The sequence below is a fragment of the Muscardinus avellanarius genome (assembly GCF_963383645.1).
Source record: "Muscardinus avellanarius genome assembly, chromosome: 10".
In the NCBI taxonomy this organism is placed as follows: Eukaryota; Metazoa; Chordata; class Mammalia; order Rodentia; family Gliridae; genus Muscardinus; species Muscardinus avellanarius.
Genome location: NC_137796.1, coordinates 80654400 through 80725314, shown reverse-complemented (window position 1 = coordinate 80725314; position 70915 = coordinate 80654400). Strand labels below are relative to the sequence as shown.

At 48.4% G+C, this 70915-nt stretch overlaps 1 protein-coding gene across 3 annotated transcripts; it reads left to right on the top strand.

Moving 5' to 3' along the window:
- Nucleotides 1-37422: 37422 nt before the first annotated feature.
- On the top strand, nucleotides 37423-66208 carry DTX2 (deltex E3 ubiquitin ligase 2; the record flags this gene model as incomplete). 3 transcript variants are annotated; one of them, XM_080704624.1, is made up of 9 exons in its annotated part: nucleotides 37423-37770; nucleotides 41021-41657; nucleotides 51155-51255; nucleotides 56965-57105; nucleotides 59582-59655; nucleotides 61327-61485; nucleotides 63932-64093; nucleotides 65105-65194; nucleotides 65981-66208. In XM_080704624.1, 9 exons carry the CDS (start codon nucleotides 37503-37505, stop codon nucleotides 66206-66208), a joined length of 1860 nt encoding a protein of 619 aa, XP_080560750.1. The 3 variants fall into 3 exon arrangements, with proteins under 3 accessions (XP_080560750.1, XP_080560748.1, XP_080560749.1); XM_080704622.1 differs by having other exon boundaries at nucleotides 37503-37770; nucleotides 59585-59655; XM_080704623.1 differs by lacking the exon at nucleotides 56965-57105 and having other exon boundaries at nucleotides 37503-37770.
- Between the last annotated feature and the right edge of the window lie 4707 nt (nucleotides 66209-70915).

Here is a 70915-nt window from a genome sequence, read left to right as displayed (position 1 = left end):
GTTTGAAGCCAGCCTCAGCAATTTAGTGAGAACCTGTTTCAAAATAAAAAATTCCAAGGAGCCAGGTGTGGTGGCACATACTTATAATCCCGGCATTTGGGAGGCTGAAACAGGAGGATCGTGGTTCTCAGACAGCCTAGTTAGTGAGGCCCTTTGCAATGCAGTGAGACCCTGTTTCAAAATAAAGAATAAAAAATAGGGCTTGGAGGCAGAATGCCCCTGGGTTTATCCCCAGTACCGAAAAAAAAAAAAAAAAAAAAAAAAAGTCAAAGGGCTGGAGATAGAGCTCAGAAATAGAATGCCCCTGGGCTCAATCCCCAGTATCAAAACAAAACAAAACTTTAGCATGAGTGACTGCATTTTGGTTTTGTTTGTTGAGGCCTGGTGCAGGAGCTCAGCTGGAAACAATGACCTTCTGTAATTTTATTGAAGACTGGGGATGTAGTGTCAGCAGCAGAGTACTCGCCTCCATGCACAAAGCCCTGGGCTTGATTTCTAGCATTGCAAATAAAAATAGTAAGCTGACTTGTCCGCACGCCATAATTGATCGCTTCTCTTGAGCTGCTTACCCGCATGCTAGAGTATTACTTTAGAGTAAGAACAATCACCAGGCTGGGAGCGTGGGAAGGGTATGGCTACTGTTGAACTATTCAGATGAATTAACTGGAACTATGCATGTCAGTTATCTCAGACTCATGGGAATGGAATAAGAAAATAGGATGAGTCCTTTAAAACATGTTTCAGGGAGCTGGAACTTACTTCTTTAATCCTCAGGGCTGGAAAGCCATCTCATCTTGCCTGTATTGACACCTAGGTCCTGAGCAGCCACCGTTACCGGAGATGCCAGGTGCTGTCCATTCGTCAAAAATAATGAGCCAAGCAGCTGTGGCTTCTAATCAGTCTCTTCAGAGTGTCAGATGGAGACCAATTAGCGGAGACACTAAGCAACAAAATCCTGCTTTTCCAAGTAAAACATCAGAAAATGCTGAGCCTCTTAGCAGTGATACTGGCCCCAGCCTCCTGCCTTTTCTCTGGTTTGCATTGATCTTTTCTTGCTCCTGGGTGAACCGGGAGCTGGTGCCAGGATTGGCACTGAGACAGGGTAAAAGAAATATAAGAAATGCCAGGCATGGTGGCACACGATTATAATTTCAGTACTGAGGAGGGTGAGATTCAAGGTTCACAGGTTTGCAGCCAGCCTTAGCAGCTCAGGCCCTGTTTCAAAATAAAAGAATAAGTAGCTGGGTGTGATGGTGTAGGCTTATAATCTCAATACTTGGGAGGCTGAGACAGGAGTCACAGGTTCAATGATAGCCTCAGCAAGTATGAGACTCTCATCAATCTAGTGAGTTCCTGTTTCAAAATAAAATAGGACTGGGTGAGGAGATAGAAAAGAAATAGGCAGATAGGGAAGAGGCCTCGGTGGAAAAAAAGTTAATTTCCTGAGGGGTGATGAATATCAGAATGTTCAAGGCTCAGAGATAAGAACGATCAAAGCTTCACAAAACCATCTGTTTACTAATCAACAAACCCAGGAGACATCACTGGAGCAAGTCTGATACTCCTACTGAAAGGAGACCCTTCAAAGGACATGCAAATGACACTCCTACTGAAAGGAGACCCCTCAAAGGACATGCAAATACCCTATGCAAATTCTGAGAGCTGCTTCCCAGAATCCCAAACTCCAAGCAATAGAGGACATGCAGACATATATAAACTCCTAGACCAGCCACCAGGATGGTTTTTCCCTCTCTGGGAACCCCTCCTCTTTGGGGAGCTTTTCTCTCTATCTTGCAGGTCGCGTTAGCTTTGAGAGAAGGTGGAGTGCAACTGATGGCACTTGGCCCGGGCTACAATCGGGTAGTGACCTGAAGGCCTCTGCTGGACATCAAGGCCGACCAGGGCACCTAGGGGTGACCTGCACTTCTTTTCTGGCAGATCGCGTGGACTTTGGGAGAAAGCAGTTTGCAACTGTTGGCACTTGGCCCGGGCTACACTCGGGTAGTGACCTGAAGGCAGCTACTGGACACCAGAGCCCCGACAGCCCATAGAGGTGTTCTGCCACTTTCCCTATTCCTTTCTGGCAGATTGTGTGGAATTTGGGAGAAAGCAGCTTGTAACTGAAGGCATTTGGCTTGGGATACCCTCAAGTATTGTCCTGAAGGCAGCTGCTGGACTTCAGAGTTCCAACAGCCCCTTTGGGGTGTTCGGCCACTTTTCCCTATTCCCTGCTGCTTCCAATAAACCTTTTACTCCCCTTCCTGTGGTCTGCAGGTGTCATTCTTCGCTCACGGTAGACAAGAACCTGGTAAGGAAACGCAGAATTTCTTCTCAAGAAACTCCATTTCATTTTAAGGAAACGCCGGGTTTCTTCTCAAGAACCCCTCCCCCCATTTCATGGGGATGTAAATCAGAGGTAGATTGCCCCTTGATTCAACCCACAAAATAAATAAATAGGGCTATAGTGTGCAGCTCAGCTCAGAAGTAGAGTGTCCTTGGGTTCAACTCCCAATGAAAGAGAGAGAGAGAAAGAGGGAGAGAAAAGCTAGGGCATGTACTCATAGTCCCATCTACTTGGGAGGCTAAGGCAGGAGGATCACTTGAGCCCAGAAGTTGGAAGTCAACCTGGGCTACACAGAGACCCCAGCTCAAATGAAAAAAAAAAAAAAAAATTACAAAAGAGCTGGGAGCTGGGAACATAGTTCAGGGGTATAGCACTTACCCAGGAAGCTAGAAACCTTGAGACACCCTGCAGCACTAGAAAAACAAACAAAACAACAAACAAAAGTGATTTGTCTCCTTCTTGTAGACAATTTAGGAAAGAGATCCCCTCCACCAAAAACATTTTCCTCCCCCGGGCGTGGTGGTCCACACCTGTCATCCTAGTTCTTGGGTGGCTGAGACAGGAGGATCACAGGTTTGAGGACAGCCTCAGAAAGTAGTGAGACTCTCAGTAACCTAGTAAGACCCTATTTAAAAAAAAAAAATAGGAGCCAGGTGTGGTGGCACATGCTTGTAATCTCAGCATTTGGGAGGCTGAGACAGGAGGATCACTGTTCGCGGACAGCCTCAGCTACTTAGTGAGGCCCTCCGCAACTTAGTGAGACCCTATTTCAAAATAAAGAATAAAAATTAGGGCAGGGGGTGTAGCTTGGAGGTAGAATGCCCCTGGGGGTGTAGCTTGGAGGTAGAATGCCCCTGGGTTTCATTCCCAGACCCCCGCCCTCCCAAAAAAGAATAAAAACTAGAGCAGGAGGTGTAGCTCAGCTGTCAAATGCCCCTGGGTTCCATCCTCAGACCCGAAGAAAAAATAAAAAGTAAAAAAAAAAAAAAAAAAAAGTAAAATAGGGCCGGTGGTGTAACTTAGAGGTAGAATACCCCTGGGTTCAATCCCCAGCACCACACACAAAAAATAACAAGAAACATTTTGTTTTTTTTGCCTCTGGCTTGCAAGCTTTTGTGCAAGAGGCTTGTCTAACCTGTCCTAGAATGTGTTGAGGGGGCAGGGAGGAAGGGAAGTAGTACTGATGTAGGATAGAAGACATAAATAGGTAGAAAGGAGACAGACAGGAAGGAAAAGTAAAATAAAACTTTAATATTAGAACCTGGTGCTAAACTACCTCAACCTTTACTCCCCAAACCAGTTCTGCTTCCTAGGCCTGTCTCTCCCGAATTCCTGGGAAATCTGTAGATCCTAGAGTTAACTGAAAGAAACTATAATTGCCCTGTGCATTGCTAACAAGACAGATATGATAGCTTGAGAAACCTATAATTTAGGATACTTTCTAACTTATCTGTTTGTGTATGTGTGTGTGTGTGTGTGTGTGTGTGTGTGTGTGTGTGTGTTTACTGGGAATGGAACCCAGAGGCATTCTACCTCCGAGCTACACCCCCAGCCCTATTTTTTATTCTTTATTTTGAAACAGGGTCTCACTGAGTTGCAAAGGGCCTCACTCAGTAGCTGAGGCTGTCCTCAAGCCACGATCCTCCTGTCTTAACCTCCCAAATGCTTGGATTACAAGCATGCGTCACCATGCCTGGCTTCTAATTTATCTATTAGTCAGATAATGAAGACCTAGATCAACCTGAGGAGCCTAAGGCTGATCAGACCTCCAGAAACTACCTTGGGACCACCAGACAAATCATCCTCAAATACCTTCTCCTGCCCACCCCTCATGAAAGCCCCCTCTAAAAAAAGATCCCCCAAGCCCCAAAGGCATCTTTCCCTCTTGAGATGACTCAGAGTCTCCCTTAAATGTGTATTTCCTACATTCCTTTTCCTTAGATTGGCAAGTGCTGAAATTCTTTTCCATCATGCGAGCCAAGGACCCCATCTATTCCAAGTTGAGGGGTCAACTCTGACAGCGCCAGGTGGAAAGGACGGGACACTCACAAGTACATGGTAAGCCAGGTGTGGTGATTCAGGCCTGTAACCCTAGTACTTGGGAGGCTGAGACAGGAAGATCACAGGTTCAAAGTCAGCCTCAGCAACATAGGGAGATCTTGTTTCAAAATAAGAAGTAAAATTGGGCTGGGTGTGTAGCTTGGGGGTAAAATGTCCCTGGGTGCAATCTCTAGTACTAAAACAAAAACAAAAACAAAAAAAACAACATAGTACATTTTTAAAAATCTCAGCACAGCCCCTACCTTCTAAGGGGTCCTGGGGGGTTTTCCTTCCAGAAACTTTCTACCCCAGAAAACCTGAGTATTGTATGCAATTAAACACACATTCACACAAATAGGCACATATTCTACTCTGTCCTTTGTTCTGAAAGTTCTTTTTTTAACTAAACAAAAGATCCTGGCTGCCCTTTGAATAGGCAGCTGGGAGTCTTCCTGCTTCTTTCTAAGGGCCTCCTGGAGCCCCAAGGTTATTTAATCAGCCCCCTCCTGCTGGGTGGTTCCTTCTCTTTGTTGCCCATATTAAAAGTTTCAGTGTGGAAAGTGGCTCTGCCACCCAGCAAATTCATAGCTAAAAAATAAAAGCTCACGCCCCCCCATTATCCCTTGCTGCTGGCCTACTTTGCTTCTTTTCGTAACGAGAACTTTATTTTTCCCAAATAAAAATAGTCTCTCTATCCAGGTTCTATAAACGGAACCCATGCATTGGGGGCACACTCAAATGATACAGAAAAAGGACAAAGACAGTGAAAACCACCGACCATCTTGGATGTGACTGTGTTGGCCATTGTTCTTCCAGATACCCATGACCATGAGCAACCTTATGAAAGTGGGATTATTCCACACGTGTGGGTCTGTCTTCTGCTTTGCCCTTCCCAATACAGTATAGAACACAAGATTTGTTGGGGGGGGGTAACCAGGGTTATTCTACTTCCAAGCTACATCCCCAGGCCTACCTATTTTTTATTTCTTTTTCTTCTTCTTCTTCTTCTTCTTCTTCTTCTTCTTCTTCTTCTTCTTCTTCTTCTTCTTCTTCTTCTTCTTCTTCTTCTTCTTTGTGCCAGTATGGGGAATGACCTAGGAAGATTTGGGAAAGCTCTGATTATTAATATATTTCAAAAGAAAATAATTGGTATATTTCAAAATAGTTGTATCAAAATGGAGGCAGACATGGATAAAGAAAGGACTTGGTTTCAGCCTAACAACAGGCAGTAAATCAACCTAGCTCAAAGTACTTAACAAGTCAATAGAGGAGAGCTAGGGCTTCCTCTTTCTAAAGACAGATCTACATGATCTAGGGGGAATGGGGCAGAGTTTGACCTTGCCCTTTATGAAAGGAGACACCTCACCACACCTTGCTAGGGGAGGTACCTACAGGGACGTTCACGTCAGAGTCACGCAAACAAGATGGAGGTCATGGGTATAAAAAGGCCAAGTCCACGTGTAAGTCCTTTGGTGTACTCATTCGAGTCATCCCCTCATGCCATCTGGGCATGGGGCTGTATTTCAATTTTCTGTATTTCTATCTTTCTAATAAACTTCTTTAAATCTTCAGCAGCTGTCCAAGCGATGAATACTTATTCTTAGCTTAGGACAAGAATCCACGGTTTTTCTGTTTGTCTGTGTGTGTGGTGGTGGTGGGGGAATTACTTCTCCCCACGCACACACCACGCACCTTCCCCCCGCCCCCCCCACAACATCTTCCTCCTCCTCCTCCTCTTCCTCCTCCTCCTCCTCCTCCTTCTACTACTACTATTTTATTTATTTATTTATTTATTTATTTTGCAGTACTGGGGATAGAACTCAGGGGAATTACATCTCTGAGCTATACTTACCCCAGCCCTAGTTTTTATTCTTTGATTTTTTTTTTTTTTTTTTTTTGGCGGGTCTGGGGATGGAACCTAGGGGCATTTGACCTCTGAGCTACACCCCCTGCCCTATTTTTTATTCTTTATTTTGAAACCGGGTCTCACTGAGTTGCAAAGGGCCTCACTAAGTAGCTGAGGCTGTCCACAAACCGCGATCCTCCTGTCTCAATCTCCCAAATGCTGGGATTCAGGCATGAGCCACCAGGCCTGGTTTATTCTTTTTTTTTTTTTTTTTTTTTTTTGTGGGTCTGGGATGGAACCCAGAGGCATTTGACTACCAAGCTACAACCCCTGCCCAATTTTTATTCTTTTTTTTTTTTTTTTTTTTTTTTGGTGGTACTGGGGTTCCTGGAAGCCCTTCTTCCTCCGGGCTACACTCCCAGACCTATTTTATATTTTTGAAACAGGGTCTCTTATGCCAGCACGGCTGGCTTCGAACCTGTGCGATCCTCCTGTCTCCGCCTCCCAAGCGCGTGGGGATTACAAGCGTGCGCCACCACGCCCGGCTTATTCTTTATTTTAAAACAGGGTCTCGCTGAGTTGCGAAGGGCCTCACTAAGTAGCTGAGGCTATGGTCTCAGCCTCCCAAATGCTGGGATTACAAGCGTGCGTCACCACGCCCGCCTTATTCTTTGTTTTGAAACAGGGTCTCACTAAGTAGCTGAGAGTAGTCATGAACTGGCGATCCTCCTATCTCAGCCTCCCAAGTACTAGGATTACAAGTGTGAACCACCACAACTGGCCACAAGATTTTTCTTGAAACTGCAGTTTATAGGCCGAGGCTCCATTCTCAACCATCACCACCCACAGACATTGCCCAAGCTTCTGCCTCTCAGTGTAAAATTCTCTGGTCACCAGTGGCCTCCCTGTAGCTGAACCTGAAGTGTGGGTCTTTCTTTCTTTCTTTTCTTTCTTTGTCTTTCTTTCTCTCTCTTTCTTCTTTCCTTCTTTTTCCCTTTCTTTCTTTCTTCCTTTCCTTTTTTTTTTTTTGTGGTACTAGGGATGGAATACAGGGGCATTCTATTTTTCAGCTACATCCCCAGCCCTATTTTTTTATTCTTTATTTTGAAACAGGGTGTCACTGAGTTGCAAAGGGCCTAAGTAGCTGAGGCTGTCCTCGAACCTTGATCCTCTGTGTCAGCCTCCCAAATGCTGGAATTACAAGCGTGCGCCACCACGCCTGGCTCCTTCCTTCCTTCTCTCCCTCCTTCCTTCCGTTCCTCCATCCATTTATCCATATGTTCATCTGTCTCTCTCTCTCTCTCTCTCTTCCTTTCTTGTATTGGAGATGGAACCCAGGGGCATTCAATTTCTGAACTATACCCCAGTCCCTTTTTACTTTTTTTTTTTGTGTGTGTGTGTACTGGGGGTGAAACCCAGGGGCTTTCTACCTCTGGGCTATACTCCCAGACCCATTTTATACTTTATTTGGAAACAGGGTCTCATTATGTTACGGTTTTAGGAATATAGTTTTGGGGAAACTGTCCTTGGGGACCCCTGTTAGGGTCCTGGACACAATTTCCTTCAAACCACAACAAAACCCAAAACAACCAAAAACAGAAAAACTGCGGGTTCTTGTCCTGAGCTAAGGATAAGTATACATAGCTCGGACACTTGCTGAAGATTTAAAGAAGTTTATTAAAAAGATGGAAACACAGAAGATAGTTACAGCCCCATGCCAGAATGGCATGAGGGGGGTGGTCCGAGCCAATTCACCACCCCAAGATACAGCACATGGACCAGACTTTTTACACCCATGACCTCCATCTTTTTCAAGTAGTAAGGTCCCTCCCCCATCAAGGTGTGGCAAGGTGCCTCCTTTCATGAAGGGCGAAGGTCAACCCCCTGCTCCATCCTCCCTAGACTATCATGTAGATCTGTCTTTAGAAAGAGGAAGCCCTAGCTCTCTTGTCCTGTTGACTTGCTACTCACTTTTAGCTAAGTCAATCTAAGTTTCAATAGCTGTTTGCTTCCTGACCAAAGTCAAGCCTTTCTCTCTCCAGGTCTGCCATTTTGACACAAATATTTCTGAAATACATCTATTAATAATCAGCGCTTTTTCAAATCTTCCTAAGCCATTTCCAATACTGGTACAACTAAGTTGCTGAGAGCCTCACTCAGTAGCTGAGGCTGGCTTCGAAGCTGTGCGATCCTCCTGTCTCAGCCTCCCAAGTGCTGGGATTACAAGCGTGTGCCACCACGCCAGCCCTTACTTTTAATTTTTTTTTTTTTTTTTTTTTTTTTTTTTTTTTTGGTGGTACTGGGGTTCCTGGAGGCCCTTCTACCTCTGGGCTACACTCCCAGACCTATTTTCTGTATTTTTGAAACAGGGTCTCTTAAACCAGCACGGCTGGCCTCGATCCTCCTGCCTCTGCCTCCCAAGTGCAGGGATTACAAGCGTGTGCCACCACGCCAGCCCTTACTTTTAATTTTGAAACAGGGTCTCACCAAGTTGCTGAAGGCCTCACTAAGTTGCTGAATCTGGCCTTGAAACTGCGATCCTCCTCTCATGTATTAGGATTACAGGCCTGTGCCACTTGGCCGGGCTGGGCTGGACTTTTCTTGAAGTCAATTGGCTGTCTCAAAGATGAAAGAGTGCAGGAGGGGGAGCTGTGGGTTCTGGTTTAGGCTCTCGTCCTGGGGGACCAGCTTGCTGGGCCTCTACGGCAGGTCTGCCCCATCCACTGCCCTCTTCATGAGACTCTGTTTGGTTCAAGAGCTCCCGTACATCCCATGTCTTCTAAAGCAGCTACTCTCCGGCCTTCTCCTCTTCTACCTTCTGAGTTTTTCAGCAGTTAGTGCTGGGCTGGGGGTATCACTCAATGGTACAGCATCTGCGTCACATGTGTGAGGCCCTGGGCTGCATCCTGTCACAACAGAATCCAGTGCTTCAGCCCAAGGCTCACCATGCATTTTTTTCTTTCCTTTTTCCTGTGGTACATGGGATTGAACCCAGAGCTTCATGCATGGTAGGCAAAGGCTCTATTTCTGAGCTACATCCCTAGTTCCCTTCTTAAAAAAAATTTTTTTTTGGCTGGGTGTGGTGGTGCGCACTTGTAATTTCAGTACTTGGGAGGCTGAGACAGGAGGATCTCAGGTTCACCATCAGCTTCAGCAACTTAGTGAGGCCCTCTGCAACTTAGTGAGACCTGCTTCAACCTAAAAAATAAAATAGGGTCGGGGGTGTAGCTCATAGATAGAATATCCCTGAGTTCAATTCCCAAATCCCAGTATCACAAGGAAAAAAAAAAAGTGTATATATATTGTACTTGTCTAGTGTGCTCAAAGCCCTGGGTTTATATATTGTACTTGTCTAGTGTGCTCAAAGCCCTGGGTTTGATTCCCGGCACTACACATCAAAAACAAAACAAAAAGTGTGAGAAAACCTGGACAGGTTCCTTGTTCCTTCTGCCATTTGAGGACACAGCCAAAATTGGCCAACTGTGAACCAAGGAGCTGGTGGTTACCGGATATCACATCAGCTAGGTGAATAGGCCTAGACCACCCTCTCCCCATGCCATTCTGGCATGGGGCTGTAACTATTTTCTGCGTTTCTATTTTCTGTATTTCTATCTTTTATATTTATTTATTTATTTATTTTTGTGGTACTGGGGTTCCTGGAAGCCCTTCTACCTCTGGGCTACACTCCCAGACCTATTTTTACATTTTTATTTGGAAACAGGGTCTCCTAAGCCAGCGCGTGTGGCTGGCTTCGAACCTGCGCGACCCTCCTGTCTCTGCCTCTCAAGCGCGGGGATTACAAGCGTGCGCCACCATGCCCGGCTTATTTCTATCTTTTAAATAAACTTTAAATCTTTAGCAACTGTCCAAGCTATGTATATTTATCATTAGCTCAGGATAAGAACCCGTGGTTTATTTCTGTTTTTGGTTGTTTTGGGTTTTGTTGTGGTTTGAGGGAAAGTGTGTCTGGGACCCTAACTGGGGTCCCGGGGAACAGTTTCCCCACAACCATACTCTCCCAATCCGTAACAGAGACCAAGTCACCCAAGACGAGCCCAGTATCGTTGCCTGGTACCCCACAGACCCTACCTCTAGAGCATGTTCTCCAAAGCCTCACATCTGCCTGACCCTCCTCCAAACTTAGGGGCCTTCTGCGGCTCCCACACTGGTCCCAGACTGGCCTCCCCAGCCAGTGCCGCATGGCCCAAGGAATACTCTAGAGCTTCTCCTCCTTCTGATGTCTGCATTGGGGGTTTTCTCCCCTCTCCAGAGCCTGGTTCTAGGCCAGCTTCCCACCCCAAATTCCTTCCATGGATCTAAAGTCCACCCTCATCTTAGTCTCCTTTACCCCTTTCCCAACACTCCCTGATCCTTTTTGTGGTTCTGGGACTGAACCCAGGGGCATTCTACCCCTGAGCTACACCCCTGCATCCCTGTTTTTTTATTTGGAGACAGATACTTCCTAGGGTTCTGAGAGCCTTGCTGAGGCTGGTTTGAACCTGTGATCCTCCTATCAGTCTCCCAAGTACTGGAATCCAGGTTCTTATGAGGAGGTAGAAATGAAATAGGCAGATAGGGAAAAGGCATTGGTAGAAAAAAGTTAATTTCCTGAGTTTCCTGAGGGGAGACAAATGCCTGAAACTCCAAAGGCTCAGAGATAAGAAGGCCAGAGCTTCACAAAAGCCATCTGTTTGCTAATCAACAAACCCAGGAGCCAGCACTGAGCAAGTCTGGCATTCCTGAAAGGAGACCCTCCACAAAGGACTTGCAAATACCCTATGCAAATTCTCCTTGGAATCCCAAAGTCACCCTAACCAAAAGCGGACTTGCAAGCGGTCAGGCAAGGCCTGACCAGATGACCAATGGGGGACTTTCCCTCTCGGGACCCCCTCCCCTTTTGGGGAGCTGTTCTCTCTCTCGTAGGTCATGTTGGCCCTGAGAGAAGGCAGAGTGCATCTAAGGGCACGAGGCTCGGGCAACTCTCGAGTAGTGACCTAAAGGCCTCTGCTGGACATCAAGGCTGACCAGGCCCCTAGGGGTGACCTGCACCTCTTTTCTGGCAGATCGCGTGGACTCTGGGAGAAAGTAGTTTGCAACTGATGGGCACTTGGCTCGGGCGACACTCGGGTAGTGACCCTGAAGGCAGCTACTGGACCCCGGAGTTCCTCTGGCAGATTCCGTGGACTCCGGAAGAAATCAGCCTGCACCTGAAGGCAATTCGGCTTGGGCTACTCTCAAGTATTGTCCTGAAGGCAGCTGCTGGACCCAGAGTTCCAGACCCTTTGGGGGTTCAGCCACCCTTCTCCCCATTCCCTGTTGCTTCCAATAAACCTTTTACTCCCCTTCCTGAGGTCTGTGGGTGTCATTCTTCGCTCACCGTAGGCAAAAACTCACCGAGTTTCCTCTCAAGAAATCCCCGTTTCACTTATACTAAAGTTATATTTTACTTTTCCTTCCTGTCTGTCTCCCTTCTACCTACTTTTTTTTTTCCTATCCTACATCAGAATGACACGTGTGTGTCATCACCCCTGGCTTATTTTTTTAATTTGATAAGGGTCTCATTAAGTTGCTGAGGACCTTACTAAATTGTGGAGGCTGACTTCCAACCTGCACTTCTTCCTGTCTCAGCCTCCAAAGTATTAGAATTACAGGTGAGTACTACTAGACAGGCTTTTTTTTTTCTTCTCCTTTTTTGGTCCTGAGAATTGAATCCAGAGGCATTCTACCTCCACGCTCTACCCCAAGCCTAATTTTATTTCTTATTTGGAAACGGTCTCACTAGGTTTCTGAGGGCTTCTCTAAGTTGCCAAGGCTGGCTTTTTACTTGTGATCCTTTTGTCTCACCTTCCCAAGCGTTGGGATTATAAGTATGCACCACCACATCTAGTTCAAAATTTATATTTATTTATTTGTTTGTTTGTTTGTTTTTGGTGGTACTGGGAGTGGAACCCAGAGGCATTCTACCTCCGAGCTATACTCCCAGACCTATTTTATATTTCATTTAGAAACAGGGTCTCACTAAGTTGCTGAGAGCCTCACTAAGTAGCTGAGGCTGGCTTCGAACCTGCGCGATTCTCCTGTCTCAGCCTCCCAAGCGCGGGGATTACAAGCGTGTGTCACCACGCCCAGCTAGTTATTTAATTATTTATTTTTTTATTTTTTACAGTACCAGGGAGGGAACCCAAGGGCATTCTATCTTTGAGCTACACCCCCAATCCTATTTATTATTCTTTATTTTGAAACAGGGTCTCACTGAGTTTCAAAGGGCCTCACTAAGTAGTAGCAGCTGGCTGCAAACTCAGGTCCTCCAGTCTCAGCCTCCCAAATCCTGGGATTACAAGCATGCACCGTGCCCAGCTCTTTATTTGTATTTGTTATTTATTTATTTATTCATTTATTTTTTTGTGTGGGTCTGGGGATGAAACCCAGGGGCATTCAACCTCAGAGACCCTCTGCCCTTTTAATTTATTTATTTATTTTTATTTTAAAGTTTACTTTTTTTTAAAAAATTTTTTATTGGTGCACTGTATTCATACATCATAGTGGGATACAAACTTTTGTAGACATACATGCACACATCGCTCAGTCAGCCCCCACCCGATCCCCACCCCATTCCCTCCCCATCGCTCCTTCCCATGCTTGGCTTAGTGGTTGACATCTAGTATTATAACAATTTATCCAAAATTAAAAATGATAATCTCACATAACAGTTTCATTTGTCTGATACCAAGCTTTTGATAACTTAAAGATAATATTTCAATATTTCTTTTTGCTTTCTTTCTTACCAGAGAATATTTTTTCTTTTTTTTTTTTAGGTGAAACTATCATATATTTATATATTTATTTTTCAGAAAAAAATCTATCCTAATATGGAATATGGACTCTAGATACCCAAAATGATCTTGAAAAAGAACAATGCTAGAAAATATATATTTTCTGATTTCAAACCATATATAGCCACAATAATTGAAACAGTGTAGTACTGTTCTAAAGGCAGATATATAAACCATTGGAGTTAAATAAAAGCCTAGAGATAAATTCTTCCATATATTGTCAAGTTATTTTTGACAAGGTTTCCACGAACATTTGGTGGGGGAAATAATAATCTTTTAACTAAATATTGTTGAAAAATAATAATTACATGAAAAAGAATAAAATTGGATCCTTACCTAATCCCATATACAAATATTAACTCAAAATAGATAAAAGACCTAAATATAAATCTTAAGATTATAAACTTTTAGAAGAAAATCTGGGTCATAAAACCTCACAACACTGAAATTGGCAGTGATTTCTTGGATATGACTTCAAAGGCACAGGCAACAGAAGAGTATACAAACTCCTGTTTTTTGAGTACGCAGATGGAGCTGTAGTGGACTCCGTGAATTCGCTGCTGCTGCCGCCGGTGACAATATGGCGCCGCTGCCACGCCCTCGGCTGTGAGGCTGGCATATTTCTTCTCTGGTTTTGAGCTCCGCTCTTAATCCCTGCAGCGTGTGCTGAGCTCAACCACTGGGAGCTTTAGATGCTCCCTGCGCTGAAAAATCCCGCCTGGCTGTTCTGCAGCGGCTCACCTCGGCTCGCTGTAGCCATCTGGTGAACTCGCTGCTGCCGCCGGCAGTAAGGCGCTGCTTCCGCGTCCTCGGGCGTGAGGCCAGTGTATCTCCTCTGTGGCTCTGAGCTCTGAGTCCCCTTCCTCTCTGGAGCCTGGTGATTTTTTTGTTTCTCTGGTGATGGTGTTTTCTGGCTATGAAAAGTGCTGATTTTGTGGTAATAGAGATTGGTTGTTAGTTAGCAGGGCTCTTAAGCCCCGCTTTTCTCAGTCGCCATCTTCCCGGAAGTCTCTAAAGTTTTCTTTTATTTTATCTTATTTTCTTATTTTTCTTTTTCTTTTTTTGATGGTACTAGGGATGGAACCCTGAGGCCTTCTACCTCTGGGCTATACTCCCAGATCTATTTTATATTTTTTTATTTGGAAACAGGGCCTCACTAAGTTGCTGAGAGCCTCACTAAGTAGCTGAGGCTGGCTTCGAACCTGCGCGATACTCCTGTCTCAGCCTCCCAAGTGCGGGGATTACAAGCGTGCACTATCACACCCGGCTTGCCCTATTTATTTTTATCCAGAGTTTCATTAAGTTGCAGAGGGCCTCACTAAGTGGCTAAGGCTGTCTGGAACCGTGATCCTCTGGTCTCTGCCTCCCTGCCTCCCAAATGCTGGGATTACAAGCATGTACCACCATGCCCGACCTTTTATTTTATTTTGAAACAGGATCTTGCTAGGTTGATGAGAGTCTCACTACTTGCTGAGGCTGTCCTTGAACCTGTGATCCTCTGGTCTCAGCCTCCCAAGCACTAGGATTACAGGCATGCACCATCATATGGGCAGGCTTCTGATTCACTGTTTGATCCCCAGTAAATGGGAATGCAGGCTCTGGTAGCATGAATGTTAGAAATAAATTTATAAGGCATCATAAGAAAAGGTACATGTTTGAAAGTGGCTCGGCAAGGCAATTTACTTTTTGCAAAAGGTATCCTGCCACCAGCAAAGTCAGATGTGCAAGAACAAAATAACAGAAATCTGCTGGGTTATTTATTTCCAACGCGAAGCTCCTGTGCTATGCTACTATTGGTAGGAGTGTAGCCACACGTGTGTGTGTGTGTGTGTGTGTGTGTGTGTGTGTGTGTGTGTGTGAGATATGATGCTGGGGATTGAACACAGGGGCATTCTACCTCTGGGCTACACTCCTAGCTCGATTTTTTTATTCTTTATTTGGAAAATGGGGTCTCACTAAGTTGCGGAGGGCCTCACTAAGTAGCTGAGGCTGGCAGCGAACCCAGATTCTACTGTCTCAGCCTCCCGAATACTGGGATCACAATCGTAGGCACACAATCTTAAAGCCATTGGCTGGAGGGGATTCCAGGAGAGGGGTTTGCACTTGCGATTTTCAGGAACTGCTGACGTTACAATAGAATGTGACCACACACAAGGTTATAGAATATATCAAAGTCAACCACTAAGCCAAGCAAGGGAGGAAGGGACGGGGAGGGAATGGGGTGGGAATTGGGTAGGGGTTATATCAGTGATGTGTACATGTATGTACACACAAGTTTTTGACCCCAATATGATGTATGAACATAATGCGCCCATAAAAAATTTTAAAAAAGGTTATAGAATGAAGATTTTACAAAATGGAGATTAAGTCAAGCTATTCCTTTGATAGATAAGATCTAATTATATTCTCACAGTCTCTCCTCTTCTTTTTTAATGCATTACTACTCTTCAAAGTCTGTTAGCATATGGTAAATTTTGCTCTCAAAGGCGTCATCAACTCCAGCATCCTCTGCTAATTCATATCTAGAGCTAAAATGATTTTCCTAGATCATCCTACTGCTTACAGCTAGTTGTTTAGCTATTCCCTCAATGGCATCTTGGGTATAGTTGGCAAATCTCTGGCTGATTGTAGTATAAATAATTAATTCATTCTACATAAAAACCAAAACCACAACAAACCCAGCATACAATTTAGCATATCAAACACTATCCATTAGTACTAATAATTGGCTTAGTATAAGGGTTATTTATGACTGCCTTCTCATTTTACATACTTGACAGAACCAAATAGGTAAATCAAACATCTTGTTCTTCTTGTAGGTGTCTGTAGTCCAAAACCTGCAAAACCTCAAGAGGAATAGGATTAATTTTATAACATCGTATAAGGATTTCATTGTAGAGAGGTTTTAGGCATCAGTGACTAAAATATACCCATCTTTGCCGGGCGTGGTGGCGCACGCTTGTAATCCCCGCATTTGGGAGGCTGAGAGAGGAGGAACGCACAGGTTCGAAGCCAGCCTCAGCTACTTAGTGAGGCTCTCAGCAACTTAGTGAGACCCTGTTTCCAAATAAAATATAAAAATAGGTCTGGGAGTATAGCCCGGAGGTAGAAAGCCTCTGGATTCTATCCCCAGTATCACACAAAAAATAAAAAAATAAAAAGTAAATAAAATAAAATATACCCATCTTCTATAGGTATAAAAACAGAAGTACGCCGGGAAGGGTGGCACACGCTTGTAATCCCCGCACTTGGGAGGCTGAGACAGGAAGATAACAGATTTGTGGCCACTCTCAGCTACATAGTGAGGCGCTCCACAATTTAGTAAGACCCTGTTTCAAAATAAAGACTGAACAATAGGCCTGGGGCATATATAAATAAAATAAAAACTGAAGTACCATTATAATTTTTTTTTGAGGTACTGGGAATTGAACCAAGGGGCATTCTACCTCTGGTCTACACCCCCAGCCCTTTTTTTTTTTTTTTTTTTTTGGTGGTACTGGGGGTGGAACCCAGGGGCTTTCTAACTCCGGGCTATACTCCCAGACCTATTTTCTATTTTATTTGGAAACAGGGTCTCACTAAGTAGCTGAAGCTATCTTTGAACCTGTGTGATCCTCCTGTCCCAGCCTCCCAAGCGCAGGGATTACAAGCCTGCGCCACCATTCCCAGCTTTCTTTTTTTCTTTTTGATGCTAGGGATTGAATCCAGGGACATTCTACCCCTGAACTATACCCCTAATCAGTTTATTTATTTATTTATTTATTTATTTATTTATTTATTTATAGTACTAGGGATGGAACCCAGGGTCATTCTGCCTCCGAGCTGCACCCTCAGCCCTATTTTTTATTTTTTATTTTGAAACAGGGTCTCACTGAGTTAGAGGGCCTAAGTAGCTGAGGGTCTCACTAAGGAGCTGAGGCTGGCCAGGAACCTGGATCCCCCTGCCTCAGCTTCTCAAGTACTGGGATTACCAGCATGCACTACTTTTTTTTTTTTTTTTTTTCCTGGTGGTACTGGGAGTGGAACTTAGAGGCTTTCTACCTCCGGGCTATACTCCTAGACCTATTTTATATTTTATTTGGAAACAGGGTCTCACTAAGTTGCTGGGAGCCTCGCTAAGTAGCTGAGGCTGGCTTCGAACCCGTGCGATCCTCTTGTCTCAGCCCCCCAAGTGTGGGGATTACTAGGGTGCACCACCGCACCCGGCTAATTTTTTATTTTGAAACAAGGTCTCACTAAATTGTGGGCGCCTCATTGTTTCTCAGGCTGATCACAAACCTGGGACCCTCCTGTCTCAGCCACCCAGGTACTAGGATTACAAGCATACGTCACCACACCTGGCTCCAGGCTAGTTTTTATAAATTTTATTAAGACCAGATTAATATCTCAAGAATACTTAAAGCCGGGCGTGGTGGTGCACGCTTGTAATCCTCGCTCTTGGGAGGCTGAGACAGGAGGATCGCACAGGTTCAAAGCCAGCCTCAGCTACTTAGTGAGGCTCTCAGCAACTTAGTGAGACCCTGTTTCCAAATAAAATATAAAATAGGTCTGGGAGTGTAGCCCGGAGGTAGAAGGCCCCTGGATTCCAACCCAGGGACCACCACAAAAAAAAAAAAAAAAAAAAAGAATACTTAGCGAAACCAAAGAAAGCAAAGCAATCTTTTCTATCAAAGTTACAGGATCACACAGAAACTGGCAGGCTTCCATTTTGTAACTGTACCTTAGGTATCCATTTTTTAACTTTTTATTTTTATATTTATTTATAAAATAAAAACAAAAATGGTACTGGGAGTGGAACCCAGGGTCTTTCTACCTCCAGGCTATACTCTCAGACCTATTTTATACTTTATTTGGAAACAGGGTCTCACTAAGTTGCTGAGAGCCTCATTCAGTAGCCGAGGCTGGCTTCTAACCTGTGCGATCCTCCTGTCTCAGCCTCCCAAGCGCGGGGATTACAAGCGTGCGCCACCACGCCCAGCCCGTTTGTAACTTTTGTACACGAGTCAGTATGTTCCACTCTGGGATATACGGGTTCCATATTATTCCTTTTGTAAAATCTGCCCAGTGAAAAGTAGTTAACTGGATTAGATTATAAAAGAATACTCCAGCCAATGGGGAACGGCATACTGGCCCCTGTGTTAGGGAATAAAAGGCTTAGCAGACTGCCTGCCAAGTGTGTTTCACCTTCTGTGCAGAGGTAAATTTGCTTTACTTCATGAGTTTTTACTTGTCGTTCTTTAAAATCCATTTCTTTCCTTTTCTTTCTTTCTTTCTTTTTTTTTTTTTTTTTTTGTGTGTGGTGGTACTGGAGATGGAACTCTTCTACCTCCAGGCTACACACCCAGACCTATTTTACATTTTATTTGGAAACAGGGTTTCCTAAACCAGCGCAGCTGGCTTCGAACCTGCGCGATCCTCCTGTCTCCGCCTCCCAAGTGCGGGGATTACAAGCCTGCACAAACATGCCCGGCTTCAAATCCATTTCTAACAAAAAATAATTGCTTTAAACAGAATCAATGCATTAAATATGATTTAAAAACCATAAAATAATGTTTTATTTCTTGCAACTCCTGTGAACCCTTCTAATACCAATTAATATTTCCTTTCTTTTATTGGTTTTTTTTTTACATTAAAAAAAAATCCATGCAGCCAGGTGTGGTGGCACACACTTGTAATCCTGGTACTTGGGAGGCTGAGACAGGAGGATCATGTAGGTGCAAAGCTAGCCTCAGCTACTTAGTAAGACTGTTTCCAAAAATATATATAAAATAGGTTTGGGAGTGTAGCCCAGAGGTAGAAGGCCCCTGGGTTCAATCCCCAGTACCACAAAAAAGAAAGAAAGAAACAAACAAACAAACAGTCCATGCAGCCGGGTGTGGTAGTGTACGCTTGTAATCCCAGCATTTGGGAGGCTGAGACAGGAGGATCCAGGTTTGCAGACAGCCTCAGCTACCTAGTGAGGCCCTTTGCAACTCACTGAGACTCAGTGAGAATAAAAAATGGGGCTGGGGGTGTAGCTTAGGAGGTAGAATGCCCATGGGTTCCATCCCCAATAACAACAACAAAAAGTTAAATAAATAAAATGGGTCCCATATGCAATGGACTATTGTCCGTCCTCTCCAACTACTATTATAAGTGTGCTTGAGCACACCTGGATGAGACTCAGCCTTATAACCCTAAGCTTTGGTAGGAAACCCAGAAGCAACAAGGTGGCTAAGCCTAAGGCAGTGCCTATGGACTTAGGGAAGGAATCTGAGTGTCTTACTTGCTACAACTGGTAGGAACTACCCATGCTTAGTACCTTTTTTATGCAAAAATTATTGACTCCACTAATTGCAATTCTTTCTTTCTTGCTTGCTTTCTTTTTTTCTTTTTGGTACTTGGCATTCTACCTTTGAGCTACACCCCCAGCCCTGTTTTTTATTTTCTGTTTGAAATAGGGCCTGAAGCCGGCCGTGGTGGCCCACGCTTGTAATCCCTGCTTGTAATCCCTGCGCTTGGGAGGCTGAGACAGGAGGATCGCACAGGTTCGATGCCAGCCTCAGCTACTTAGTGAGGCTCTCAGCAACTTAGTGAGACCCTGTTTCCAAATAAAATATAAAATAGGTCTGGGAGTATAGCCTGGAGGTAGAAAGCCTCTGCGTTCCACCCCGAGTGCCACCAAAAAAAAAAAAAAAAAAAAAAGAAACAGGGCCTGAGCCAGGCATGGTGGCCCACACTTGTAATCCCAGCATTTGGGAGGCTGAGACAGAAGGATCACAGTTTGCAGACAGCCTCAGCTACCTAGTGAGGTCCTCTGCAACTCAGCGAGACCCTCTTTCAAAATAAATAATAAAAAATAGGGCTAGGCAGCCTTTGGGAGGTTGAGACAGGAGGATCAGGGTTCGCGGCCAGCTTCAGCTACTTAGTGAGGCCCTTTGCAACTCAGTAAGACCCTGTTTCAAAATAAAGAATAAAAGCTGGGCATGGTGGCGCACACTTGTAATCCCAGAGCTTGGGAGGCTGAGATAGGAGGATTCCACAGGTTCGAAGCCAGCCTCAGCTACTTAGTGAGGCTGTCAGCAACTTAGTGTGACCCTGTTTCCAAATAAAGTATAAAATAGGTCTGGGAGTATAGCCTGGAGGTAGAAAGCCTCTGGGTTTCACCCCTAGTACCACAAAAAATAAAAATAAAAAATTGGACTGGGGGTGGGGGTGTAGCTTGGAGGTCAATGCCCCTGGGTTCCATTCCATTGCTGCAAAAAAAAAAAAAAAAAGAAAAGAAAAGAAAAAAAAAAACTATTTTAAAAAAGAAACAGGGAGCCCAGCTTGTAATCCCTGTGCTAGCCTTTTCTGTTTTAGCCTCCCAGGTACTGAGATTACAGTGCACCATCATGCCTGGCTATATATATATGTATGTAGATGTAGATGTAGATTTCTGGCCAAACTGCACATCTATAGTCTCTCCGCTTTGCTTTCCAGTTGCTTTTTTTTTTCCCAGGTTTGGGGATGGAACCCAGGGGTATTCTACCTCCAAGCTACACCCCCTGCCCTATTTTTCTTTTTTCTTTTTTTTGGTGGTACTAGGAATGGAATCAAGGGGCTTTCTACCTCTGGGCTATCCTCCCAGACCTATTTTATATTTTATTTGGAAACAGGGTCTCACTAAATTGCTGAGAGCCTCACTAAGTAGCTGAGGCTGGCTTTGAACCTGTGCGATCCTCTAGTCTCAGCCTCCCAAGCGCGGGGATTACAAGCGTGCGCCACCATGCCCAGCTGCCTATTTTTCATTTTTTATTTTGAAACAGGGTCTCTTTAAGGATTCAGAGAATATGGTTGTGGGGAAACTGTTCCCGGGGACCCCTGTTAGGATCCCAGACACAATTTCCCTCAAACCACAACAAAACCCAAAACAACCAAAAAAGAAAAAAAAACCCCACGGGTTCTCATCCTGAGCTAAGGATAAGTATACATAGCTCAAACACTTGCTGAAGATTTTTTTTTTTTTTTGTGGGTCTGAGGATGGAACCCAGGGGCATTTGACCTCTGAGCTATACCCCCTGCCCAATTTCTTATTCTTTATTTTGAAACCGGGTCTCACTGAGTTGCGGAGGGCCTAAGTAGCTGAGGCTGTCTGCGAACCTCAGGTCTCAGCCTCCCAAATGCTGGGATTACAAGCGTGCGCCACCACGCCCAGCTAACACTTGCTGAAGATTTAAATAAGTTTATTAAAAAGATAGAAATACAGAAAATAGTTACAGCTCCATGCCAGAATGGCATGGGCAGAGGGTGGTCCTAGTCAATTCACCACCCGCCAAGATACAGCACAAGGACTGGACTTTTTATACCCATGACCTCCATCTTGTTTACATAATTCTTTTTTTTTTTTTTTTTGGTGGTGCTGGGGTTCCTGGAAGCCCTTCTACCTCAGGGCTACACTCCCAGACCTATTTTATTTTTTGGAGACAGGGTCTCCTAAACCAGTGAAGCTGGCTTCGAACCTGCGCGATCCTCCTGTCTCCGCCTCCCAAGCGCGGGGATTACAAGCGTGCGCCACCACGCCCGGCTTGTTTACATAATTCTGAGGAATGTTCCTGTAAGGTACCTCCCCCAGCAAGGTGTGGCAAGGTGCCTCCTTTCAGGAAAGTCGAAGGTCAACCCCCTGATCCATCCTCCCTAGACTATCCTGTAGATCTGTCTTTAGAAAGAGGAAGCCCTAGCTCTCCTCTATTGACTTGTTAATTACTTTTAGCCAGGTTAATTTACATCAGAATAGCTGCCTGCTTTTAGGCAGAAATCAAGTCCTTTCTTTACCCAGGTCTGCCGCCATTTTGACACATATTGGCACATCACTGAGTTGCAAAGGGCCTCACTAAGTAGCTGAGGTTGTCCGCGAACTTTGATCCTCTGGTCTCAGCCTCCGTTACGCTGGATTACAAGCGTGTACCACCACACTTGGCTAGTTTTTCACTTTCAAAATTCAGTGTACAATTTAATGAACATACATTAATATCCATAATGCAGTTTGGCTGAAGGGGATGAGGGGGGTGGAGGAGGAGTTGGCACTTAAAATTTCTAGGAAATACTAACTTTACAAAAAAAATATAAGCACGCACAGGACTACAAAATGGCAGATTTTTTTTTTTTTTTTCGGGTCTGAGGATGTAACCCAAGGGCATTCGACCTTTGAGCTACACCCCCTGCCCTATTTTTTATTTTTTATTTTGAAACCGGGTCTCACTGAGTTGCAGAGGGCCTCACTAAGTAGCTGAGGCTGTCCGCAAACCCGCGATCCTCAGGTCTCAGCCTCTGGAATGCTGGGATTACAAGCGTGAGCCATCAACCCAGCTCAAGCTATTTCTTTACAAAAAAGGTCTGATTATATAACTTACATGTATGCACAGGTGAATACTATTTACTTATTTATTTGGTACCAGGGATTTAACGCAGCCCAAGGGTATTTTATCTCCAGCTGCATTCCCACCTTTTTGTCTGAAAAGGGTCCTCCTAGAGTGCTAAGGTTCTCACAAAGGGATTGAGTTTGGCCTTGAACCTGTAATCCTTTTGTTTGAGCCACTCAAGTGCTAGAGTTACACGTGTGTGCCACAATGGCCAGATGTACACTGTTTAAAGTGAGTTATGCTTGTAGTTCCAGCAATTTAGGAGGCTGTGGCAGGAAAAGCCCAAATTGGAAGCCAGTGTAGGCAATTTAGCAAAAGTGTGTCTCAAATTTGTGTGTGTGTGTGTGTGTGTGTGTGTGTGTGTGTGTGTGTGTGTGTGTTACTGGGATTGGAACCCAGGGGGCATTCTACCTCCGAGCTACATCCCCAGGTCTATTTTTTATTCTTTATTTGGAAACAGGGTCTGAGTTGCCAAGGGCCTCACTAAGTAGTAGCTGAGGCTGTCCTGGAACCCAGATCCTCCTGTCTCAGCCTTCCAAATGCTGGGATTACAACCTTGTGCCACCATGACCCACTGTGTCTCAAAATTTAATAAAAAAGAAAGAAAAAAAGGAAGAAAGATGAGTCAGAGTCGGTGCAGCAGCATGAGCCTTTAATTCCAGCTACTTCGGAGGACAAGTGAGGCAGAAGGCTCACCAATTCCAGTCCAGCCTGGTGGAATTAGTGAAACTTTGTCCATAATTTTTTTTTCTTCTTCGGAGTACTGGAAATAAAAAAAAAGAAAGAAAGAAGGGTGGGAGTGTAACTCAGAGGTAGAATGCCTTCGAGTCCAATTCCCAGCAAAACACACACACACACACACACACACACACACACACACACACACACACCTATTTTAAGCCAGGTGTGATGGTACACGGTTGTAATTTCAGCATTGGGAAGCTGAGATTAGAGGATCGAGGTTCGTGTACAGCCTCAGCTACTTAGTGCGGCCCTTTGCAACTCAATGAAACCCTGTTTCAAAATAAAAGAATAAAAAATAGGGCAGGGGGTGTAGCTCCGAGGTCGAATGCCTCTGGGTTCCATCTCCAGTACTGCGAACCGTGATCCTCTGGTCTCCACCTCCCGAATGCTAGGATTACAAGCGTGAGCCGCCACGCCCGGCTTAAAAATTATTTTAAAACAAGTGCCAGGCGTGGCGGCGCACGCTTGTAATCCCAGTACTTGGGCGCCTGAGACAGGAGGATCACATAGTTTCAAAGCCAGCCCCAGCTACTTATGAGGTTCTCAGCAACTTTGTGAGGCCGTTTCCAAACAAAATACAAAATAGATCTGGGAGTGTAGCTCCGAGGTAGAAAAGCCCCTGGGTTCTATCCCCAGTACCACACACCGAAAAAAGTAATTAAAGAGGGAGTAAGTCAATAAGCTAATGTGAAGGTTGACTGGACACACCTGTGCAGGTGTGTCTCGGGCCCTGCCCCGCCCCGCCCCCGAAGTAGCAACTACATTTCCCAGAAAGCCCCGCGCCCCGCGCACGCGCAGTGAGCGCTCGGAAGCTGCGACGCGGAGTTTCACTCCGGCTGCCTCCCGCTCGGAGTCGGAGACCCAGCCGGAGCCCTCCCCAGGCCGAGCCGGAGCTGCAGCCCCCGCGCGGCGGTTCCTTCAGCCTGTCCCCACCGCCTCCTCAGCTTTGGTGAGAGAAGCCCTCAGGGGTCCCAGTGTGGAGGGTGGGGGGGTGGGGGGACACGGAGCCGGGCTGGGACCGGAAGGGGGCGGTCGTGGGAGTGAGGGAGGACGGGCTGGGCCAGTCGGGAGGGAGCCCGGCGTCCCGGGGGGCTGCGAGCACTGGACTCACGGCCCAAGCACTGGAGGTGGCAGTCGCTGGGAGCTGAGGACAGGGCAGGGTGCAGGTGGGAGCCTGGCCGCCCGGGCGGGAGTTGACGGGCTCGCAGGGGGAGGGGCGCCCCTGGGAGTTGGGGTCCGACAGGACTTGGGACGGTGGGCACTTGCCCCCGGGTTGCCGGCTGAGGATGTGGGTTCCGTGGGGGCCTCCGTCTGGGCAAAAAAGCGTCTGGGCCGGGAGCTGTACTTTACAGGAGTTTGCTTCTTAACTGTTTCTCGCCTTGCTTCTCTCTCAAATGGGGTCCATTCTGCTGGGTTTTAGTATTTTCTAGGGCCGTGAGTCACTTAGGGGGGTGAGTGATGTATACTAACGGGAATTTAGAAGACTTTTTCTGGAGCAGCGCTTTTATTGCTTATTTGAACCAGCTGCTTTTCAACATGCTATCTTTGCTTTCTTAAGTGCCAACAGCATTGGAAATAGATTGTGTACTGAGGAGTGGATCCTTAAGGAACTAAAAGTATTTCTGTGTGCCACCCTAGCTCCTCTAGAGTTCTAGAAAGTAGACTACCCAGTAGCCAGAATTAGGGTTGGGTTAAGCTATCCAGGTAATTAGGCCCTTTGTTCATTTGCTTTGTGACCTTGGCCAAGTCCTTACCCTCTCTGGTGCTTTGAATTTTTCGATGCCTACGCTACAGACTGGCCTCTAAAGGCCTCTTAGGCCTTTCTGGAAAAGGGCTCAGTTTTTTTTTTTTTTTTTTTTTAAGCCAACCCTTAATTGTTGAGTGGGCTGAAAAAAGTCTACCTTCTGCTCTGCCCAGGCTGTTGGAAAATAAATCTGGTGATTTCCAGTCCCCAGCCACAGCACACAGCCAACATCTGTGCACTCGTTTTCACTAACTGCTGTTTCTCAATTTAAAACCTGATCATCTTCTTGTTGGCAGAGGTGCTTCAGAATCTGTGTCGCTGAGTCAGCAGGCCCTTCAGATTTGCCAGTTTTTGTTGTTTGCATTTCATATCAAGATGGGAACTCAAACAAGTTATTTCTTCTAAAGATCTGGTGTCTCCATCAAGAAGGGACAGTTTGTGTCAGCTCTCCAAAGAGACAGGTGAGAGCCATGGTTACTTGACTTTGCTGCCATCTTAATCTGGTTGTATATGGTGAAGACGGGGCTGGGCGTGGTAGTGCATACCTGTAATCTCATAATTTAAGAGGCTGAGGCTGAAGGATCACAGGTTCAAGGCCAGTGTGAGGCAATTTAGGGAGACCCAGTTTCCAAATAAAAAGGGGTGGGGTATAACTCAGGTAAAATACCCCTGAGTTGATTTCCAGTACTACAGGGTGGGGGTGGGGGATAGCTAAGATAGGCACAGGGGAGGGTGGAATTTGAGGTCTCTTAAGATGAAAGTGAACCTGGGAGTTGATTGATTGCCAGCTGTTGGAAATAAACCTAGGTGGCTCCTTGCCGACTCCTCCTCCTGTCTAACCAGTCCTAGAGGACGCTTTCTACTTTAAGACATGTTTTATGGGATGGAGGACACAAGTCACGATTTCTGCATTTGAACTGGAAATTTTTATTTATTTGGTTGCACAAATTTCTTCTGGGTGCCAGACAAGATTCCCATCGTCTGGGAACTTGTTTCGTGGAAAGACAGACACATCAGTCAGTGACAAGGTGATGTCAGTGTGATGTGTCAAGCTAGAGGGATCCCAGGGCACATCCCCCTTTCCCTGGGCTGGGTAGGAAGCAGGGTCTGGAAGGCTTCTGGAAGGTGATAACTGAGGTGAGTTGTGAAGAAATAGGAATTAAAAATCAGGGAGAAAGCCTGGCAAGGAAGCCAACATTTGCAAAGTCATGATGCTACCAGAGTAGGGCTGGGTCACAGTAAGTAGCTCTGTGCTCCTGGAGTAACACGGGGTGGGTATGGAGTAGAAGCTAGGAAGAGAGGCAGAGGGCAGAATGCATGGAGGGTTTGGGGGGCCATGCCAAGTACTGTGGTTTGTCTCTTAAAAGTTTTGAGCTGAGCCGGGCGTGGTGCGCACGCTTGTAATCCCCGCGCTTGGGAGGCTGAGACAGGAGGATTGCACAGGTTCGAAATCAGCCTCAGCTACTTAGTGAGGCTCTCAGCAACTTAGTGAGACCCTGTTTCCAAATAAAATATAAAATAGGGCTGGGAGTATAGCCCGGAGGTAGAAAGCCTCTGGGTTCCACCCCCAATACCACACACACACAAAAAAGTTTCGTGCTGGGAGCTTGTGGTCCCTAGTGTAGTAGTTGTGAGATGGAGTTTTTAAGAGGCAGGGCTCCTAGAGGGTAATTAGGCAATTAGGAACTGATGGGGTTTGTAGTAAAGAGCTCCACGTGGTTGGTCACTTGTGTAAGTCAGTTTTCCTTTCTGCCTCTCCATGTTATAGCATTTGTAGGGGCCGGCATCATGTTCTTTAGACTCTCCAGCCATCATAATCATGAGCCAAATAATTATCTTTAAAAGTTACCCAGGCCGGGCGTGGTGGCGCACGCTTGTAATCCCCGCACTTGGGAGGCTGAGACAAGAGGATCACGCAGGTTCGAAGCCAGCCTCAGCTACTTAGTGAGACCCTGTTTCCAAATAAAATAGAAAATAGATCTGGGAGTATAGCCTGGAGGTAGAGGGCCCACCAAAAAAAAAAAGTTACCCAATATTAGATGCTCAGTTATAGGCACACAAAATGGATGCCAAGACTCTGGGGAGTGGAGAGATTATTTTAGTAGCATTCTATGCAGGGGCCTCCATTTTTCCCCCCTTTGTTGTGGTATTGGGGATGGAATTGAACCCAGGGGGGCACTTAACCACTGAGCTATAACCCCAGCTGTGTATACATGCGAGGTACCTGGTATGGGGATCGAACCCAGCGGTATTCTACTATGTCCTCAGCCCTTTTTTTTTTTTTGGGGTACTGTGGAGTGAAACCAGAAGCATTTTACCTGAGCTACACCCTCAGCCTTTTTTTTATGTGTGTGTGGTACTGGGAGTGGAACCCAGAGGCTTTTCTACCTCTGGGCTATACTCCCAGACCTATTTTATATTTAATTTGGAAATAGGGTCTCAGTTGCTGAGAGTCTCACTAAGGAGCTGATACTGGCTTCAAACCTGTGTGATCCTCCTGTCTCAGCCTCCCAAGCACTGGGATTACAAGCGTGTGCCACCACATCCAGCTCAGCCCTATTTTATTTTATTTATTTATTTTTTCAATACTGGGGATGGAACCCAGGGCATTCTACCCCCAGACTACACTCCCACCCCTATTTTTTATTCAATTTTTGAAACAGGGTCTCACTGAGTTGCAAAGAGCCTTACTATGTGGTAGCTGAGGCTGTCTGCGAACCCAGATCTTCCTGTCTCAGCCTCCCAAATGCTGGGATTACAAGCGTGTTACCACCATGCCTGGCATATACCCACTGGTTTTTTTGGGGTTTTTTTTTGTGGTATTGGGGATGGAACCCAGAGGCTTTCTACCTCCAGGCTATACTCCCAGGCCTATTTTTATATTTTATTTGGAAACTAAGTTGCTGAGGGCCTCATTAAGTAGTTGAGGCTGGCTTTGAACCTGTTTGTCTTCCAAGTGCAGGGATTATGAGTATGCGCCACCACGCCCGGCTCATACCCACTCTCTTGAAGGTATCTTTTGTTGATTAACCATTATTTATTTTAACATAGTGAAATATACTTTTAAAATTTATCTTCATGTTCTGTATCTTGTTTGAAGAGTCTTTTCCTGAATATAATTCTTGATTTTAAGGAATTTACCTTCTAGTGAAGGGGACAGATAGATAATTGCACCCAGATGTCACATGAACATTGATTGTAAGAAGTGGTGACTTCTTCCTGCAAGAAAGGAATGAAAGTAGGAAAGGTTTCACAGGGCAGAGAGTCTCGAACTGAATTAAGAGATAACTAAGAGCCAGGCATGGTGGCCTACACTTGTAATCCCAGCATTTGAGAGGCTGAGATAGGAGGATTCAGGTTCATGACCAGCCTCAGCAACTTAGTGAGACTCTGTTTCAAAATAAAGAATAAAAAATAGGGCTGGGGTATAGCCCAGAGGTAGAATGGCCCTGGGTTCAATCCCCAGCACCCCAAAAGAAAACAAAAAAATAGGGCTGGGTGCAGCTCAGAGGTAGAATGCCCCTGGGTTCCAATCCCAGTACCAAAAAAAAAAAAAAAAAAAAAGTGTGGTGGTGCACACCTATAATCTGAATACTTGGGAGGCTGAGACAGGAGGATCATAGGTTTGAGGCCATCCTCAGCAACTTAGTGTGACTCTGTCTCAAAGTGAGATAACAAAAAGGGCTGAGGGCCTACTTCGAAGATAGTACCTCTCTGGGTTTGATCCCCAGTACCAAAGTGAAAGGGGGGGGAGGGAGAGACCGAGCTTGAGATGCATGCTAGGGAGCTGGGCATGTTGGGGCATGCTTGTAATCCTAGTACTTTGGAGACTGAGACAAGATTTCAGGTTCAAGGTCAGCCTCAGACCCTGTTTCAAAAAAACAAAAGGGCTGGGGGGGGTAGCTGGGAGGTAAGAATTCCCCTTGGTTCAATCCTCAGCACCAAAAAATAAAAAGTGGAAGGCAATTCTGGGCACTACCATGAGGTCCGGATGGCTGGAGCTGAGGGTTTGAGGGGCTCAAGCAGGGCATCAGGAAGAGATGGGTGATCTGCATGTAGGGTCCTTGGTGAGTGTAGAGAAGAGACGTTGTCTAGAGTCTGATAGCCTGATGCACAGGAAGTTATCAGTGCCTGGGGGCAGGCCCTTGGTGGCATGTTGCCTGCCCTGGCATTGGATGCTGTATTTCATCCTCAGGCATTAGACAAAGGCTGACATGTCTGCAGAGGGCAGGGTGTGTTGCTGGCAAGGTCAGCAAGAAGCATGAGTTCTTGCTTTTTGTTAGACATGGTTTCAGAGAAGTTCTTAACTATAAGACAACAGAAGCGTAGTAATGTTGAAGGGGCAGTATAGGTTGGGGGCCTGCAAATTATGACCTTGGGCCAAATCCATTTTGTTCAGAAAGTATAAGAACACAACAACTGTGGCCAGTTTTCATATTCTTTTTGGCTGTTTTTGCCATACGATGGCAGAATTGAGTAGTTACTACAGCTGAAATATTTGCTTTTTGGCCCTTTACAGGAAAAGCTTGCTATTTTCACTGCTTCTCTGCCTTAGGACATAGTCTGAACTGTGGTAACCCAGAGTGTGTCTTAAAAGGGAGTGTGTACCAGCTCCCCTGTGTCTCAGCTAGTTGTCACAGTGTGGATAACGATCTAGGTCAGTCTGCAAATGTTGCCATCTTTGGTTTTCAAGAAAAGCTGGAAATCTGGACTATTCTTTGGTAGTAGACTGTTCCAATTTTTCAACACTGGCTCAATTAAAAATAAATACTGTGTAGGCCAAACAAAATACACCTGTAGACCAATTTGTCCAGCATCAGTGTGTCCTTTTGTCTTGGTGGGAAAAGATAAGTACTCTGGAAACAGGTTCAGTTTTACTTAGTCCCTGTGTGTTTTAGGGTAAGTCTCATCTCTTTTGCCTCCTTTTCCTCAGGTATAAAGTGGACATAGTTGCTCCCTTGAATTGCAAGGGTTAAGCAGGGACACTTAGAAGGTACTCAGCACAGGGTTTAGTACATGGAAAGCCCTTGCCACCAGGCCATTGCTATTACTACTGTTAAACCCACCATTGTGTCCGCTGCTCCCCCATGTTGGCTTACACAGGCCTGGGGACCAGGGCTCCACCCTTTGGCCCCTACAGGTGTTCAGGTTGCTCTGGGCAAAGCAGAGGTCACAGGTCCTCGGTTCTTGACCAGGTGGCCCACCCTTGAGGCAATTGTGGATTGCTGGGGCTTATTTTATCCTTTTTTTTTCTTTTTTTTGTACTGGGGATTGAACCCAGAGGCATTCTAGCATGGAGCTACATACCCAGCCTCATTTGTTTTGAAACAGGGTCTCACTGAGTTGCAGATGGCCTTACAAAGTAGCTGAGGCTGGCCATGAACCTGTGATCCTCCTGTCTCAGCCTCCCAAGTACTGGGATTACAAGTGTGTGCCACCATGCCCACCTGCTCTGTTTTTTTCTGATCCCCATTTGGAAGGTTCTGATCTGCTCTGCTCCTGGAAGCACAGTCAGAAAAGGATTTGTCTCTTTCCTTGTAGCCACTTAGTGTGCAGTGGACAGCCACGTGTCGTTTTCTACTTTGCAGAAACTTATGTCTGGGTGGCATTGGCTTGAGCAATCTCTTTCAGGACCAGTGCCCCTGGGCTGGGACTGTAGATTAGTGGTAGAACACTTGCCAGGCATGCACACAGCTGGGATTCCATCCCCAGCACCATTTAAAAAAAAGCCGGGCGTGGTGGCGCACGCTTGTAATACCCACGCTTGGGAGGCAGAGACAGGAGGATCGCGCAGGTTCGAAGCCAGCTACATGCTGGCTTAGGAGACCCTGTTTCCAAATAAAAATGTAAAAATAGGTCTGGGAGTGTAGCCTGGAGGTAGAAGGGCTTCCAGGAACCCCAGTACCACCAAAATAATAATAATAATAAAAAAAGGACCAACACCCTATTTAATAGGGCTCACAGGACTGCTATAATCTTGAGGCACCTAGATGGTTTGTTGGCATGGAAGTGCCATGGTAAGTTGACCTTTTTGCTAGCAAAAGCCCTTTGGGATAGTAGCAGCTGTTTAAAGCAATGACAGTAAGTAGGAGAGGTGGTAGTAGTTTGGCTTGGTGATAGTTATGGTCTTTATTATTTTTTTCTGACACTGGGGATTGAACCCAGAGGCATTCTACCTCTACGCTACACCCCCAGCCCTATTTTATATTTATTTTTTTAGTACTGGGGATGGAACCCAGGGGCATTTTACCTCTAAGCCACACCTCCAGTCCTATTTTTTATTTTGAAACAGGGTCTCACTAAGTTGTGGAGGGCCTAAATAAGTAGCTGAGGCTGGCCACGAACCTGCAATCCTCCTGATTCAGTCTCCCAAATGTGCTAGGATTACAGCATGCACCACCACGCCTGGCTTAGTCTTTTTATTTTTGAAACAGGGTCTCACTGAGTTGCGAAGGGTACCACTAAGTAGCTGAGGCTGTCCACAAACCATGATCCTCCTGTCTCAGCCTCCCGAATGCTGGGATTACAAGCATGTACCACCATGCCTGGCTGAGTGAGGTTTGAGAGAAAGGAATTACAGAAACACCAAGCCAAGTATGTGTCATATAGTAGGTGCCTGATATATTACAGGCACCAGCTTGAGAGCCCGGTATATGAGTACAGTTGCATATCCTGTATTTTTTTTTTTGGTGGTATTGGGGGTGGAACCCAGAGGCTTTCTACCTCTAGGCTATACTCCCAGACCCATTTTATATTTTATTTGGAAACAGGGTCTCACTAAGTTGCTGAGAGGCTCACTAAATAGGTGAGGCTGGCTTCGAACCTGCGCAATCCTCCTGTCTCGGCAGCCTCCCAAGCACGGAGATTACAAGCGTGTGCCACCATGCCTGGCTCCATATCCTCTATTTCTAACTTGTCATGAGTATTTTCTTAATCTTAGGCCTTTCATGAGCTTTTTCTAAAATTTTTTTTTTTTGTGTGGTTCTAGGGATGTAACCCAGGGGCATTCTACCTCTGAGCTACACTCCCAGCTCTGTTTTTTTATCCTTTATTTTGAAACTGGGTCTCACTGAGTTGCAAGGGGCCTCACTAAGTAACTGAGACTGCCTGCAAACCGCTATCGTCCGATCTCAGCCTCCCAAATGCTGGGATTACAAGCGTGCGCCACCACACCTGGCTTAAACTTTTTTTTTATGACTAATTTGAAAGTCAGGCATGGTGGCATACACTATAATCACAGTACCTAGGAGGCTGAGACAGGAGAATCACAGGTTTGAGGACAACTTCAATAACATAGTGAGACTCTCAGCAACCTAGTGAGACCCTGTTTCCAAACAAAATAAAAAGGGCAGGGGGTATAGCTTGGAGGTAGAATGCCCTGAATTCAGTCCCCAGTACCGCCATCCCCCTAAAAAAAAAACAAGCCTAAATTTGTATAGCATCATTGAGATGTTCCTTATGGAGCTAGGGGTATAGCCTGTCATGTGGGAAGCCCTTTCTAACACTTCAAAAAAGATTTTTTTTTTCTCATATTGTAGGGTGTTTAATTTGCCTCCAGATTGAGGCTTTTTCCTATAGACAATTATAATAATTTCACAATTAACACTCTAAATAGCCCCTATCATTAGGTGCTGAAACAAATTAGGTTTTTGAACTGCAGTTTCATGGTGGCCGAGGCTGCTCAGGGAATGGCTGCATTGACATGCCACTGTATTGTGCCTAATTGCTGGGTTCAGGTGGAATGCCAGCGGGAGTGTCTGGGCACTGACTCAAAGGGACCATGCTCCTGGAGTAAGGCTCGCTGGCGGTTGTACCTCCTCTGTCCTCTGGGGTTTCAGTCCTAGAAATGAGATGCAGAGCATTTGAAGAGCTGCATCCCCAGCTTGGAGCGAGCCGAGTTCTGCTCTCTGGGAGTCCTGTTCCAGTGGAGAGACTGAATTTAAATGTATTTGTGTTGGGATGAACGTGGTCTGTAGTGAAGGTGACAGGAGGGTGGAGTCGGCCCTTGTGAGGGTGTGTGTCAGCAGGTTCAGGGGGACACCAAGGTGAGTCTGGAAAGACCAGGGGGCTTGCTTGGGGGCTCCTCATGGAAGCCTGAACTTAAGCACCAGCAATAGCTGGGCTGGGAAAGAGCTCTGAATGTCTGGCACTTGCTAGAATGTGGCTGGACATAAGGTTCCAAAGGCAGAGGGACTAGTATGGGAGGAGATGGGCCGATCGTGGAGGGGCTTGTGTGCCATGTCTTCATCTCACGTCTGTGGTACCCCGATAGGCCCTGGATCTGTGAGGGCCTCACACCTCCATGTTATTTTTTTTTATTTTTATTTTTTGGTGGTACTGGGGTTCCTGGAAGCCCTTCTGCCTCCGGTATACACTCCCACGGGCTACACTCCCAGACCTATTTTTTAACATTTTTATGTGGAAACAGAGTCTCTTAAGCCAGCGAGGCTGGCTCCGAACCAGCGCGATCCTCCTGTCTCCGCCTCCCAAGCGCGGGGATTACAAGCGTGCGCCACCACACCCGGCTCCATGTTAAGTTTGAGCCAAGGTTCTTGCCTATATTTCTCAGGCTGTTTTGCAGAGTTCTGCAAGTTGGTTCATCAGGGGATGGGCAGGCATGCTCAAACATACCCTGTGGGCTGATAGGGGAGGCCTCAGCTGCCTGAAAGGTGAGCGGGCGTCGGGAATAATTGGTGCCGAAACCAGTCCTCTGATTTCTACTGCGATGTGGTTATAGAAACTTCTAATTGCAAGCACTGGGCTAAGCCAGCCATCCCCAGGGCACCCAGGTCTAATCCTCCCCAGCGGGATCTGGGCTTTTGTTGGAGGCCTTGGCACAGTGGCAAGCCTGGCATCCACAGGTGTGCTCAGCATCCTTGCATGCCTGGTTCACTTCTCTGTCCTAGTGTCCTCAGCACCACCCCTTACCACCACCCTTCACCAGACTTTGAAAAGCATTTGATGGGGATGGAAAGGGACAAAGGCAGAGACTGGTATGTGTGGCACTAGGGATTGAACCTATGGGCATTCTACTACTGATCCATACCCCAGCTCTTATTTTATTGTGTATGTATATTATTTCACTTTATTCAATATAGGAGGCTGAACCCAGGGGCATTCTACCTCTGGGCTATACCCCCAGCCATTTGTTTGTTTGTTTACTTATTTATGGTACTGGGGATTGGACCCAGGGGCATTCTACCTCTGAGCTACAATTCCAGTCCTATTTTATTTTATTTTGTGTGTGTGGTACTGGGGCTGGAACCCTAGGGGTCTTCTATCTCTGGGTTATACCCCCAGCCCTATTTTATTTTTGTTTGGAAATAGGGTCTCAGTAAGTTGCTGAGGCTGACTTATATGACCTGTGATCCTCCATGTCAGCCTCCCAAGTACTGGGATTATAGGTGTGCACCACCACACCCAGCCAGTTTTATTTTGAAATAGATTCTTGCTGGGTTAATGAGAATCTCACTACTTACTGAGGCTGTCCTTGAACCTGCAACCTCCTATCTCAGCCTCCCAAGTACTGGGATTATAGGCTTTTGCCACCACGTGCGCGCGCGCGCGCGCGCGCGTGTGTGTGTGTGTGTGTGTGTGTGTGTGTGTTACTGGGAATTGAATCCAGGAGCATTCTACCTGTAAGCTATACCCTCAGCCATATTTTATTTTTATTTTTTGAAACAGGGCCTCACCAGGTTGATGAGTCTCACTACTTGCTGAGGTTGTCCTTGAACCTGTAATCCTTTAGTCTCAGCTTCTCATGTACTGGGATTATAAGCATGTGCCATCACACCTGGCTCTTATTACTTATTATTACTTTTTGCAGTACTAGGGATTGAACTCAGGGTCATTCTATCTCCGAGCTACACCCAGCCCTATTTCTTATTCTTTATTTTGAAACAGGGTCTCACTAAGTTGTGGAGGGCCTCACTAGTTGAGGCTGTCCCTAAACCTGTGCTCCTCTAGTCAGCCTCCCAAGTACTGAGATTATAAACATACACCATCACGTCCAGCTTTAATTTTTTATTTTAAGATAGGGTCTTGCTGAATGACCATGCACTGGCCTGGAATTTTTAATTCTCCTGTCCAGCCTCCCAAGTGCTGGGGTTACAGGTATGTGCCACCATTCCTGGCTGAGGTGGAGACTTTTGGGTATCTGATGTGGGCCTGGCATGCCATAAATGGTTTATGTTGTCTGTCTTAATCTTCATGAAGAGCAGTTAGCATCAGTATTTATCTTCATATTCTGATGAAAGCAAGCAAGCTTGGAGAGCCTACGTACCTTCATCGAGATGATGCCCTAAGTCCAAGGCATGTTCGCTCAGGAGCCCGGGCCTCTTCTCTTTCTTGGGTTGTTCTTGAATCCGGGCCATGGTCTCGGTCTTATTGTTGAAGCCTTGAGGGCTCCTGCAGTCTAGGCACAACCTCACATGCCCAACCTTGTTAACCATGAGACTTAGCAAATCACTGCAACTACCTTGGTCTCCGTTTCCATATCTGTAAAACTGGGATAGAATTCAGCATACACATTAAGTAGATGGTCATGGGAATCAGCGTCTTTGTGAGTGGGACTGATCAGGCCAGGGTCCTGCATGGACCTGGTGTGACCACTGTTGAGATGCAGGTCTCTCTTCCTTCTTCCTCCCCTGTCTTATCAGGAGCCCATGGCAGGTAGAATTCAGCCCGACGCCTCCTCTAAGGAAATGGGCTTGAGAGCCATACTTGACCTGGGTTTGCTCTCTGCACAGCCACTTACTAGTACATTTATAACCTTGATTAAGTCCCTAGACCTCTTTTTTAAAAATTTTTATTTGGTGCCTTGTAGTCATACATCTTAATGGGGTACAAGATGGTGGAGGCATACATGCTTACATCACCCAATTAGCCCTTACCCAATTCCTGTTCCGTTCCCTCCCCCTCCCTCATGTTCGTCTTAGTGGTTGACACTGATGTTTATTAATGTACATCATGTGTAGTAGAGAATTTCTCTCTCCCCTCTCCTGTCCCCTCAGTTAGGTTGCCTTATTTGCGCATCTATAGTATCTTCTTTGTCTAGAGCTCTTCCCGTGACCCATTTTCTCCCTAGCTTCCGTATATTGGGGAGAGCATCCGATTTCTTATTTTTTGTGACTAATCTCACTTAGGGTAATGTTCTCCAGTTCCATCCATTTCCCTGTAAATGATGTAATTGTGTTTTTCTGTATGGCTGAGTAGAATTCCATTGTGTACATATCCCATAGTTTTGTAATCCATTCATCTATTGATGGACATCTTGACTGGCATAGTTTGGCAATGGTCTGGTCACAGCTGTATACCAGGTCCTAGACCTCTAAGCCTTGGTTTCTTGTCCTAAAGTGGGAGAAATGTTGTCTTTTTAGTCTGAGGCTTAGCCAAATACTTATGGTGTTTGACACTGAGTGTTGGACCATGTCCTTGTATTCTAAGAGCCACCACAGACTGGTGCAGTGGCAGGCTTCCTCTTGTAGGACAGCTGTGGCTGCATGCCAGTGTCATCACCCACAGCCATTCAGCTGTGTTCTGAGCTAGTAAGTGTAGAAAACTAGGTATGTGGTGAGGCCTCTGCTGGGTACTGGTATACAGCTGTGACCAGAGCAGCAACCATCTGGAATGGGAAGACATGACATGGACCAGCTTCATCCCATCTGTGTACCTGGTCAGTGAAGTTTGGTTGGTGACAGGAAGGAGTGCAGAGAGCTCTGAGTTCAAGTGACAGGTGGTCAGGAGAAACTTTCCTGAGTGACACAGGCTGAGCATGGAGGGTGCATCAGATTCACAAGGGACGAGGGTTGACTGGAGCAGCTGGGAGAATGTCCCTGGACAAGGGGGCTAGCAGCTGGTAGGTAAGGCCCAGGTGCAGGGAGTGGGATGCAGCGAGGCTGAAAGGGGCACTTGAGTGTTTGTGTAGGCCTCTCTTGTGGTGATGGTGCTGTTCAGGCAGCCTTGAGATGGGGGAGGTCCAGGACCTGAGCTTGGCTCCCAGCTCTGCCAGTGCCCTGGGCCGTCTGGAGCCCACGGTTCTTCCCAAGACAGTGTTTTCTCACCTGCACCAATAGTGGGAATCATGCTATCTCAGACAGACCTGTGCAGGGAACTGTAGACTACTTGCAGGGGTTTGAGGGTCATGATATTATTCACAAGGATTTGCAGGGACTTAAAAATACAGACAGAGTGAAAGTGTAAACTAAATAGCTGGTTCAGAGGGAAATCATTGGCAACAAGATAGGGGCTGGAGTAATAAGTAGCATTCCAAATTTACCCTAATATATATCTTTCTGAGCCTTTATGGAGGGAGGGAAGCTATAGGAGTGACTTTAGTTTTTCCTGTCTGCCAGAGCAAAAAGATGGGATTGGGTACTTACTCGTGATGCCCTTAAGATAATTGGGGGAGAAGCTTGATATATATATATATATTTTCCCCACTGTACCAATGTGCGGGGGTAACTGCTGTGTCTGTCCTGTTTCCAGGTCTCCTGGAGGTGCCGGGCAATGAACCTGAGACTGCCGCCCAGAGTGGTCTGAAGGCATCTGGGAAAGAAGAGTCCTGGGGAAGATGGCCATGGCCCCAAGCCCTTCTCTAGCACAGATGTACACCAGCCCCGTGGCAGTGGCTGTGTGGGAATGGCAGGATGCACTGGGCACCTGGCACCCCTACAGCGCCACCGTATGCAGCTATATTGAACAGCAGTTTGTCCAGCAGAAGGGTCAGCGCTTCGGGCCGGGGACCCTGGCCCATAGCATCCCCTTAGGCCAGGCTGACCCCTCGCTGGCCCCGTACATCATCGACCTTCCCAGCTGGACCCAGTTCCGCCAGGACACTGGTAAGATGATTCTGCCTCTGGTGCATACCATCTCTTTCAGGTTCCCTCTGGGGTATTGGGGTTATGGGTGGGACTTGCAGACCTTCTCTGCTCTTAAAATGAATGCTGTAGCCGGGCGTGGTGGCGCATGCTTGTAATCCCCGCGCTTGGGAGGCTGAAACAGGAGGATCGCACAGGTTCAAAGCCAGCCTCAGCTACTTAGTGAGGCTCTCAGCAACTTAGTGAGACCCTGTTTCCAAATAAAATGTAAAATGGGTCTGGGAGTATAGCCCGGAGGTAGAAAGCCTCTAGGTTCCACCCCCAGTCCCACAAAAAAAAAAAAAAAATGCTGTAGAGATGTAGGTGCTGTGAGAACAACTACCACCCAAGTGAAATGTACCTACTGTAGTTAGAGGGTACTATAGAAGTACATTGCAGAGGCCCCCCCCCTTGCCCCTGTGTTCCAAACCAAAGATGCCCACCTCAACCTGTAGGGATTTAAGGTCTCTGGCAAGCCAGCCCACAGGGAGGGGCTGTGCCCTGGTGGTTAACAGCTTCTGGCAAATTAATTCTAGTTTCATTGCTGAAGAGCTGTGATCTGGGCAGGTTACTCCGCTTCTCTGAGCATATTTTTTATTTTGATACTAGAGATTGAATTGAGGGGCATTCTATCTCTGAGCTATGCCTCTAGCCCTTTAAAAAAAAAAATCTTACGCCGGGCGTGGTGGCGCACGCTTGTAATCCCTGTGCTTGGGAGGTTGAGACAGGAGGATTGCACAGGTTCGAAGCCAGCCTCAGCTACTTAGGCTTTCAGCAACTTAGTGAGACCCTGTTTCCAAATAAAGTACAAAATAGGTCTGGGAGTATAGCCCGAAGGTAGGAAGCCTCTGGGTTCCACCCCCAGTACTACTTTAAAAAAAAAAAAAAATCTTGAAACAGTCTCACTAAATAGCTAAGGGCTTACTATTCCTGAGGGTAGTCTTGAAACTGTGATCTTCCTGTCTTAGCTTCCTAAGTACTAGGATTAAAGGTATGTATCAGCATGCCTGGCCTAGGAGCATTCTACTTCTGAGCAACACCTCCAGCTCTTTTTTTTTTTTTTTTTTTTTTTTGTGGTACTGGGGGTGGAACCCAGAGGCTTTCTACCTCCGGGCTATACTCGCAGACCTTTTTGTATATTTTATTTGGAAACAGGGTCTTACTAAGTTGCTGAAAGCCTCACTAAGTAGCTGAGGCTGGCTTCGAACCCATGCATTCCTCCTGTCTCAGCCTCCCAAGTGCGGAGATTACAAGCGTGCGCCACCACGCCCAGCTTCCAGCTCTTTATATTATTTTGAAACAGGATTTCCTAAAGTTGCTGAGGCTGGCCTTGAACCAGTGATCCTTCTGTCTTAGCCTTCCAAGTACTCGTGCATGCAATCACACCCTGCTCTTTTTAATCTTTAGTTTGTTTTTTGTAGTATTGGTGCTTGAACCCAAAGTGTTCTGCCTCTAAGCTATACCCTAGCCCAATATTTTATTTATTTATTTGGTGGTACTGGGGTTCCTGGAAGCTCTTCTACCTCCGGGCTACACTCCCAGACCTATTTTATGCTTTTCTTATTTTAGAGTCTCTCAAGCCAGCGTGGCTGGCTTTGAACCTGGGCGATCCTCCTGTTTCCACCTCCCAAGCACGGTGATTACAAGTGTGCGCCACCCTCTATTTAATTTTTAAACAGGATCTCACTAAGTTGCTGAGGGCCTTGCCAAGTTATTGAGGTTCCAATTTGTGAGCCTCCCGTCTCGGCTTCCCAAGTACTAAGACTACAGGTGTGTGCCACCACACCTGTCTAGGTTTGACTTATTAAGAATATAGGGTGTTTTTAAATAGTTGAAATTTAAGAAGACAGAGGGAATAGCCTATAATAGAATTGTATAATTAAATTTACAAAGTTTTTAGCCAGGCATGGTGGCACACGCTTGTAATCCTAGTACTTGGGAGGCTAAGACAGGAGGATGCCAGGTTCACAGCCAGCCTCAGCTTAGTGAGGCCCTCAGCAACTTAGTGAGAGACCCTGTTTCAAAATAAAGGATAAAAAATAGGGCTGGGGGTGTAGCTCAGAGGTAGAATGCCCCTGGGTTCAATCCCAAGTACTGCCAAGAAAAAAGAAAAAAAAATTAGAGTTTTAGAGGCAGGAAATGCTTATGGACTAGGGACAATTTAATTTTCTTTATACTTTATTTTCAAAGTGGGGACATAGAGGTTTCATCATTAAAAATTCTTTTTTAGCTAGGTGTGGTGGTGGCATACGCCTGTAATCCCAGTACTTGGGAGGCTAGGACAGGAAGATTGCAGGTTTGAGGACCGCCTCAGCAGGTAGTGTGACACTCAACCTAGGGAGATCCTGTTTCAAAATAAAAATTAAAAATAGGGTTACAGGTATTGCTTGGGTAACATTCCTGGGTTTAATCCCCAGTATCATACATTTTTTTTTAATTCTCTTTTTTATTGTGGTTGTTTTAAATGGTGCTGGGGATTGGACCCAGGGCCTCACACATGCTAATAATCATTAGAAATGTTTTAGGGGTTGGGCGTATAGCACTGTGGCACAGCATATGATAGGGTGCTCGTGGCCCTAGGTTTAATTTCCTAGCACCAGAAATTATTTTTCAAAAAGCCTCACCAAGTTGAGGCCATATTATTTGACCCAAGCTTTTAGTGTTCCCCATTTGACACTTGGTTCTTTGGGGCCCTGGTTTCTTTGCCTCAGAAATATCTATGCTCTAAATCGAAAGAATAGCTAGTTACAAGCCCTTAGGTCAGGTAGCATGATCATATATCTACAATGGCCATTTGTCTCATTTAGTTAGAAAAAAACAAAGAATTGTGGTGCAGGGTTGTATTTTAGTGGTACAGAGAATGTGTAGCATGTGTTTGATTCTGAGTTCTATCCATCCCTAGCACCCTTATTCCCCGCAAAAAAATTTTTTTTGAAATTCTGGGGTTTATGCTGGGCGTGGTGGGACCCACTTGTAATCTCAGCATTTGTGAAGCTGAGATGGGAGGATCTTGGCTCGTGGCCAGGCTCAGCTACGTAGTGAGATCCTCTGCAACTCAGACCCTGTTTCAAAATAAAGAATAAAAAATAGGGCTGGGGGATGCAGCTCAGAGGTAGAATGCCCCTGGGTTCCATCCCCAGTACTGCAAAAAGTTTTTTTGTTTTTTTTTTCTGGGGGGGGGGTGTAGTTGTTAGCACATCTATCACTGATGTGTACTGCTCTTTTGAAACAGGTACCATGCGGGCTGTGCGCAGGCACCTGTTCCCCCAGCACTCAGCCCTCGGCCAGGGCATCATCTGGGAGTGGCTGGGTGATGATGGCTCCTGGACACCCTATGAAGCCAGCGTCTGTGACTATCTGGAGCATCAAGTGGCCAGAGGCACCCAGATCATTGACTTGGCTCCCCTGGGGTACAACTACACCGTCAACTGCACCACTCAGACGCAAATCAATAAGACTTCCAGTTTCTGCCGGAGCGTGCGGCGCCAAGCAGGGCCACCTTACCCAGTGACCACCATCATCGCACCACCGGGCCACACGGGAGTCGCCTGCTCTTGCCACCAGTGCCTCCAAGGCAGTGGAACTGGCCCTGTGTCAGGCCGCTACCGCCACTCCATGACTAACCTCCCAGCGTACCCTGCCCCTCAGGCTTCCCACAGGACCGCCTTTGTCTTCGGGGCCCATCAGTCCTTTGCCCCATACAGCAAACCCTCACTCTCTGGGGCCAGGTCTGCGCCCCGGCTGAACACCACCAACCCCTGGGGCGTGGCACCACCTGCCCCGGGGAGCCAGCCCCTCTTCCGCTCCAGCCTCTCCCACCTGGGAACACTTCTCATGCCCCCAGGATCGTCCACTGCAGGTGGAGCCAGGTATCTCGGCTGCTGCTGCTCATTTTGTCCACCCTTTGTTGCCCCATCAGCAGGACGGGGCCTCTGTTCTTATTAATCTGAGACCACTCACCTCAGTAGCTGCAGACTTAACCTACCCTTGGGGTGTTCCCACTCTGTTGGCTTATTTGCATGTGTCACATGGTTGCTGAGGTGGTAGCCCTCCCTGGCCTTGCATCTGTTGAACTACCTGTCCTAATCCTTGAGTCTTGGTGGCCACCAGCGGCTTAAAATCAGCAGGCTTTTTATTTACTCAGGATCATAGGGGTCTGTAGAACAGAGTTACAAATCTTTGGTCTGTGCTTGTGTGCCGCGTGGCTAGCGCTATAGTTGACATTTAGGTAACTGGAGATTTGCTGGTTCCCCCTGTGTGCAAGGCTTTAAAGATGCAATGACTGAGCCCATACACTAGTTCAGAGGAGAGCCAGGAGCCCAGTTGAAGAGAGCAGAAGGCAGAGTATGTGGGTGGCCACGGCGACATGGTGACATAGCTCCCGGGCTGCTGCAGTCCAGCCCGGTGTCTTGGAGTGTTCTCAGCACCTGGAGGAAGTTGAAGTCCTAGGCTGGGTCCAGACCAGGTGGCATTTTGGAGGGAGAGAATCCCTTGAACTTGGCCGATGGGGGACATGCTTCTGGTATGACTGAGCTGGCTGGTGGGGACTCCATTGCCCTCACTACTAAGAGTGTTGGGTTCCTCTGGGCTTGGAGAGCGCTGAGAGATCTCAGTGGGAGCAGGACGGGCTGCCTTTGAAGGGAGGTGACATGGGTGGGTGGTGATGGAGTTTGTGAGCCTGTGGCTGCCCTGGTCCCCAGGAAGGAGAGCATCCTGATTGGGACCAGTGGCTAGTCATCGTCTTGCTGCCACCTTGTCGCCCAGCTCTGTCTGCCCATGTCGCCACATTGAGGGCTGTTCAAGGTGACAAAGACCTCCTGGGGAATTTCTTGGACATCTCATATTTCAAATGGGTCTCAGAACCCTGCATCTTCTCCAAGGTGCATTACATGACAGGCTGCACAGGTGGTTTCATTGCTTCTCCCACTGGCTTTAAGGTAGGCGGTGTCTTTACAAATGAAGCACATCCAGGCCTGCGATGTTGGCAGCACATTCTGCAAGAGGCAGAAACCTGGCTCCAGGAGTGAGCCTTGTGGTGCTTGGGACTTGGAGAGGTCCTGCAGGTGTCTAAAGGTGGACTGAGGAGGAGTGCACAAGGTTTCTTCGGTAGTCAGGGAGGAGGGCCTGGCAGCCAGAGAAGGGTGATGGGCCTTAGATGGCTCAAGGTTTTATAGGGCATCTTTCCTTCCAGAGTTGAGGCATATGGAGCCTGGGAATTGGGAGTCTAGGGAGGTGTTGTTGGGTCTACTGGACTTTCTCATGGATGTGAGCAGGCCAGGAATCCCTTCTTACTCCCTGCTTTCAATGTGAGTCTGTCCCTTTTGGGAACAGGGTCCTCTGTCCATCAGCCGAGGACAGTGGTGAACAAATCTGCAGCTTCCATGAGGTCGGCTTCAGCGAGCCTCCTGGGGCTTCTTAAGTTGTAAGTAGTACTAGATCTGGGATTCTGGGATGGAGTTGGGTAACTTTTGGGGAACATTGGTCTTCCTGTAATACTTGAGTCTCCTCTCCCCACCTGAGGGCCAGCAGACAGCCTGATTGGACCTTACTAGTATAGGCCAGGCAAAAACTGGAAGGAGGCAGCTGGGCGGGCCTTGCATGTCACTGCTCGCCCTGCGTCTGAGCCAAGAGGAACCGGGCCAGCCGGCCGTGTTAGTGAGGACAACCTCAAGCGCCTGCCCCCTGGGTTTGGGTGTGCACCCCTGTTTCCTCCACAGCTCTTGAGTGGGAAGGGTGTGGTTGCACTTGCGTGGGCCTATCCAAGCTTTGAAAAGCAAGGCTCGTCCAGTGCCTGATTTGCAGTGCGGCCTTCCTCAGTTCCCCTCAGACAGGTTGTAGAGCCTGGGGCCAGGGGCAGGGGGTGATAAACACCCGACCTTTGCCCAGCAGGCCTGGGGTAGCTGAGGACACTTGGCATCTTGTCCTCCCTAGAGGCTGCAGGAAAGTTCTCAAAGCCAAATGAATGTCAGCCACATTGGGTGAAAGTTACCTGGCACGCAGAGGGAGAAGGTGGCAGGACAGGCAGTGCTGGTCCCCAGATGGGCGAGAGCAGCCCAAGAGCTGACTGCACATAGCCGCTGGACTGCCATTTGAGCAAGGGACGTCACAGGCTTTTGTGAAACCCATGTTCTTGTTTCTTGTATTAGAGATTAAACCTAGAGGAGCTCTACCACAGAGCTGCATCCCCAGCTCTGTACATGTGTTGGGGGAGAGGTAATGGCGATTAAACCCAGGACTGCTCTACCACTGAGCTACACCCTCTACCCTTTTTTTCTTTTTGTTACTGAAGGTTGAACCCAGGGGCATTCTACCTCCGAGCTACAACCCCAGCTCTATTTTACTGTTTATTTTTGCAGTGCTGGGGATGGAACCCAGGGGCATCCTACCGAGCTACACCCCCAGCCCTATTATTTATTTTGAAACAAGGTCTCACTGAGTTGCAAAGGGCCTCACTGAGTAGCCAAGGCTGTCCATGAACCTCGATCCTCCTGTCTCAGCCTCCTGAATGCTGCGATTACAAGTGTGTGCCACCACACCCTGCTTATTTTGAAACATGGTCTCACTGAGTTGTGGAGGACCTCACTAAGTTGCTGAGGCTGGCTGTGAACCTGTGATCCTGTGATCCTCCTGTCTCAGCCTCCCAAGTACTGGGATTATAAGCATGTACCACCATGCCCAACTTTATTTTTTGTTTTGAAACAAGCTAAGTTTTTGAGGCTGGCCTCAAACCTGTAAGTCTCCTGTCTTAGTCTCCCAAGTACTGGGAGTACAGGTATTTATCATCATACCCAGGTTTTGTTTTTATTTTGAAAAAGGGTCTTGCTAAGTTACTATGCACTGACCTTCAACCTACAATCCTCCTGTTCTCAGCCTTCCAATTATCCAGCTCCTTTTTATTTTATACCTTGAGACAAGGGTCTCCATAAATTGCCAAGGCTGGCCTCAAACTTGTGACCCTCCTGCGCATCTTTTTTTTTTCTTCTGGTTAATTTTTGGAATGCCTATAGTTTTATTTTTCTTTTCTGTGGTGTTAAAGATGGAGCCCAGGGCCTTTTTAATGCTAGGCAAGGACTCTTAACTGCTGCGTCCTCAGCCCCACACATGTGGTTTTAAATCGCTTCTTGCTCAATCTGGGCGAAGCTGGCTGTGGGATTTTCCTGTGCCTGCTGGGAATATGTAGTAATACCATGCTATGTCATTTGTAACTGAGCTGCTGGGTTTAAGTAAGTTTCCTGGTTGCTGAAGTTTATCCCTTTAAGCACCAAAACTTGTGTTTCTAATGATGGTAGGTGGAAAACTTTCCGAAATGTGTCATGCAAACTCCTGTCTTCTGTGATAGAGGGTGTGACACTCCTTTGGCACATCGATGACTTGGGTGGTGATCATGACCAGCAGCTTTGAAACTCAGTGCTACGATAAGCCTGTGGGCGCTTTCCACCTCACCAAATGGACTTACACCATGGCTCTCCTTGTTTGCTTGCATCTGCTGTGTTGCTGCTACTGCTGCTGAACTTGTCTCTGAGGGGACTATCTTCCTCCTGCTTCCACCCAGGCAGTTCTAGCCGTGGTTCTTTGCCCGTATGCTTAGCATCACAGGTTTAGTGGGAGCCTTGTTCCTTCCGACTTGCTGCAGACCCTTGGATCAGCACTGGTCCTCTTCCATGGTTCTTTTCTTTTTTCTTTTTCTTTTTCTTTTTTTCTCCAGTGCTGGGGATGGAACCCAGTGGCATTCTACCTCTGAGCTACACCCCCAGCCCTATTTTATATCCTTTATTTTGAAACAGGGTCTCACTAAGTTGAGGGCCTCACTAAGTAGCTGAGGCTGTCCACAAATCAGGATCCTCCTCTCTCAGCTTCCCAAATGCTGGGATTATAAGCGTGCACCACCATGCCTGGCTTCTCTTTTCCTTTTTATTAGGGAGTTGGACTGGTAATTTCTTTTGTTTGTTGTTTTGTTTTTGCAGTAACCCAGGGGCATTCTACCTCCGAGCTACACCCCCAGCCCTATTTTTTGTTTATTTTGAAACAGGGTCTTACTAAGTTGTAGAGGATCTCACTAAGTAGCTGCTGTGAACCTGTGATTTTCTTGTCTCGGCCTCCCAAATACTGGGATTACAACAGTGCACCACCATGCCTGGCTTATTTTTTTTTATTTATTTTTGTTTTGTTTTGTTTTTGTACGGGGGATTGAACCCAGAGGCATCCTACATCCAAGTTATACCCCTAGCCCTAATATATTTATTGGGAAACAGGGTCTCACTGAGTTGCTGAGAGCCTCACTAAGTTGCTGAGTCCGGCTTTGAATCTGCAATCCTCCTCTCTCAGCCACCCAAGTACTGGGATTGATTACAAGCGTGCGCCAACACACCACATCCCGCTTGGACTGGTCATTTCTGAGGTTTTCTTTTGCTCTTACTACTGCTGTGGTCTTTAGGATTTGGTGAGGGTCTACCTTTGTTTCCTCTGCTCAGATACCTGGGGAACCTGGGACATTTGTATAGACTTCATATTGAGCCTGTCAGATCCTCTGGGACCTTCAGGAGTTATCTTCATCCTATAGAGAAACAAGCCTGGGAGGGGACTTGACATGCCCAGGACACAAAGTTCATGTGGGTGCAGGTGCTGGAAGCTATGAGTCTTGCCTTCTGGGACTTCTTGTGTATGTGCCATCAGAGCGTCCCAGGTTGGCCCTGGCTGCAGGTCAAATTGGGGCGGAGTGGGAGACTGGATCTCCTTTCTCTCCAGCTGCCTCACTACCCCTTGCCTTGCCCCTTTCTGCCCAGAAGACACAAAAGTCTTTGTCTCATGTTTCCAACTCTATTTGTAGTTGCTCTCACACAGAGGAGCAAGGTGGGGCCTGGCAGGTAGACTGAAATGGAGGTGGGGTGAAGTATCTGAGCAGTAGCTAGAGGGAGCCACTTTGGGGAGCATTCTGAGCGTGAGTCCTCAGGGTGGTGAGAGGGACTGATGAGCTCTGAGGTCCTCTTCTCTGCGAGTCTCCATCTTGGGAAGTGCTGTTTTCTCGTGTTGCTCAGTTCTCACTGAACACAGCAGCGACACAGGCAGGGGAAGAGCTGGAGAAGTGACATTTGGAAAATTTCCGTGCAGAATTTGGTCAGTTCCCGTTGTCCAGTCTTAGGGTCAGCTGCCCACTGGAAGCCTCACAGTAGGCCGGTTTTCTGCTCTAGTCCTTGGTGATGGAACTTAAACCAGCTGTCTCTCAGATCTGTGCTTCTCTCTGGTAAGAGAGGACTCTACGTCCTGGATCTTTCTGTGGGGAAGAGCAGCCAGGGACCCATCTCTGTAGGGTGGGGCATGGACTTGACCCCTCTAGACCACTGCCTACTCATTTTGTGAAGTTGCAGAGCCAGATTTTCTGGCCTCTTAGCTAAAGCCTCAAGCCCAGTACTTCCTGGAGAGTGAGGGTCTCAAGTACCCTCAGTTGTAGAGCCTCCCAAGTCATTTGCAAAGGCCATCAAATGATCCATCTTTCTCCAAGGAAGAAAAAGCTGGAACCTCCCAAGAGAGGGCACAGCTTGCCCCTAATGACAAAAGTTCAGTGGTGCCAAGGCAGCCCAGGTGTCCAGTTCTCGGCCTTTATTTGCATTACTAGGACACCCTAGGAAATTCAAACAAAACAACTTTATTCACTTAACAGAATGCTAGAGCACTTGGCCTGCTCCAGACCCCATAGGAGGACCAGGCAGTGTCAGCTCCCAATGGGTATGAGGTTTCCTGGTTCACATGAGGTCAGCCAGCTCCTTTAAGCTTTTACCCTCAGGATCTAGGACTTGGGCTGGGGCAGGGCGGGGCCTAGGAAGGCCCCTGAGGCAGTGGCTGGTTTGTGGATATCTATATGGGTAGAAGAATGGAGCTGGCCCTCATCTGAGCACCTTCCCTGCTCTGGAACAAAGTCGCTGTCCTGAGGAGCTCCAGTATAGGGACCGTGTGGAAGGATTTGTAATCATACTGAGTCTTTAACAGGGGCTGGGTTAGATGGGAGGGTCCAGGAATTAGGAGGTGGAGTTGGCAGGAACTTGGGCCTCTTCCACCAAGTGATCTCAGTGTGAAGTGCCCATAATGGTATATGTGTGTTACAGTTTAAACAATTGAGAACATAACTAAAATGAATGACTTTGAACATAGTCACTGCAGGGAGCAAAGCCCTCATCTAAAAAATTTGTTTATTCATTTATTTTGTGGTACTAGGGATTGAACCCAGAGGCATTATACCTCTGAGCCATATACCACCAGCTCCTTTTGTTTTATTTAATTATTTCAGTGTCAGGGGTTGAACTCAAGGGCATTATTCTACCTCCAAGCTATCCCTATTTTTTTATTCTTTATTTTGGAATGGTCTCACTAAGTTGCAGAGGGCCTCACTAAGTAGCTGAGGCTGGCTGCGAACCTGTGATTCTCCTGTCTCAGCCTCCCAAGTACTAGTATTACAAGTATGCGCCACCATGCCCCGCACTCCTTTTATTTTGAAACAGGAACTAGCTAGATTGCTGAGAGTCTCACTAAGTTGCTGAGGCTGGTCTTCATTTAACCTGTGTTACTCCTGTCTCAGCCTCCTAAGTATTGGCTTTATAGGTGTGCACTATCATATCTGGTTAAAACTTTGTTTTGCTGGGAATGGAACCCATAGCTTCATGAATGGTGAGCTATATTACCAACTCCCAAACTCCCATTTAATTTTTTTTCCTCAGTACTGGGAATGGAACCCAGGGGTATTCTACCTCCGAGCTATACCCCCAGCCCTGTTTTTCATTCTTTATTTTGAAACAGTCTCCCTGAGTTGCAAAGGACCTCACTAAGTAACTGAGGCTGTCCGCAAACTGCGATCCTTCTGTCTCAGTCTGGCAAATGCTGGGATTACAAGCCTGTGCCACCACTCCCGGCTTCAAACTCTCATTTAAAAGAAAAAAAAATCAACCAGGCATGATAGTGCAGGTTTGTAATCCCAGCATTTGCCAGACTGAGACAGAAGGATCGCAGTTTGCAGACAGCCTCAGCTACTTAGTGAGGCCTTGTTTGAAAATAAAAAGCACAAAGTAGGGCTGGAAGTGTTGCTCAAAGGTAGAATGCTCCTGGTTTCTATCCCTAATACCCCCTACACACACACACCAAAAAACCCCATAAACTTCCGTTTTGTACCAATTTTAGATTTACAAAAATGGCGTGGAATTTCCATATCTCCCTTACCCATTGCCTTCTGGGCAAAATAAATAGATTTCCCAGGACTTGGAGACTGAGGCAGGAGGATTACAAATTCAAGGCCAGCCTGGGCAATTTGAGACTATCTCAAAATAAGGGAGCTGGGTATGGTGGTTCACATTTGTAATCCCAGTACTAGAGAGGGCAAGACGGGAGAATCGCAGGTGAGAAGCTAGCCTCAGCAATTTAAGCCCTCCATAACCTAGACTCTGTTTCCAAATAAGAAATCGAGTTGGGGATATAACTTGGAGGTAGGATGCCTCTGGGTTCAATCCCTAGTACCAAAAAAGGGGAGGGGACTGGGGATGCAGCTCTGTAGTAGAGCCTTTGTTTAATATGTATGAGGCCCTGGATTTAATCCCTAGCACTGCAAAAAAAAAAAAAAAAGGCATGGTGGGGCACGCTTGTAATCCCAGCACTTGGGAGGCTGAGACAGGAGGATTGCACGGGTTCGAAGCCAGCCTCAGCTATTTAGGCTCTGAGCAACATAGTGAGACCGTTTCCAAATAAAGTATAAAATAGGTCTGGGAGAGCCAGGCGTGGTGGCGCATGCTTGGTAATCCCCGTGGTTGGGAGACTGAGACAGGATCGCGCAGGTTCGAAGCCAGCCACGCTGGCTTAAGAGACCCTGTTTCCAAATTAAAAAAATATATATAAAAATAGGTCTGGGAGTGTAGCCCAGAGGTAGAAGGGTTTCCGGGAACCCCAGTACCACCAAAAAAAAAAAAAAAAAAAAAATAGGTCTGGGAGTATAGCCCGAAGGTAGAAAAGCCCTTGGGTTCCACCCCCAGTACCACAAAAAAAGGAAAAGAAAACACACACACACACACACCAAAGCTGGGCATGGTAGTACGTGCCTATAATCCCAGTATTTGGAGGGCTGAGAAGGGGAAAGCAGATTTGAGGCCAGCCTTTGCAACTTACCCAGACCATTTCAAAATTATATGGGGGTGGGGATATAGCTCAGAGGAAGAACAAATCCTGGGTTCAATCCCCAGCACCACTACCAGAACAAAATACTAAGTTTCGCCTCTGCTTCCCATGTCGTGTGTGTGTGGCGGGGGGGTGGTACTGGGGGTGGAACCCAGAGGCTTTCTACCTCCGGGCTATACTCCTAGACCTATTTTATATTTTATTTGGAAACAGGGTCTCACTAAGTTGCTGAGAGCCTCACTAAGTAGCTGAGGCTGGCTTCGAACCTGTGTGATCCTCCTGTCTCAGCCTCCCAGGTGCGGGTATTACAAGTGTGCGCCACCACGCCCGGCTCACTTCCCATGTCTTATAATGTGAACATCTCTTGCCGGGCGTGGTGGCGCACGCTTGTAATCCCCGCGCTTGGGAGGCAGAGACAGGAGGATCGCGCAGGTTCGAAGCCAGCCGCGCTGGCGTAAGAGACCCTGTTTCAAAAATATAAAATAGGTCTGGGAGTGTAGCCCAGAGGTAGAAGGGCTTCCAGGAACCCCAGTACCACCAAAATAAATAAATAATAATAATGTGAACATCTCAACTATGGTGTCGTCAGAACCAGGAAGTTACCACTGGCACAACATTTAACTAATGGTTTTTTTTTTTTTTCTACCAATTTCCCATTCCTGCCACTTGCCGCAGTGTCCTGTTTTGCATACAGTTTTCATTCTTCCTGTTCTCTAGATGAAATGGTTACCACTTGGTCCTCATCTTTGGTAACCTTGCTACTTTGAAGATATGCCTGGTCAAATATCCCTTAACTTGGTTTGGTCTGATCATTTCCATGCCTTTTTGGCAGGAAACCCACAACAATATGTTCTCCCGGGAGCGTATGTTATTGTAATGGTGCTGTGTTCTTCCATGGAGTTTATGGTGCTGATTGGCCCTGTTACTGGTGATGCTGGCATCTGCCAGGTTTCCCCTCTGCACTTGAACCCCAGGAGCCTCACTTTAGTGAGGCTAGTGAACTTGAATCATTGTGAGCTCCTCTTTAAGGATTGTCTTTATTGTCTCTGAGCACCCGAGAAAGCAGAACCAAAGGCTTCTTCACCCAGAGGCTGCCAGGAAAGGGGAAACAGGAAGGCCCCTGGGCAGCCCCTGTGTTCCCAGCTCAGCGCATTTCCCTGCCAGCTTCCACTGAGTCGGAGTCACACACTCAGTTTTGCTCTCTTTTCTCCCCAAGTGCCTCCCTCCCCAGCGGTCCCTCCGGCAGCCCCAGGAGCATTCCTGCCACTGTGCCCGTGCAGATGCCAAAGCCCAGCAGGCTCCAGCAAGCACTCACAGGTACGTGCCCTGAACAGGCGATGTCCCACGGGGTTCAGTGGGGAGGATAATGGGATGGGTGTCTTGTCACCCTCTGGGTCCTTGGAGAAACCTAAAAGGGTGCTTGGGAGAATAATACCTCTCTCTGGTGATAGTGTACTCGCGAGGAGCCTGACTGACCCCTTCTTCAGCCCTCTGGGAGAGCAGGGCATGAAGACGGTGCCCTAGCATGGACCTTTTATTTCCTTGAAAAATGTTTCTTGGGGCAGGGATGTAGCTCAGTGGCAAAGTACCTGCTTTGTAGTATAGCACTATGGGTTCGATCCCCGGTTCCAAAAACACACACACACACACACACACACACACACACACACACACACACACACACTCACTCACTCACTCACTCACTCACTCACTCACTATGCTTGTAATCCAGCATTTGGAAGTCTGAGACAGGAGCATCACGGTTTGTGAACAGCCTCAGCTACTACTTAGACCTTTTGCAACTCAGATCCTGTTTCAAAATAAAGAATAAAAAATAGGGCTGGGGGTGTAGCTCAGAGGTAGAATGCCTCTGGGTTCTGTCTCAAGTACCGCGAAAAAAAAAAGAAGATAAGAAAAATATTTCTTTATCGAATTGAATTATAGTTAGAACCACTTTTCTGTCCTGAAATGTTTTAGGTAGGGTCTCTGGAGACTCACAGCCATCTGGCCAGGGTTTCATCTTGTCTTAAATGTCTTTTGGTTTCATCTAGATTGTTGCCACACAGCTTGGGTATGGGTAAAGTCTTCTTACAGCCAGAGTGGTGGTACATGCCTGTAATCCCAACTACTTGGGAGGTTGAGGCAAGAGAGTATCCCAAGTTTGAGGCCAGCCTGGGCAACTTAGCAAGACTGTCTCAAAAAAGGCTGGGTGCTATAGCTCAGTGGTAGAGTACTTGCCTAGCATTTATGAGGTGTAGGTTCAATCCTTAGCATCACACAAGAAAATTAAATCTTAGAGGTGTTGGGGAGCCACTGAGGTTATTTGTAACTTGTGGGAAATGTCATGTTTCCAGTGTCAAGTGATGGTGGTGTTTTTCAAAGTCCCTGTAGCAGGCTGGGCTGATGAGACAGGCTTAGGGCCAGGAGGCCACGTGGAGCCTGGCCTGAGACCTGTGTGAGATGTGGCCTCATGCGTGGATGTGAAGAGGGATGAGCCTGGAGAGGAGTGAGGGAGACAGGAGGCCTCAGGGTCCGGGCTGTCCTGCAGTGCTGTTGTGAGGACAGCAGTCCAGAAGAGTGATGGCATGTGTGCGCATGCGTTGCATCCTAAATAACTGTGAGGTGGGTGCTTTTCTTCCCATGTTTTATTTATTTATTTATTTATTTACTTATTTATTTATTTATTGGTACTGGGGTTCCTGGAAACCCTTTTACCTCCAGGCTACACTCCCAGACACCTATTTTTTATATTTTTATTTGGAAACAGGGTCTCTTAAGCCAGCACGATCCTCCTGTCTCCGCCTCCCAAGCGCAGGGATTAGAAGTGTGCGCCACCACGCCCAGCTTCTTCCCATGTTATATTTAAGAAATCTTGGGCTCAGATTTCTAAAATTTTCCCTGACAGCCCTGGCCCCAAATCTAGGCTTTTCCTTAGGAGGCTGGCACCTCTGAGCCTGGTGCGAGTGTTGGACGAGTGCGGTAGCTTTGGTGTAGACAGGCAGCATGTCCCAGAGGCAGCGGGGCTGGGAGTGTGCCTCTCGGGAGAGTCACCTGTGGGAAATTGAAGCCTGTGGCCCTCATGGGAAAGTGTGGAGGATACTGGGAAGAGGGGCCTTTGGAGGATCAGCTAGAGAGGTGGCAGAAGGTGGGCGTGGGGAGGGGAAGTTCAGAGGGGAGCCTCTGCCTTAGCAGCTCAGCTGTCAGCCTCTGCTGGAGCTGAGAGGAAAGAGAAGCTCTTGCCCCATTCTGGTCGCTCGGCTTCGATGCCATAGGTGAGCTGTACACTGTTCTGAGAGTGCTGGAGTGTGTGGGTGTGGGTGTAATCCCAACAGGCTGGGTGCAGGTTTTCCGGAGCAGCAAGGCCTGCAGTGTTGGTCCCTGAGGCTGGCTGTGATACAAATGTGAAACTGCTTCTCAGTGGCTGGATCTAGTTGCATGGCCCCCCTACCTACCTCTGATCCTGAGGCAGAGGCTGAGGGCCTCTCCAGGCCATGCCCAGTGTGTGTGGGGTTTTTTTTTTTCTTTCCCTGTACTGGGGATGGAACCCAGGGGTATTGTACATCTGAGCTACACCCCAGCCCTATTTTTTAGTCTTATTTTTATGATGTGTGTGTGTGTGTGTGTGTGTGTGTGTGTGTGTGTGTGTGTGTTACTAGGGATTGAACCCAGGAGCATTCTACCTCCATCCTACACCCCCAGCCCTGCTTTTTTAATTTATTTTTATTTTACTTTATTTTAATTAATTGTGTGTGGTACTGGGGATGGAACTTAGGGGCTTTCTACCTATGGGTTACACTCCCAGACCTCTTTTATATTTTATTTGGAAACAGGGTCTCACTAAGTGGCTGAGAGCTTCACTAAGTAACTGAGGCTGCCTTCAAACCTGTGCGATCCTCCTGTCTCAGCCTCCCAAGCACTGGGGTTACAAGTGTGCACCATCACGCCCAGCTTTGCTTTTTATATTTAGAAACAGGGTCCTGCTAGGTTGCTGAAGGGCTCACTACTTGCTGAGGCTGTCCTCAAACGTGAGATCAGCCTGTCTCAGCCTCCCAAGTACTGGGATTACAAACACACACCACGATACCTGGCTTTTTTTTTTTTTTTTTTTATGTGGTACTGGAGATGGAACCCAGGAACATTCTACCTCTGAGCTATACCCCATCTCTATTTTTTATTGTGAAACAGGGTCTCAGGCCAGGCGTGGTGGCGCACACTTATAATCCCTGCGCTTGGGAGGCTGAGACAGAAGGATTGCGCAGGTTCGAAGCCAGCCTCAGCTACTTAGTGAGGCTCTTGACAACTTAATGAGACCGTTTCCAAATATAAAATAGGGCTGGGAGTATAACCCAGAGGTAGAAAGCTCCTGGGTTCCATCCCCAGTACCACCAAAAAAATAAAAAAAAGCAGGGTCTCACTGAGTTGCAAAGGGCCTCACTAAGTAGCTGAGGCTGGCTGCAAACCAGGATCCTCCTGTCTCAGCCTCCCAAAAGCTGGGATTACAAGCGTGTTCCATCATGCCTGGCATAATGGGACCATTTTCTAGGGCACTAGGGAACAAAGGCTGGGAGTATCCTCTCTCATCCTGGCCACATTTATGGATTCAGGAAGATATCATGCCTGGCCACGGGGAAGTGAGCATTTGGGGTTTTTCATGTCATTTTCTAGCCAGGTGGTCACCTTGTGGTAGGTCTGGGTGCTCTCCCCCTCCAGCTGGATGAGTTATGTTTCCAGGGAACACACAGCTCCCCTGGCTGCACTTGCTCAGCCCTCTCTTATGGGGTGAGACCGGCCCTATGAGTCTGGGCTCAGGTTCCTCACATCCTGCCTGCAAAGGAAGTGGCATCTGCCCAGTGGCCTGCACCAAACACTGCTGCCCAGGAACCTGCCCAAGGCTAGCCAGCCAGCAAGGGTGGACCTGTGCTTGATCCCGGCAAGGGGAAGACAGGCGTTGATTTCAGCTGGGCGAAAAGCTGACCTCTGGTGTCAGAAAGTGGGTATTTGCAATTGCAGAACAAGTCTGAACTGCAGCTTCACTCTTCAGGGCTTCACGGGTCATCTTGGATGAGTGGAGGAAAAAGCAGTGGCTGTTCAAGCTGTGATGGTGACTTGGGGTGTGAGGACAGTTTCAGGCCTGTCCTTGAGCTCTTGTGCTGAGGAAGAGGCGATGACCTGCTCTTGCTGTCTTCTTCCCGGCCTGTCTGTCCATTGTTCGCTGCTTTCATAACGTGTTGAGCTTGGGTTGCTTTCAGACCTCACAAGAGGATAAAGCCACAGAGCAGGGGCCGCTTTCTCTCTAGGCACAGCGTTGAGACTTCTACATCTGCGACTTGAGTGTGGGGACTGCGGCAGTGCTGGCTTCCTGGGGGCTGATATGGCGGCCCTGGGGAAGTCTTCATTCCTCAGCAGACACAGTGTGCCTCCTACAGAGCATGTGCCACTCAGGGTGCTGGACGGGCGACTGTGAGCAGACAGTGTCCTCACCCCATGGAATGTGTGTTTAGGGAGAGATTCAGATATGAGTCATTGCAGATGGTAAAATGGTAAGAAAAACAAAGCAGGGTAAAGTTGCTAAGAGCTGGAGAGCGATGCGGCCCTTCCCCACAGGGCGTCAGGGAAGGGCTAAAGCCTGCCTGCAGGGTGCAGCACTTGAAAGATGAGTGAAGTGGGGTGCTGGTGGGGGAACATGTTCCCACCAGAGTATACAGTCCTTGCAGAGTCTCTGGGTTCTCTTAAGAGAAGCTAGACCCGTTTCTGTTTCTTCCCATCTTTTGTCACCTGTGCGTGGTTGTCATTCCGTCTACCTTGGCATGTAGGTGGCATTGCCATGACCTGTGAGCTGGGGCCCAGCTGGAGTGCAGGCAGTGGCCGAGCCCAGGCTTTATACTTCAGTGTCTCCTGCTGAGTTGTCACCACAGTGGCCCTGCCTGGCTTGGCTATACTGCCCAGGCCGGTGTGTCTCCAACTGGGCACATTGGCCAGGTTGAGAGGAGGCCACGGTGGCTGGCTGTCTCTCCTCTGAATCGCCTCTGTGAGGTCAGTGCCGTCGGTCTCAACCTGCCTTGGAGGAGAGTAGGGTTCAAGAGCACTAATGCGTGCCTAGTACCTGAGCTAGCTTGCAAGGATTGGGAAGAAAATCACCGAGGGTGGCTGAGTGGCTCAGAGTCCCTTCCTCTGGGGAAAAGGTTCTTTTGAGCCAGACTGACCAAGGACAGGGAGGACTGGGGAGGTGGTACTAAGGACAGCCAGGCAGGCGAGGGTGGCAGGAACAGAGAGAACACTGAGTAGGTCATCCAGAAAGTGTGGGAGGGACAGTGTTGGGGGAGGGCCGGGCTAGGACATTCCTGCCCCCAGGCAGGGGCTGCAGTGAGCTCTGGAACGGGGCTCAGCACTGCTGCCTGCTGTTGCTCCTGCCCTGGTGAGCAGAGAGGAAGCCAGTGCTGGGGATCACAGGTCACTCCGCGTGGGAGCACTTCCAAGGGGCAGTGTTGTTGAAGCTGTAGGTAGGAGTTGGGGCCTGGAAAACAGACAGCACCCCACAGGAGGCGGAGTGATTGACCCCCATGACCAGGTCCAGGGGTAACAGGAGAAGGCCCTGTTTCCATAGCTTGGCTGCACCCTGCCACACTGCCTCAGCTGCTCCCCTCCCACGCCTGGCCGGGGGAGATGCCACCAGGAACTGCTCAGGAGGCCTTCAGGCTGGTGTTCTGACCTCTGCTCTCTCAGGGCAAACGACCTTGCCCTCCCTGCATGCTCTGGGGACAGGCTGGGCAGTTGCTTGTGCAGACGCCTGGGGATCTGGGGCCAGGTTTCTGGCATGTCAGGTCATTTCACCAGCATTCTGATTCCTGGGCTGGAACTCAGGCTTATCCGTCGAGTAGGCCCTGGCAGCCCTGGAGAGATTTACAGGTCCTGATGGCCATTCATGGTATTGCCACTTCTGACTCCGCAGGATTCGTAGACGACGTGCTGAATGCCTCCTTCTAACGTTTCTCCCCTCTTTGCATGTCTGATCTTGCACCCGTGCAGGCATGACAAGTGTGCTGATGTCCGCCATCGGACTCCCTGTGTGTTTTAGCCGCGCACCCCAGCCCGCCAGTCCTCCCGCCTCCTGTCTGACCTCTAAAAGCCACAGCTCAGTTAAGAGACTGAGGAAAATGTCCGTGAAAGGTAGTTTGCGTTCACAAACGCTCTCTGGCCTCTGCTTACGCCTCCTCCAAGTCTTGCTGCCTCTGATTCTCCTGCGCCGATTATCCTTCTTTGACTCCCACGGCCCTTCTTGACTTCCTGCGTCCCTTCTCGCCCTCGCTCAGCAGCAGAGGTGGCTCCTAGCATCTTACTCTCCCAGCACAGCACAGTTGGAGTGAGAGGGGCTTATTCCCAAGGGTCCTGCGACTTTGTCAACATCCAGGTGTGAACAAGGCCTGGCCCGCTTGGGATCGCGGGGCCCCTGTCCCTTCCTTAGGGCCTGTGTGTCTATCAGGAAAGGCCTGCGAATGGCAGCCCAGCTACCTAGCCTTGCCTGGTGCCCATATGGGCCACTCAAGAGTTTCCCTGGTGACCACTGCTCTGCCTGTTATGTGGCCAGGGCAGAAGGGGGGTTTGCAGCCAGAAGGTGCTGGGAGTTTTAATGAGACGTGTGTAGAGAAGCCTGTGGTAGTAATTTCTAAATTGTTCCAAGGCTGGGCCATAGAAACAAGGTGGCCTTTTGAGGTGGCACGGTGGGGTGCAAGGGTCTGGGCTGTGGCTCCGCCAGCCTGGCTACAGTCTTGGCTCCAGCCTCCCTAGCTTTGTGACATCAAGTAGATCTGTCTGAACTGGTGCTTCCTGCTTAGCGGGGCAGTGACGCGTAGGAAGGCTACATGAAGTGCCTGGCACACAGTGACCAGGGAAGCTCTAATCACGTCCAGGGGCTGTCCATCCCCTGCCCCACAGGTGAGGGGGTAGAAAGCGAAGGGGTGCCTCCGGCTCCTGCGCCCCAGCCCAGGCCCTGTGCACATGCGCTGTCGCTCCATCATGGTGGAGACAGACCTGCAGACGGCAGCCAGCAGCTTCCAGGCACCCAGACTGCTAGAGAACACAGGCTCTCGGCAGACCCTCTGGCCTCTCTTTCTGGGTGTAGATGTCCCTTTTGTGGGGTTGACGGTCTCCTGGCCGGCCCCTTTTGAGAAATGTGTCCAAGGATGCTCCCTTCAGTTCTGAAAGGCTGGTAAGGGTGGGAGTTGGTATGCCGAGCCAGGCTTCGCCAGAGCTGGACCAGGTAGTCCTTGCAGGAGGAACCCACATGAGGCCACTTGGCTCTTCTAAAAGAAAGGTTTCCCTCAGTCTGAGTGCGGTGACCCAGCTACCAGGATGGCTTCCCTGTGCTGGCAGTCATTATGTTGGTCTAGCTTTCTCACCACAGTGATCAGAGTTGTCTCTAAGGGTGTGTGGGAGGAGATTGGGTGTGTGGGGGGGTGTGGATGTGACTGGAGTACATTGGTACACAGAGGGGTGTGGGGTCCGTGTGTATGGGGCATGCCTGGTATCCCTTTCTTGGGTGCTGCTGTTCACAGGTGATGCTTCACACCAGTGACCGCTTATCAGGTATTTTGCATCCACATTTCTAGCTGAGGGAACTGAGACTGAGGTGATGGGATGGGGTCATAGCACGAGAGCCGGAATCAAACCTTTTGTCTCTCAACTCCAGCCTCTCTGCTACGCTAAGCCACTTTCCCGCATAGCTGTCACCAGCCTTTTGTGGTCCAGGGGAGTTCATTTGTTGAGCCCTCAGATTTCCAAGGCTGGGTGCCATGAGTTTGGGTTTAAACCAGGAGCCCTTTCCGGTCTTGGAGACTAGGAATCTCATTGTGGCCTTGAGGGGTGAGCCTGCCAGGGTGGCTGCTTCGGGGCTGAGCTGCCTCCTGGTGTCCCTCCTTTTGCTCCTGCCTGGACTTGGCTGCAGTTCTGAGGCTGCTGCTGCCCAGAGAAACCCTGGCTGTGCGATGCTCCTCCTGCTGGGGAGATCTCGTCCTGATGCAGGGTCCTGTGGCTTCCCACATATGGATGCAGTCAGGGCGTGCCTCCTGCTGCATCTCAGCTGCTTCCCAGGCCTGCTCAGCGTAGCGCCAAGTGGACATGACTAAAGCCACCTGGTTCTGAGACAGGTGGTGTCTCTTGGCAGGGTCAGTATGACACATGCGGATGCCTGCATGGGCTAGATCCTTAGTACGTGTTGGAATCTCAACTTCCTTCTCTTGGTGAAATTTTCATATAAAACGATAAAAGTTGAGTAAACATCATTGCCAGAATGTTCTCTGGGGGGTCGTTTGTTCTTGAAGCTGTTGTGTGACGTTTCTGGGCGTCCTCAGTAGGGCCTGGTTTCCTGGGGTGCGGCTCAGGGAGAGTCCTGAAGTGTGCTGCTGTTTCTGCCCCTCTGCCTCCTCCAGGGCTTCCTGAGCTGGGCCGGGCCCAAGCCGGTGGACCCGCTGGGCTGCGGAGTGTCCTGTGCCTGCGCCGAGGCTGTCCTGGCTTACTGCTAACCTTCCCATCCTGGCCGTCTAACGTTTCCTCCTGGCAGCTTGGACTTCCTGTCTGCCTTCCTCCCCGGCATCGCTCTCCTCAGCTCCTGTGCTTGGGACACTGCTTACATCCTTGTCTCTTCCAGGAGGGGCTCCAAAGCCGGATCCAGAACAGGTGATCAGCAAGTACACCGAGGAGCTGAAGATGCCCCCGGATGAGGTGTGTCCTTGGGAGCTGTGCCATTGCAGTTCTTGCAAATTTGGGGGTTCCAGATGAAGGGGCCCCAGCCCACAGCATGTCCCAGTCCCTAGGGATCTCTAGGGCACCCACCATGCTGGCAAGGTGGCTAGGGTTCCCAAGTCATTCCTGTCTCGCAGACAAGCTGTGGTCCTGAGCAGAGCTCTTTTGTCTTGGTACAAGCCTTGGCATAGTCTGGGACCATCCTTGGTGTTGGGACCCAGGGACAAAGGTTGAGCATGTCTCCCCACTTCCCTCAGCTCCCTTCATGGGTGCTGGTGCAGGAACAAGGCAGTCTTTGTCCAGGTGGCACTCCTGTCTTCCCTGTTGTTGGGACCCTGACAGGATTTCTATACTTAATAGGCCCTGCCAGGCCCATCAGTTTTAGTGAAACCCTAATCTTGCTTTTTTGAACCAGAACCGCTCCTCTCTATTGAATAGAGTCCTGGAGATACTGGAGTTGTGTTAAAAGGTCAGACATGCCAATGCCTTCCTGCTTTCTCCTGTGAGTTGAGTATGTTAGAAAATCTGGAGCCGGGCATGGTGACAACATGCCTATAATCCCAGTATTTGGGAGACTGAGACAGGAGGATCACAGATTCAAGGCCAGCCTCAGCAACTTAGCAAGACCTTGTTTCAAATTAAAGTTCAGAGGTAGAATGCCCGCGGGTTCAATCCCCTCTACCAAAAAAAAAACCAATCTGGGTAGTAAAAGTTTGGACAGAGCCTGACAGTCATACCATGTCTTTCTCCTAGTGTTCCCAGCCCCAGGCTCTTCCTTGCAGCTCTCTGCTTGGCCAGTGTGCAGCGAGCTATTAGAATGCCTCAGCGGAGCCCCTACTCCACAGATGCTCCAGCTGCTGACCACGCTGCTCAGGACCTGGTCACTGGTCTCATCTCCCTCGTGCCCCATTTTCATGTTTCAGAAAGTTTCTCTTCTCTTCCTCACTTGTCCATCTGACTTCCCTGTGTGCTTTTAAACTAGGAATTGAACCCAGAGGTATTCTACCTCTGAACTACACTCTTAGCCCTTTATTTCTTTATTTTGGAATAAGGTCTCACCAAGTTGTTGAGGGCCTAAGCTGCCAAGGTTGTCTTCAGACTTGAGATCCTCCTGTTCCAGCCTCCCAAATTCTGGGATTACAGGCCTGTGCCACCACACCTGGTGCGTGCGTGTGTGTGTGTGTGTGTGTCAGTACTAGAAAGTGAACTCAAGGGCATTCTACCTCTTGAGTTTCACCCCAAGTCCTATTTTTTTATTTTGAAACAGGGTCTACAAGAGGGCCTCGCTAGGTTGCCGAGGCTGACCACAAACTGTGATCCTTCTGTCTGAGCCTCCCAAGTACTGGGATTACAGGGGCGTACCACTACACCCAATTCCTGTGTGCTTTCTGAAAGCCAGCTCTGAGGGCTTCTCTCTTTTCTGCCCACCCTATTTGCTTGTTCCTGCTGCCACTCTGGCCTGTGCTGCTTGTCAGCCCCTCGTGGGCACAGGTCACTGACTCCTTTGTTCCCATCCTCAGGAACAGATGACTGCTAGACCAACTTTGACTAGAGTTGCAGCATTTCAACAGAGCCAGGCCTTTTCCCACAACGTCCAGCAGAGGCCCAGCTGACTCTTGGCGACTGGGCCTTGTGTTTGTCTCCCTCCAGGACTGCATCATCTGCATGGAGAAACTATCCATGGTGTCTGGCTATAGTGATGTGACCGACAGCAAGACCCTTGGGCCCTCGGTCGTGGGTCGCCTCACCAAGTGCAGCCACACCTTCCACCTGCTGTGCCTGCTGGCCATGTACTGCAACGGAAACAAGGTACCAGGGTGGGCCCAGGTGGCAGGCGGAGGGGGCCCATCCCCACAGCCTGTCCCAGGCTTACTGTCCCTGAACAGGCAGCCTGAGATGGACAGAAGTTGCCTCAAGGTGCCTACAGTCTTTATCCTATGGCACGAAGAGAGTTGGCTGCTAGGCTTGGATGGCAAGTGTGGGACTGCTCCTAGAAAGGCAGTCAGGGCCTGGAGCTGCCTCGAAGACCTTTCTGAAGGTGTTCTGGCTCTCCCAGTCCTGCCCTGTGCCTTAGGCAGGCACCAGTGGGGCTGGGCTCCTCCATCCACAGGGCTCTATCTCACTTAGAAGCACTTCACACCATATGACATCCCTCTGCAGTAACCCATAGGTGCAGAGACCCGGGCATGGTGGTGCATGCTTGTAATTCCAGCACTAGGGAGGCTGAGACAGGAGGATCACAGTTCGTGGACAGCCTCAGCTACTTAGGCCCTTTGCAACTCAGTGAGACCCTGTTTGAAAATAATAAAAAATAGGGCTGGGGGTGTAGCTCGGAGGTAGAATGCCTCTGGGTTCCATCTCCAGTACCTCAAAAAAACAAAACTAGTGGTGCAGGCTTGTAATTCCACTACTTAGGAGGCTGAGAAGGGAGTGCTGCAGGTTCACTGCCAGCCTCAGCAACTTAGGTCCTCTGCAATTTAGAAGAGACTCTGTTCCAAGCTAAAAAATAAGGCTGGAGGTATTGCTTGGAGGTAGAGTAACCCTGGGTTCAATCCCCAGTACCAAAAGAAAAAGAAAAAACGGGTGCAGAGAGGAAAGCATGCCCAAGGTTGCCTGCTAGAAGCTTAGAGCCAGGCTCTGACTAGTCCTGTGCTCCTCTACTGGGGAAGAGCCCTGCGCAGGCCCTCCGTGGCTGACCCCTGGAAGAGTTCAGCCAGGGTGGACAGAGGCTGGGAAATGGAAAGACCAGGTCCCGTGACCATGCCCTCTCGGGCCTGGCTTCTCTCCATCGGCAGATCAGTCGCAGGGTTTTCCGTTTGATCCTAAAGGAGACTAGAGACTTGCTCATAACCTAATTTTTCTGCCCAGTGCCTGTGTCTTGATATCTTGCCCTTTTAATGAGAATTACATGATGAGTTTGTGGTATAGAACTTTATTTTCTTTTTTTGTGGTACAGGAAATTGAACCCAGGGACATTCTACCTCTGAGCTACACCTCAGCCCTATTTTATTTGTTTTTCTGTGTGTGTGTGTGTGTGTGTGTGTGTGTGTGTGTGTGTGTGTGTGTGTGTGTGTGATTTACTGAGGATTGAACCCAAAGCATTTTACCTCCTAGCTACATACCCAGCCCTATTTTATTATTTGTTTTTGTATGTGTGGTACCTGGGATTGAACCCAGAGTCATTCTACCTTAGAGCTATACCCCCAGTGGGTCTCTCTAGGTTGCTGTGAGTCTCACTACTTGCTGAGACTGTCCTTGAACCTGCAATCCTCCTGTCTCAGCCTCCCAAGTACTGAAATTACAAGCATGCACCACCACTCCCAGATCCTAGCCCTGTTTGTTTTTTGTTTTGTTTTGTTTTTTTGTGGCACTGGGGATGGAACCCAAGGGCATTCTATCTCCAAGCTGCATCTCCAGCCTCTAGCCCTATTTTTTTACTTTTTTTGGGGGGTACTGGGGGTGAAACCCAGGGGCTTTTCTACCTCTGGGATATACTCCCAGACTTTATTTGGAAACAGGGTCTCAGTTGCTGAGAGCCTCACTAAGTAGCTCAGGCTGGCTTTGAACCTGTGCAATCCTTCTGTCTCAGCCTCCTAAGAGCTGGGATTACAAGGGTGCACCACCACACCCGGCACTTTACTCCCTTTTTTTTCCTTTTTTCTTTCTTTTTGTGGGTCTGGGGATGACACCCAGGGTCATTCGACCTCCGAGCTATACCCCCCTCCCCTATTTTTTATTCTTTATTTTGAAACAGGGGCTCACTAAGTTGTGGAGGGCCTCACTAAATAGCTGAGGCTGTCCGTGAACCGTGATCCTCTGGTCTCAGCCTCTCAAATGCTGGGATTACAAGCATGTGTCACCATGCCCAACTTTAATCTTTATTTTGAAACAGGGTCTCACTGGGTTGCAAATGGCCTCACTAAGTAGCTGAGGCTGTCTTCGAACCCCGATCCTCCTGTCTCAGCCTCCCAAATGCTGGGAGGCTGAGACACCACCACACCCGGCTCCCTGTTATTTTGAAAAGGTCTCACTAAATTGCTAAGGCTGGCTGCAGACCTGGAATCCTCCTGTTTCAGCCTCCCAAGTACTGGGATTACAGGCATATGTCACTATACCTGGCTAGAACTTACCTTTCAAGAATAAACTGTTGAAATCTAGTTTCTTAGAGCAGAGGCCAGCTGGGCCTCTTCTCCCACCTAAGCAGTGCCTAGCTGGTATACTTGGGGCTCAGTCTGTTGTATCTGCTTTGTCTCAGGATGGGAGTTTGCAGTGTCCTTCCTGTAAAACCATCTATGGGGAGAAGACGGGGACCCAGCCTCGGGGGAAGATGGAAGTGTTCAAGTTCCAGGTGTCACTCCCTGGCCACGAGGACTGCGGGACAATACTCATAGTTTACAACATTCCTCATGGCATCCAGGTAAGGGGATCACCAGAGGAGCTTCCAGGGACTTCTCCCAGGTGCTGCTCTTCCTGCCCGCCTCCTGGGCTGAGGTGAGCGTGTTGATGCCGCTGCCCAGGCCAGGGGGGCAGGAAGTAGGAGAGAGTAGTGCTGGGGGGTAGTGCTGGAAGGAGGAAGTAGCCCCCATCCTTTCCTGAGCAAAGGAAGGCTTCCTGGAGAAGACATCTGGGCTGGGCAGAAGACAAAGCAGATAAGCAGAAAGAGCACTGTTGGGCTGGAGAACTGGGGAACCCATGCAGGAGCCTCCCAGTGACAGAGTGGAGTGGGGAGGGGCCACGGCGCAGGGCAGGACTCTTGTCTTGAGAAACCAGCGCGGTGACCAGGTCAGGCCTGGGGCTGGATGTCCCAGTTGAAGGCCAGAGGGGAGCCTTGGCCTTAGGTCTTAACCTGTCTGGGTCCAGACTGATCCTGGCCTGGGGCTGGTGGACCTGCAGCCAGACCAGGGTCCATTTATCTTGCTGAGTCCTGTGTTCTTCTGGTTTTTCTCCTCTTCTCCATGGCTCAGACTGAAAACCTTGCAGAGAAGGTGGGCACCTCAGTGGAGGGGATTGTGAGCTGTGGGTGGGCGTGGCCCTGCCCTCCTGTCCAGCCTGCCACCCTACCTTGGGGCCTCTGCTCCAGCCAATTTTCACAGCAAGGAGCATGTGGGGCTCATGAGAGAAGGTAGCCCAGTGCCCAGGGGGTCACCAGAGCAGTAGGAGGTCTGCCCTTGCTCCTACAGGCTCCCAGCATCATTGGGGAAAGTTGGCAGCAATGTCTTTTGCCAGGCAGATTGACACAGTTCAAGGGAGGGTGTTCATGGTGGGAGGCCATGTTCACTTTAGGTCTTTGAGGGTTTATCTGGCTACTTCAGCACAGGAGTGGACCCGGCCAGGGGTGGGGCTGACTTTGGTGTCCTGTGAGCCTCTGCAGCTGGCAGTGGGCCCTGCAACAGCTCTCCCATCTTGGCATCTGTTCCTCCTCCTACAGGGCCCCGAGCACCCCAACCCTGGAAAGCCATTCACCGCCAGAGGCTTTCCCCGCCAGTGCTACCTTCCAGACAATGAGCAGGGCCGCAAGGTAAAGGCTGCTGTCACCTCTGAGAGTGCAGGGCAGTGGGGAGCCGTGGCCGCTCTGCTCCTCCCACCTCCTGTGGCAGAGGACAAGCCCAGGCCTTCCCAAGGGCTCCCTGTGGTGCAGGGAGAGACCGGGTGCTGCTCCTCAGCATGGCAGGGTGCTGTGGGAGGCACTGGTGACCCAGGATGGCTGAGTGGTCCTGTCCGCACTGAGACCTGAATAGGGGCTTGGCAGCTACGAGAGGTTGGGAAGAGCCCACCAGGCAGACGGCAGCTGGTGTGAAGGCTTTGGGGTGGGCCAGAGGAAGGGTTGGGGCTTCCTGCCCTGCAGGCCTGCTGTGGGGCGTTCAGTTTAGAAAAACTCTTGTGGCTGCCTGGAATTTTTTTTTATACTCTGTTGTACTGGGGTTGGAACCCAGAGACTGGGGCACCCCAGGCAAGTACTATACCATGAGCTGTACCTAGCCCGGATCCTGGACTCTCAAAGGCCCGCTATGGAGACTGGGAGGGCAGGAGGCCTAGCTTCTGGTGGGCAGGGAGCAGGCGGCTTGGCCAATAGTCTGCAGAAGGAGGACAATGCTATGGCTACAGCAGCCGTGTAGATGCTGCGGAGGCAGTGAGGGAGGGCTAGAGCCGCGGAGATCCTGTGGGGCTGCTGGGTGGGCAGCTGGCTCAGGTGCGCCCACAGGTGGAGTAGTGCCAGGACTGGGTGAGACTACAGGGGAGAGGGTGGAAGAGTGGGACTCAGCCAGGCGCTGTTGACATGCCCTCCCTCCTTCCTCTTGAGCAGGTCCTGGAGCTCCTGAAGGTGGCCTGGAAGAGGCGACTTATCTTCACAGTTGGGACATCCAGCACTACTGGTGAGACCGACACAGTGGTGTGGAACGAGATCCACCACAAAACAGAGATGGACCGCAATGTGACGGGCCATGGCTACCCTGACCCCAACTACCTGCAGAACGTGCTGGCCGAGCTGGCCGCCCAGGGGGTGACCGAGGACTGCCTGGAGCAGCAGTGACCATCAGCCCCGCCACGCTCACCTCTGGTGGTCGCCCCAGCCCCACGCTGCCTGCGCTGCCCCTGGGTGGCGGGCAGGAACGTGCCTTTCCTGAGAGGCTGGAATGTTTGTGGGGCATGGGGTGCAAGGGTGTGAGGAAGAGCTGGGGCTTCTGCCCACCCCTTGCCCCCTCCTCCCCTTCTGGTAGGGATCTGCTTGGGAACTGGGCAGCCCTGGGAAGTTGTGCTTGTGGGGGCTTAAGATGCAGCTACCTCAGTGCAGGGACAGGCCTTTTGTCCTCTGGAGAGCTGCTCTGGGCCCCAGCGCCCAGGCCTGGTATGGGGTGAGCGGACGCTGTCCCTCCCCCAGCCAGGGTGGGCGTGGGTTCCTAGTCAGCTTCTCATACCTCAGATTTTGTTTGCAATAAAGGCTCTGTAGCCAAAATCCGCAGACCCTGGTGTGTATGTGTGTGTGCGCGCACGTGTGTACGCACGCGCTTGCATATATGTGCTCGTTTCATGTAGTGGCCAAGAACATGGGTCCTGTGTTAGAACCGGAAGGCAGCTCATACACTGCACCTTCTACCCCATCTGGGAAATGGAGACATAGTCTGTAGCGAGGCTGGAGGGCACACAGCACTGATCTGGAGGCCTGCCCAGGGTCTGCGTGTTCTCCCTGCCATGAGTGCCCGCCTGCAGGACCTGTCATCCAAAGTGGCCCTTCACACTCTCCCCGGGGTTCTGGTTTATAAAATACATGTTCATGCCAGGCATGGTGGCGCACGCTTGTAATCCCCGCGCTTGGGAGGCAGAGACAGGAGGATCACGCAGGTTTGAAGCCAGCTGTGCGTGCTGGCTTAGGAGACCCTGTTTCCAAATAAAAAATGTAAAAAAATAGGTCTGGGAGTGTAGCCCAGAGGTAGAAGGGCTTCCAGGAACCCCAGTACCACCAAAAAATAATAATAATAAATAAAATACATGTTCACACAGCACAGGTGCTGCTACTGCTGTGTTATGAGGAAACAGATGTGAGGGTGTAGGGACTGGCCCAGGCCCAGGCTGGTCAGATGGTAGCACCGGGCACAACCCAGGCCAGGGACGGTCAGGCCACCCTCAAGGTGCCAATTCTTGACCCTCTTAAAAGGAGCACATACCAAGCTGGGCATGGTAGTACACGCTTGTAATCCCAGTACTTGGGAGGCTGAGACAGGAGTATCACAGGTTCTTAGCCAGCCTCAGCTACTTAGGCCCTCAGCAACTTAGACCTTGTTTCAAAAATAAAGAATAAAAAACAGGGCTGAGGATGTAGTTCAGAGGTAGAATGCTCCTAGGTTTTATCCCCAGTATCGAAAAAAAAAAAAAAAAAAAAAAAAAAACCAGTTCAGGCCTGCCTTCCTATCTGATAGCAATCCTATTCTGGACTGGGGAGATAAACATATTCTGACCTCTGTGGGCCGGAGGCATGTTCGTCTTTTTAGCCAGGTAGGGTGACACACACCTGTAATCCCAGCGCTTGGGAGGCTGAAATGGGAATATTACAGGTTTGAAACCATTCTCAGCAAACTGTTGAGACTCAAAAAAGTAGGGCTGGAAGCCGGGTGTGGTAGCGCACGCTTGTAATCCCAGCATTCGGGAGGCTGAGACCGGAGAATCACAGTTCATGGACAGCCTCAGCTACTTAGGCCCTCTGCAATTCAGTGAGACCCGGTTTCAAAATAAAGAAAAAATAGGACAGGAGGTATAGCTCGGAGGTCGAATGCCCCTGGGTTCCACCCCCAGACCCGCAAAAAAAAGTAGGGCTGGAGGTGACCTGGATATGGTGGCCCACACTTGTAATCTCAGGACTTGGGGGACTTGAGACAGGAGGATCACAGGTTCGAGGACAGCCTCAGCAAGTTGTCAGACTCTTGATAACCTAGCAAGACCCTGTTTCAAAATAATAGGATTGAAGCCGGGCGTGGTGGTGCACGCTTGTCATCCCAGCATTTGGGAGGCTGAGATGGGAAAACTGGTTCGAGGACAGCCTCATCTACTTAGGGCCTTTGCAACCTAGCGACCCTGTTTCAAGATAAAGAATAAAAAAGTAGGGCTGAAGGTAGCTTGGAGATAGAATGCCCCTTGGTTCCATCCCCAGTACCACACACACAGAAAAAATAGGACTGGGGATGTAGCGTGGAGCTAGAATGCCTCTGGGTTCAGTCTTCAGTACCACAAAAAAGGGGAGGGGGTCTGGAAGTGTAGCTTGGAGGTAGAATGCCCCTGGGTTTAATCTCCAATACCCTACATATACAACTTTTACAACATAATACAAATACATAGAACAAATATATACTTAAAGGATTTTCCTTTCCTTAGAAAAGTTTTTTTCCCCTTCTGATTTTATTTATGATGGTACAGGGGGTTGAACCCAGGAGTATTCTACCTGAGCTGCAACCCAGCCCTATTTTATTTTAAAACAGGATCTCACTAAATTGTGAAGGACCTCACTAAATTGCTGAGGGCTGACCACAAACTTGTAATCCTCCTGTCTCAGCCTCCCACTGGCATTACAAGCCTGAGCCACTATACCCACCTACTGCTTCTGATTTTGAAAGAAAACATTTAATGGGCACCTTAGAGTATTGTGAAGCCCAGCCAGGCGTGGTGGTGCACGTTTGTATTCCCAGCATTTGGGAGGCTGAGGAGGATCGTGGACAGCCTCAGCTACTTAGGCCCTTTGCAATTCGGTGAGAGCCTGTTTCAAAATAAATAAAAAATAGGACTGAGGGTGTAGCTTAGAGATAGAATGCCCCTGGGTTTCAGGTTTCATCCTCAGTATTGCAAATATATATATATATATATATATGAGAGAGAGAGAGAGAGAGAGAGAGAGAGAGAGAGAGAGAGAGAAGCCCAAGGCACTATGCTTTGTGGATGTTAGCCTGTGGGGAAGGGCACCCAAACATGGACAGATGGGCATCAAACCTGGTCGGTTCACATTTGAGATGCCACTTAACCTGCCTCAGCACAGGAACTGGGGTGGGGTCCTAGAGCCTTGGTTCTTCACCATTGGAGGACACCTGAGAATCAAGATGGAGAAAATATTTGTAAATCACATACCTTTAGAGGGTATAGTATTCAGATTATTTTATTTTATTTTTTTGGTACTGGCGATGGCACCCCCAGGGATTTCTACCTCTGAGCTACACCCCCAGCCCTATTTTTTATTTTGAAACAGGGTCTCACTGAGTTGTAGAAGTCCTAAGTAGCTGAGGCTGTCCATGAACCCCGATCCTCCTGTCTCAGCCTCCCAAATGATGGGATTACAAGCGTGCACCACCATACCCAGCCTAGTATCCAGAATATTAAACAACCCTTCAGCTGGGCATGGTGATGCACACTTGTAATCCCAGTATTTGGGAGATGAGACAAGCGGATTGGAGGTTTGAAGCCAGCCTCAGCAATGTAGCAAGGGTATCTGCAAATTAGCGAGACCTTGTTCACAAACTAGGTCTGGGAGTGTACCTCAGAGGTAGAAGGCCCCTGAGTTTCATCCCCAGTACACACACATTATCTCTCTCTCTCTCTCTCTCTCTCTCTCTCTCTCTCTCTCTCTCTCTCTCTCTCTCTCTCCCCTCCCTCCCCCCCCTCAACTTAAAAATGGATGAGGTGTCTGATTAGTAGACAAGAGGCACTGGGTTCAATCTGCAGTACTATAAAAACAAATGAATAGGTCTAAGGGTGTAGCTCACTGATAGAGTGCTGGCCCAGAATGTTTGAGGCCCTGGGTTCAATCACCAGCACTGCTATCCCCCCATTCCCGGGCCCCCCAAGGGGAAAAGGCTTCTTAAAGATAACCTGCCAGTAAGCACATGGAAAAATGCTTAATGCCATTAGGTGGAGGAATGCAAATCAGAACCACGGACACCTGGGAGAGGATGTGGAGAAATTGGACCCTTATCCAATGCTGGTGGGAGTATAAAATGCAGCTGCTTTGGAGAACAGGCAATCCTCTCAAAAAAGGGTTACCATACAGCTGGGCAGTTCCACTCCCAGGGATAGACCCAGGGTTGTTTTACAGGATTGTGTCCCCACAAAAACTTGTAATTAAATGTTCATGGTAAGCCAGGGGTGGTGGTGCACACTTGTAATCCAGCACTTGGGAGGCTGAGACAAGAGGATTGCAGGTTTGCAGCCAACCTCAGCTACTTAGTAAGGACCACTGCAAATTAGTGAGATCCTGTTTTTTTGTTTGTTTGTTTTGGTGGTGGTACTGGGGATGGAAACCAGGGGCCTTCTACCTCGGGCTACACTCCCAGACCTATTTTATATTTTATTTGGAAACAGGGTCTCTTAAGCCAGTTGAGGCTGGCTTCAAACCTGCATGATCCTCCTGTCCCTCCTGTCCCAGCCTCCCAAGTGCTGGGATTATAAGCGTGCCACGCCCGGCTTAGTAAGATCCTGTTTCAAAATAAATATAGCCAGGCGGGGAGGCGCATGTTTGTATTCCCAGCGCTTGGGAGGCTGAGACAGGAGGATCGCATAGGTTCAAAGCCAGCCTCAGCTACTTAGGTTCTCAGCAACTTAGATCCTGTTTCCAAATAAAGTATAAAAAATAGTCTGGGAGTATACCCCGGAGGTAGAAAAGCCCCTGGTGTTCCACACCCAGTACCACACACAAAAAAATAAAGAATATAAAATAGGGCTGGGGGTCACAGCAGTTGAATGTCCCTGGGTTCAATCCCCAATA